This window comes from Patiria miniata, unplaced genomic scaffold (genome assembly GCF_015706575.1).
Source record: "Patiria miniata isolate m_02_andy unplaced genomic scaffold, ASM1570657v1 HiC_scaffold_7, whole genome shotgun sequence".
Lineage (NCBI taxonomy): Eukaryota > Metazoa > Echinodermata > Asteroidea > Valvatida > Asterinidae > Patiria > Patiria miniata.
In genome coordinates, this window is record NW_024037074.1 from 11,075,183 (window position 1) to 11,145,792 (window position 70,610).

The 70,610-nt window shown below is 41.4% G+C and overlaps 7 protein-coding genes across 7 annotated transcripts in view; 3 read left to right on the top strand and 4 right to left on the bottom strand.

The window, feature by feature from the left end:
- Positions 1–21,423: 21,423 nt before the first annotated feature.
- LOC119746035 (metabotropic glutamate receptor 1-like) lies at positions 21,424–36,219 on the top strand. The gene is made up of 7 exons (XM_038222793.1): positions 21,424–21,665; positions 29,207–29,463; positions 29,957–30,206; positions 30,707–30,881; positions 31,385–31,508; positions 32,018–32,951; positions 33,623–36,219. The coding sequence occupies exons 1-7, from the start codon at positions 21,439–21,441 to the stop codon at positions 34,995–34,997; spliced, it is 3,342 nt and encodes a 1,113-aa protein (XP_038078721.1). The 5' UTR covers positions 21,424–21,438; the 3' UTR covers positions 34,998–36,219.
- A 1,058-nt stretch (positions 36,220–37,277) lies between these two features.
- On the bottom strand, positions 37,278–39,084 carry LOC119746491 (beta-1,3-galactosyl-O-glycosyl-glycoprotein beta-1,6-N-acetylglucosaminyltransferase 4-like). Its single transcript, XM_038223461.1, has one exon. It carries the CDS (start codon positions 38,951–38,953, stop codon positions 37,553–37,555), a length of 1,401 nt encoding a protein of 466 aa, XP_038079389.1. The 5' UTR covers positions 38,954–39,084; the 3' UTR covers positions 37,278–37,552.
- A 755-nt stretch (positions 39,085–39,839) lies between these two features.
- LOC119744571 (di-N-acetylchitobiase-like) lies at positions 39,840–44,739 on the bottom strand. The gene is made up of 7 exons (XM_038220556.1): positions 44,465–44,739; positions 43,788–43,926; positions 43,041–43,243; positions 42,568–42,733; positions 42,011–42,111; positions 41,505–41,669; positions 39,840–40,968 (listed from the first exon to the last, which is right to left on the bottom strand). The coding sequence occupies exons 1-7, from the start codon at positions 44,624–44,626 to the stop codon at positions 40,780–40,782; spliced, it is 1,125 nt and encodes a 374-aa protein (XP_038076484.1). The 5' UTR covers positions 44,627–44,739; the 3' UTR covers positions 39,840–40,779.
- A 1,159-nt stretch (positions 44,740–45,898) lies between these two features.
- LOC119744572 (di-N-acetylchitobiase-like) lies at positions 45,899–48,067 on the bottom strand. Its single transcript, XM_038220557.1, has 3 exons — positions 47,972–48,067; positions 47,466–47,630; positions 45,899–46,899 (listed from the first exon to the last, which is right to left on the bottom strand). The coding sequence occupies exons 1-3, from the start codon at positions 48,026–48,028 to the stop codon at positions 46,711–46,713; spliced, it is 411 nt and encodes a 136-aa protein (XP_038076485.1). The 5' UTR covers positions 48,029–48,067; the 3' UTR covers positions 45,899–46,710.
- A 330-nt stretch (positions 48,068–48,397) lies between these two features.
- Positions 48,398–51,971, bottom strand: LOC119744955 (di-N-acetylchitobiase-like). Its single transcript, XM_038221179.1, has 5 exons — positions 51,741–51,971; positions 51,073–51,211; positions 50,416–50,618; positions 49,120–49,285; positions 48,398–48,450 (listed from the first exon to the last, which is right to left on the bottom strand). Exons 1-5 carry the CDS (start codon positions 51,900–51,902, stop codon positions 48,398–48,400), a joined length of 723 nt encoding a protein of 240 aa, XP_038077107.1. The 5' UTR covers positions 51,903–51,971.
- Positions 51,972–54,099: 2,128 nt separating this feature from the next.
- Positions 54,100–61,427, top strand: LOC119744461 (placenta-specific gene 8 protein-like). Its single transcript, XM_038220395.1, has 5 exons — positions 54,100–54,202; positions 58,493–58,653; positions 59,555–59,642; positions 60,203–60,342; positions 60,736–61,427. Exons 2-5 carry the CDS (start codon positions 58,522–58,524, stop codon positions 60,841–60,843), a joined length of 468 nt encoding a protein of 155 aa, XP_038076323.1. The 5' UTR covers positions 54,100–54,202; positions 58,493–58,521; the 3' UTR covers positions 60,844–61,427.
- A 2,615-nt stretch (positions 61,428–64,042) lies between these two features.
- Positions 64,043–70,610, top strand: part of LOC119746200 (Golgi-associated PDZ and coiled-coil motif-containing protein-like) — a 9,960-nt gene continuing 3,392 nt past the window's right edge. Inside the window, exons 1-4 of the mRNA XM_038223009.1 lie at positions 64,043–64,312; positions 65,542–65,706; positions 66,193–66,368; positions 69,430–69,595. Of these exons, the coding sequence (XP_038078937.1) occupies positions 64,058–64,312; positions 65,542–65,706; positions 66,193–66,368; positions 69,430–69,595 (762 nt within the window). The 5' untranslated portion in view covers positions 64,043–64,057. The remainder of the gene's footprint in view (positions 64,313–65,541; positions 65,707–66,192; positions 66,369–69,429; positions 69,596–70,610) is intronic.

Below are 70,610 nucleotides of genomic sequence, written 5' to 3' on the forward strand. Positions count from 1 at the left end.
GGCAAAATGTCATAATTAGTATTCAGCTGTTCGAAAGATTTTCGTTTCCTGTTTATTTCTAAAAACAAGAAAAAGAAGTTATAAAATCACTACGCTAAGGTAATTCGTCCTTCAAACAAAATGGAAAAGATAACCCTTAAAACGCAGTAAAAAAAATCCGTCAAACCTTCACCTCCGTCTAAAACAGATTGATATCAAAATGGTTAAAAACAACCTATTTATCTACCAATTTATTGGTAACGACAACCAGTTTTAACATTACTGTTATTGGTTGTTTTGTTCAGTTTATTGATTGCCACCATTTTATTCCTTTGTAACTTGGCGCAATTTGACTATAACTGACCCCTTTAATTCGGTGAACTGACTCACATAAGCGTCCTGCCTCCTTGCGACATCTCCACTACTGGAGAAAAAAAAACAATGAACGAACAAACTGTCAAACTATACAGCCTGCTGGCCACCAGCAACAGCGAGATTCAATATTCAGCCCCGTGGTAGTCGATCGATTCGGATATCAGACTGGAAATTGCCAGACGAACAACCGGGGCTAAATGGCAATATTTGCCCGTGTTAAATTGCCCGAGCTGTCGCTACCTCGCTCAGCTTGTCATCGCTTTGAAGGGTGCGACAAGCCGTTTTTTTCCGGTTTGCCATAAAGTGTTTTTCTTTAGGTCCTATCATTTAAGTCAAGAGAAGACTTTAGTCTATGAGGTCTCCTAAAGCATCTCCCAATGCAAATTTCAAGAGTGGTGTTGTGTTACACTTTATCGTTTGAGAGATAGATATATTGTGGCAAGCAGTAGTGGCATCTTTCCACTGCAATTTGCGATGTAGTAAAAATGTGTTAGGCAGCTGTCCAGAAGTTGTATTAGATCTGTTTGCTGAACCGGTCAGTGTTGGATATAGAACCTCATAAGTCATTTATAAGTCAGTGGCGAGTGATGGCTTTCATCCTTAAGCAGACAGTAAGACTGGTCGGTCCGGAGATGTGCCCCAAGGGATTTGATCTAGGAAGACCAGTAAAGCCTTTGGCTTAAGAGGAGAGCTCAGATAATGGATGTCATTCGTCCTGTCAAAATGGTATAGAGTCCGGAGATGGCATTAAAGGAGTTGTTAGAGCAGTCTAATCTATAATATTAGCAAAATATAACAAAACAAATAAACAAGCAAACAAAACAACAACAATAACAACACAACTGCGAATGTCTCTTAGAGAACTAACAACATGCACGATGTCTGCAGTTACTCGTCACGGCTGAGTTATGCTTTTTTTAGTATAAAGCCATTTAACTTATCGGAAAGTGGCAACTGTGCTTTTTAAAGACTTACCGAAAAAAGGCAGTATACGATTAACATCCTAAATGTGAAAATAGATTTACTTGAGCCAATGTTTAGCTCAGGCTTTTGAGAAAACTTTTTTTTTTGTAGTGGGACAATGTTCATCTGCTGTTTTGGGAGGGTAAGACGGTTGCTCAAACACTTGCTTTGTACGTGCAGTACGTGAGCCTGCTATCTTCAGTAGATAGCAACGACGCCACAAAAACCTGTTACTTACGATTTAGCCCTTCCGGTTTGTGCGTGCCTCGTGCACAGTGCATGCATTGATTTGGTAGCTACATAATATGGGATTCGAAAACTAGACCGTCGAAAAGGAACCCACCGACTCCTGACGACGCGTATCGTACGGTTCGAATTTAGCAGCCAAATCTTTGTGGCCGAGTGTGGAGGTTCACTGTTCTTATTACAGTTTTGCAGAACGCTATTCAAGTTGAAATGATTGAATGATTCAAGTTCTAAAACAGATGTCTTCACCATAAACACGAAGCTTGTTTAAAACTAGATCACTTGCCTCAAGTCTGAGATGTGCAGATCATTGGCAGGGGATTCAGAAGAGATATGAGTGTACAATTATAGTTGGTACCTGGGGAAGAAGATGATTTATGAGAATCGTATCAATTGATGTTTACCAAGGGCCCACTTGTGTAGGCTATTCCTGAGGAATTAGTCTACTTCTCGTGCATTTGGTATTGAAACCGTTAAGCCATTACTAAAGAAATGTTTTATTGTATGAAGGTAGTGACTGATTTGGTGAAGCCCGTTAATGGGTCAGGGAGGATTTGAGAATGAGAGAAATTACCAGGGTATAGGTTTGACTGTGTCGAAACAGACTTATAGGTATGGGCTGAATTCGTTTGTCCTTTTAAATGCCTTTTTTAAATGGGCCACGAAGGCTTTGAGCAAGGAGGAAGAAACGTTTGAGTCCTTGCGCAACTTTGGACAAAACTTCAGCTTGTTCTGCACAGACCACGCGCCAAGAGGGACAGATGGAGGAAATTATTGCAATAAATCCAAGGAGTAGAGGTTTCTCCCTGATGACTCGATTGTCATTGGACTCCGGAGACCGATATTAAAGGATGAAACGAACGCGGCTGTTTTGGACTGGAGCTAATTTTCAGGATGTGTTTGTCGTTCTTCTCTTTGGCACTGCCAGTGACAACCAGATGGTTTCTTTCATTTCAGCTGTCCAGCAGTGAAAGATAACCGGTGAGGGGTTGTCTGATGGCCAAAGCCCTTTGTTTTCAATGCTAGAAGTTACCGGTAACAGCGGTTTTTGCCAGAATTATCGATTAGATACTTCCCGGTCCCTTCAAAACTACAGACAGGCTGTATCATTCCGAAGTTCCAGCAGCTGCTCGCGGAGGTTAATGACGCCATTAAGCCCTGGAAAACATTTCTAGATTTGATTGTTTTACGTTCCTGACTTTGTCTCCTGGAAGATGTTTGAAACCAACGGCAAGCCCCAACGGGAAGTCAGCATCACTCATTTTAATAGTTCAGGATCAAGTCGTTTATACCGAAGCAGATGCTTCGGGATTGTATACTCATGTTTGCGATTTATGCCTGTTTCCGCAATGGCAGTGTAGGATTTCAAAATCAAGAGCTGTGTTTTGTCATGAGAAACTTGGACATCTGAAAGGGAGTCTTTATCAAGTGTCCGCGTCTTTATTAGGGGCTATTGATTCAATAGAAATGTCGCGGGAGGGGCATGCAGCGGCGGTGTGTTTATACAATGTTCTCCCTGGATGCCAGTGAGGCACTTCATTTCTGTTGACGTGTCATCCTCGACTTTTTGTTGCCTTCTTCGGAACTGTTGTGTCGGCGCTTTTCTCCCGCCTCACTGCCGGTGGATGCTTGTTCAAGGGTTTAGGTGCCCGTCCAGTCATTGTTCACCGCGCCAGTTCCCATGCGTCCAAGGGAGGAAAAGTCGAAAACGTTCGTCTTGTCACCCGCCTCATTTAAATGGAAATCGTGCGCTGACGCAGCCGCTACTCCAAGTCCCCGCCGGCAGGTTAGCAGTCCTAATAGTCATTGGAGACTGGGGCGCGATCATCTTTATCACACGTGCGTCGTCTCGCCGGGACGCGTGCCAAAGCATTTAGAGAGAAACACGGTATTCTTATGCGGCGTGAAGTAAATGTGTTACACCAAAAAAAAGAGTTCAAACCGTAGCTCTGTGTCAGAAAGCGGGGGCGTTGCTTGCTGAATGTTCAGGTTGTCGAATGTAATCTCTCTTGCTCGGAGCGCTCGTAATTCTAAGAGAGCACGGGCAAATAGTAAACTGGGGAATGTAATTTCTTAGATACAATATGACTAGACGATTTTATTCCCAGGGGCTCAATTTCCCTGATCGACATGATGATTAAATGAGAGTGCTTAATGGATTCGGCATCAATTTCTTCTTGCATTCACCAATATCCGTAAATTGTTTCAAAGATACAGTTGATTGAAATCTATTGTCAAGGGGAAGACCCACAAAATAACCACACGGTTGGGAATTACACGGCAATGCAGGCGAATTCAAATTTGTGATGAAACTGAGGCCGTCATTGCTAAGCCACAATAGAACCTCGACTGCCTTTTCTTTTCCAATCCCGGCCTCGGTTTAGACGCTATAATTTGAAGTTCTTCTCCAGCCTTAAGGCATTAAAGCCGCTATCCCTTCCAATCTGAGTAACCCGATATAACCACTTTCCTGTACCCTTGAGGCACCGAGGGAGGAATCAGACATTTCCTTTAAGGCGTGTAACAACATCTGCGGGACCTTCCAACCCAGTTTTGGGGCTCTGCGAGTCCCAGTCATGCCTATCTTGCTGTATGTTACTCGTTCGGTAATGTAAGCCGCGATACCCATGGCTAGGCAGACAGTATCGAGAGAATGATAATGACATCGCTTGGCTAAATACACCGTACCAGTTATTATCACCGGTTGATGACTGGCCGCCAGAACCATATAAGCAAACTGGCACATCAGGCATTTGCATTTCTCCGTAATTTTCCTTCATAACTCAGTCCAAGGCAGTGTAATTCAATTCAATTCAATTCAATTCAACATAGTTTATAAACAAATCACGATTAGAAACCACAGCTGAATTGCACGTGATTTACATTAAAAAAAAAAGAACATTTTAAAAAAGGTCATACTAAATATTACATTGTGAAAAATTACGATGGACCTATACCGCTAAATATTAAAATTAGAAAAGGTTGGCACATTTAACAAAAACCATTGGAAGATAAAAAAAAAACACCACATATTCGACCAACAAAAACTATCCATTTCATTTAAAATTGTATAATTGTACAACATATGCTGCATTCCATTTATCCTACCTAAAAAAATTTTTTAAAAATACTATTAAATATTACTTCAAAATATACCACTAAATGTTAACATTAAAAAACCTTCGCACGTAAAAATTATTTTTAATTTCATCAAGAATTACAAATGTATGCACGTGTACCAGATGGGGAATAGCATGTGCTGCATTATGTTTTGCACTTAAGTTCAGGCCGTTTGTTCGAATGCCTGAGGGTTCTTTTAATTTTGGGAGGAGGAAGGATAAATTGTTCAGTTTGTTTCAATGCTTTTCTCAATGAATGGTATACATGATTATCTTCCTTGTTTCAAAGTGGAAATGCACTTTGCTTTAATTTTGCTTCCACCACAACATGCATGCTTTCATTTAATGACAATAATCTTGATGCTTTACAGGCAGTTTAAATCTATACCCATGCCAGCGTTTTCACATATTTGTAACATGACATTTGAAAATGTTTCAATATAATTATAGAAATAATTTAGAATTTGTTTTATCAGTTTTAAAGGATAAGGAAGGGATTGCTTCACTTATTTCATACTTCCTGTGTTGTCCTGTGTTGACTTGTTTTGTTGACTAATTTTTTCGTGGTAACTTGTGTAAACCCTTTTTAACCATTGTAAATGTAACTGCAATTGAGCGTCTTGGCCGTGCAGTTTATGACAAATGAAAATAAAAACAAATTTGATGAATCTGGGGAATTGACCATAACGAAGTGTATAGGTCTCTTTCCTTTGTGTCATCAAGATCACTTTTCTTTTCGAATATTTAACAAACGTAACTGAGCCTTTAATGTACATTAAATCCTAATACATTATTATTGGGCTCATTATACCATTCGCTCATGTCATTAATTCAGTGAAAATATCGCTCTTTTGGATTTTAGAGAGTATTATGTTCCATTGATTGGTGAATTCGATTCTGCATTTTGCAATCCACTGAGTACACCAACGTAATGAACACATTTTGCATGGCCTTGGAACCCTTCGTAATCCATCAGGATTTGCCATTATTGTTGTTTTCCCCCTCATTTTGCCGCCAACTTCCTTCACGGAAATGTAATTCCGCAACCGCCAACTAAAGGTGCCAAAATAAAATGTGCGAATGTTGCGTGACCTTGTAAGTTGAAGCCGTCGCAATGGATTTCTGGATTCTCGGAATTGTTTGCAACTCGTCTGTATTTTTTATTTTTCAAACGATATTCAAGATCCCACCCAACCTTTCTTTCCGGCGGAAATACAATTCCGATGTAGAGGGCTTGTGTTTTTGTTTTTTTGTCAGGTTTTCAAGCTCGTCCCGCCAGTATTTTGTCCAATTACAAGGTACCATACCACAAAATCGGCAAGTTGCTTCAAAATTAATTTTGTTGTAGCCTGTAAAACAAAAAAGAAGGGAAAGATACAGTGTAGTGAACATCTGCGCCCTATTGATCTCACGAAACGAACAGCCGATTTTCAGACAGGACAGAAATTGTCACAACTTGAAAGACGGGCAATTTAATATTTAATTGTCGCGGTAAATGGCTGTGACGTCAAATGAAGGCCTTGGCGTTGAGGGAAAAGGGGCGTGGTTTAGGCTCTTTATACGAGTGTCTCAAGGCTGTGCGGGCTGTGACGAGAGTACATTGACTTGGCCATCTGCATTGCAAATGGCGAAAATCGAATCTCGAATTTTGGCTTTGGCAGCGCTCCGTAGTTTGGCGGCATGCTCCAATTATTAGGTGATGATTTCTTGTGTGTGCATTTTAAGTAGGGGACTGATATCGGGACATACCGTCAAAACCGAATTTGATGTTAAAATTCCAGCACATTTTTTTTAAATAACGGAGGTGACCTAAAGTAACACATGGAGATATAGCCAATTTCATATTAAAGACAACAAACAGTGCTAGTTCGACTTACAGTCATGTATAATCAAAAAGCTTTAACATGCTACAATGTTATCCCCCTGGCTTTTAAGCCAGAAAGGGGGATATTGCGATAGCAAAGACAGGAAACCCACTTTCTGTAAATTTGTTTCTATCCCGTATTGAATTTCTATAAACCATATTCTTTTGTGCGATATGCATTATGAAATAACACCACTGGCAGTTGCGGTTTTGTCTTACGTTACATGTGAATCGCATTTGTTTGATCAATTGGAATTAGATTGCAGTATGGTTTTGCTTATGGCATCCACACTTCACCTTTAGTCTTCATGTGGACATTCATTTTGTGGCCAACTCGTTTTAACTCTTTTGACTTTTTTTTGTACTTTCGCCTGCTTTGCCCTCCCACAATTTTCATGAAAGGTCTAGTCTGGCTTGGCTGTGGTCCGGTGTCAAGACAGGTCAGTGGTCTGATATGGTCTAATCTTGTTAGTCTGTCTATTCAGGTCTGGTTGTTTTGGTCTGGTATGTTTTGGACTGGTCTTGATTGGTCTAGTTTGGTCTGGTTTGGTCTGCCTCGATCCGGTCTAGTCTGGGCTGGTCCGGTATAGTCTTGGATGGAATGTATGGCCTGGGCCCAATTTCATGGCGGTACTAAGCACATGATTTTCTGCTAACAGAGCATCCGTCTATTCCATGTAGACAGTATAAGCAGTAAGCACAGCAAAAGCACGCTTAACCCCAGAGGAAAAAAGTTGCTTAAGTCAGTGACGTAACAATATAAATTTCGACGCGCGCGCAACCGTTAGCATAACCACGCCGTGAAATAGTACTTGAGGTAAGCACAATTTTTCTGCTATAGTAAGCACAACTTTTGCTGCTAACTGCTAAGCAGCGCCACGAAATTGGGCCGTGGTGTGGTAATTTGTAGGTATATGGTACAGTACACAGTCTAGTAATTATTTTCTGGTCTGGTCTGGTTTGGTCTGGTTTGGTCTGGTCTGGTCTCTCCTTTTAAATATTTTAATTCTAAAGTTCTCTTTTTCCTCAGTAGAGGCCGTACATGGAAATAAAATTCATTGTCATTGTCATTGTCATTGGTCTGGTCTGGTCTGGTCTGGTCTGGTTCAGTCTGGTCTGGACTATAGTCTGGGAATCTGTTTAGTTGTGGTATGATCCTGTGTGATATGTTTTCAGTCTGGGAAAATTGAATGAAATCATTTCGCTCGTAGGATCTTGATTGTCTGATTAAAATACTTTCACACAAACAAAACCAAGACGGTTACATTAACTCGTGCGATGATTGCATAATTATCTGATTTGACGATAGTCGAATATATAGTCCTCAATCATCGAGTCATGCATACAAAGACCCAATTTATCCCCAGTCATCATGCGGAAATCATCCCTATACCTTTCGTTTTCAATTTCTATATAATTGGAGGCTGATTGAAGGCGTTCTCGTCGTTTTCCCGCGGGGGCGTAGACGGCGACACACGGACACTGCCGAGCAGACAGATCAAATCCAGTTAAATCTTCCCGCGTTTTTCCTCGAAACTCAACGACTGATTCTTGCACGTTTTAGCTCGAAATGAAATCGAATACTCAGTGCTCTCAGAGATATAAAATATCTCTCTTAACAAAAACGATTAGCATTAACATAGTAAAAATGAAGAATCTTATCTTGCGATTTGTTCGCTCCTGCTTTTGAAGTCATTTATTGGTATTTTTCGCAAAAACGGTTGTATCAGCTGCTCATTGTAGGTGTTGGCATGGAAAAAATGCAAGATTAACTATGTTAGTAAGATGTTTCTATGTTGGTGGGATTATTCATTGTGTCTTACCAATCGGTGTGTCGGTACCAATTGCCATCGGTGTGTCGGTACAATTGTCGGTACCTATTTAATACGTCTGTAGCAATCGGTGTGTCGGTTCCATTGTCGGTACCAATTCAATTGTTTGTATCAATTGGTGTGTCGGTACCATTGTCGGTATACCAATTTAATGTTTGTTGCCATCGGTGTGTCTGTACCATTGTCTGTACCAACGGGTGTGCAGTCGGTACCATCGTCGGTACCAATTCAATATGTCTGTAGCAATCGGTTAGTCGGTACCATTGTCGGTTCAAATTCAATATGTCTGTAGCAATCGGTTAGTCGGTACCATCGTCAGTACCAATTCAATATGTCTGTAGCAATCGGTGAGTCGGTACCATTGTCGGTTCAAATTCAATATGTCTGTAGCAATCGGTTAGTCGCTACCATTGTCGGTTCCAATTCAATATGTCTGTAGCAATCGGTGTGTCGGTACCATTGTCGGTACCAATTCGATATGTCTGTACCAATCGGTGTGTCGGTACCATTGTCGGTACCAATTCAATATGTCTCTACCAGCCGGTGTGTCGGTAGCATGGTCGGTACAAGTTACCAATCGGTGTGTCGGTACCATTGTCGGTTCCACCGCAATATGTCCGTAGCAATCGGTGTGTCGGTACCATTGTCGGTGCCAATTCAATGTGCCAATTCAATGCAGGATTTGCATTGCTGTACTGGCTAATGCCCGCAATTTTCATACATTATGTCATATTAACTCAATGCTGCTATGGTCGCTCTCGCGTTTGCACTCCACTTCTTCCAGTGATTTGCAAACATCTCACCGGTCCTGACACGCAGAGAACCACTCTCCAAATTTCATCACCACATGCCAGTAACAGTAACATTCACTGACTAATTAGCTTTTGTTTCCCGTTGACTCATGAAAAAGTCACCGTGCGCCATAGGGGGGAAAAATAATTGCTTGTGAAGCATTTTTGGCGGGAAGAAAAGCTGAAGAGTGGTGCTTGAGCCTGACTGCATGGCTGTGCTGTTGACACGATAATCTGGAGTGTCTTAGCTGACACTTATTATCTGTCAGGAGATCGTCTGATTTTGGAACGGGCCCGTCTGCGCTGCTTGGGCAGGAGTCGTTTACCGGTGTAGCGTGAATTTTGGTTTTTGGAATACGGACTCATCGGTGGTTTGTGCATGCTCATACATAGATAATTAGGAGAGAGACCGGTCACGTGAGAGGGTTTAACCAATAAAGAAAAGTGGTCCGAATTTTTCACAGGAGTCCGATTTTCATATCACACCTGTTTCCGATGATGCAGAAGCAAGCGAGTCGGGTGGGGTAGATGATAATGTCCCGCGCAGTATTCATGACACCAACACAAGACTTGCCAGCCTCATTTACCTTGTGTAGAAAGCTACTGATGCGGTATTAAACGAGTACACAACATTTGGGAATGAATGATATGATTTGGATGATGTCTTGACTTCAGGACCCAATTTCATTAAGCTTCTAAGCAGAGCAACAATAATAGCTTAGATCATTTGATGGATTTTGTTTTGTTTGATTTAGGCCTAGGCCTACATCAGCCCGACGCAAAAAAAGCAAAAAAAAATCCGTCTTATGAATAATTTGAATAATAGCTGATACATAATGTTGAGCCAAAAATCGGCTGGTCCCAATTCCATGGCTCTGCTTAAAGGTAATAATTTTTATACAACATTTGCTTTTGGTTTAATTTTCATAAATGGATAGATTTGGGGGTTAATATTTCATCACACTGACCTGTTTAAAGTTTTGTGTTCATAGATGCTGGGAAAACTAAGAAAAAAATCTATTCTTGTGGTCTGGTTCCCTGACCCCAGCACTTCTGACAAAACGGAGCAATTATTGTAGACGTTGATAATTGTCAGGTCAGGGAACCAGACTAGCTGGCTTGAACCCGTTCACGGGTGTGTAACCGATTGCAAACAAAATGTGGACTAACAAAATTTGGTAAATTGGGGCAGTATTTAAAAAAAAGTCAGTTTTTTTTCCAACGATGGTCGATTGTGAACGTAAGCACACAATTCAATGATTAGCACAGCCGTTCATTTGTTACAGATGAGAACCATTAAGATGACGCGTTTACGTCGCATTACACTTGGATGCTAAAAGCTGCTTCTGCTAAGCAACTATTTTCTGTACTTTCGGTAATTATCTGGGGTGGGGTGGGGGGGGGGGGGTAAGCCACTGATTTTAAAATCTTGATACTTCGCTATAGGTGTGAACCCCGCAGATGTCAAGATGTCTGTGGTGAATGTGGGGGCGTGCAGCGCATTAGCCCTGGCTGTAACTTTTGCCCAAGAAAACCGCAGTACCTGTCAGTTAATTTACAACGCGCATCTCGCATCCATCATGATCACAGGGCCTTTTTTCTTTGCGAAAGAGCGAACTAGTTTTCCTTTTACTTGAATTTATACAAAGACCTATTGCAAGTAGTGGGGCTATATTTGAAAAAAAGACGAATGCAGATCAGTGCAACCAAGTTATACTAAATTTGAACCAAATATCAATCTTGTAAATACTTCAACAAGCCACAACCTTTCATTTCCAGGAATTATCTTTCATCGCAATCACCTGCATTCACACAAAATGTCCTAGGCCTACTTCAAAATCATTCGTGCAGTGTACATAAAATTTCACAATTAAACAATATCGCGATCAAATTATTCATTTTTGCAAACACGCATTAATTAAAATCGACAAGTGTATTAGGATCGAGACCTTTCTACCAGTCCTATATGTTAGCTCCGTATCCCATTGATTGTTCGTTAATCATTCCCGGACAAATCCGCAATTGGGAATGGTTTTTATGAACACGAGAACATAGTGCTTTAAGATTCCTGGCGACAACTTTGAGAACAGCAGATGCCGATGGTTCCGTACTGTCTGCTGAAAGCAGTGAACTGATAAAATAAAATGATGTATCACCCAGACTAAGTATAGTTCCCTAATTAGCAGATGCTTTACGGCAAAATGAGGTATCGTTTTTTAATGTACTGGCTAGCCAAAGTAATGACTTACGAGTACACGAACAATCAGCTTCGTTAACTATGCACCTACTGTCGTCAGATTTGGAGAGAAATTTGGCCAAAGTCTGAACGAATGAGGGCGCTATAACCAGCCATATTTTAAATATTTGTAGTAAAAATCAATGCTTAATCAAGTGTATTAACTTAGTTTAATCTCAAAATAATAGATTGTAAAAACGTTACTTTTGAAGTCAAGGCACCCCCATTCGCACAAAAATCTCTTTTTTTCGGGAAGTTAGGGTAAGTTTGGATAAGCCATGGAGTTGTAGCCATGGTGTTTAAACCTATAGCTACGTGGTATAACTGATATGTCAAAATCTTATTGTGTATGTATCGAGTAGATTCCCAGTTATTTCTAACAAGAGCTTGCTAGAGAATCCAGTCAGTATATTGACTTTATTAGACCTAACCGTTGGGAGTGTACACGACAAAACTCGCACGTTTACGGTACATACCTAGTGTGGACATTCTTTTGTTTTCGTGCAGTTAAAAAAAACCTGTGTGAAAAAAAAGTCATTTTACTCACACTGTGAAAACTCTTTCAACCCAAATTCTCTTCATTTTGCCAGAGATATACATATCCCAAAAATGTCTCTAAAGCTGTTTTCCAGAGAGGGGGAAACAGTGTGTAGACGTGGGCAAGTCCACACAACGTGGGTGCTACCTGGTTTATATGTGGATATCTTTTGTTCGGAAGTCCACACAGTGAATGTAATGCTTGTTCATGAAGTTTAACGTTAAAGTAGGACGCATATCGCTGAAATGAAATCCTCAGTTCCCCCCCCCTAATTTTCCGCACGACCCTAATGGGATTTTCACGGAAACGGGCCTGAAAGCCATCAAGCAGGGGATGACACTCCGTTGCCGTTCTCAGCTGCCTCGTCTTGTCACGCCTGTTCACACGCACAGCTTGTCAGCTCGTAAAAATAGAAACCGATCTTGGCACTGACCGATCCAACACCCCTACTTGGCCGGAATGGTCTCGACCTTTGACGCCCCTTACCAAATACTGCGTGAGCATCAATCTTCATGGAGTGCAATTCCTAATCGGTGTTAATGTGTGATTGGTCTCTTTGTGTTTTTACATTGTTTAACATAAATTTACATTGAGCCTATATTTGGCAGTATGAGTCGACTTTTAGTAGTAGGGGAGGTGACCTTTGAACCCCGAGCAATCGGAGGTGCAAATTGCTCCGGTATTTACACCATTCCGTAACGACGACAGGAATGTTATCGAGGACTAAACTTTCTCTGATTGAATTGGATTTGTGTACCCCGATACCCCGATTGATCAAATTACGACTGCCGTGGGGGCCTAATTCGGACTTGTTAAATGACAATTAAGGCCGACGGACTTGTAACATTCGCCTATGTGCCAGTTTTACCGTCCAAGTTTATTCGCCGTCGAAAACATTTGTACTGTTGCATAGCGGTGTTTCGTGTTATTAAAGAGTTCGTGGTGAAAGATGTAAGACAACTGGATAAAAATCTACCAAATTAAACCGCAATACTTACCCGACATACAAATGATGTATACTTGATTGCCTCTAGGCGCGATGTTCTTAACTGTAGGGCCCTCTGTAGTTTAGCAAAGATAATATCTCGTTTGAAAAAAAAACAGATTTATTGAAATGATACCGCAAAAAAGTAACTTTTCGAAATATTTCAATTATTTAAGACATTCCAGGATGGCACTCGGACATACTTTCAGTCCCTCCGTTAACATCGCGTCAGTTGTTCACATCAATCTGTTTCTGCGTATAGCCGACCCGTGTGACACAGAGTTACAAATTGACAACTTCAGAGCAGAAAAGTTGTTTTTATGATGCCGACACTTCAAGGGCGCTATGTGTCCCTTGCGCCTCTTTACAGTCACACGTTTGACTCCTCCGCAACCGTTTCCCGCCTTCGAGCCGTAAATATGAAACCACAACAATTATCCCCAGCTATTTTGCCCGATTAAAATCGGACTAGAATTTTGGTCATGGTACACCGCAAAAAGTCCAAAGGCCTCGCTGCGCCGCGGCAAAGTGAGAAAGCCCTGTTATGTTACTTGGTTTAGAATTTCTGAGGTTCCTCGGATGTTTCTATGCATTTTTGGTCCGTCAACCATTCAGACTAAAATCTTATCTTAGACGAAGATTCAAGGCTGATGTCCAAGCACTTTAAGTTGAAAATTACACGGAGCATGTCCCTAGCCAATAACATGTACCACTTTCGGTGTAACTAGCTGGTGTATTTCTCGTGGCGCACTTTATTCTGAACTCGGCTAATGTACCCGATTGCGAATTTCCCAAATTGGAACTGACATGAAAATAGTAAATGTAATGTGAACATGGAATCATGACATTATTGATTGGTCATAACATCCACATTCGAAGAGAACAGTACTTCCGAGTGATTTATAATAGTCAGTTCCCATCGATTGGGGAAAAACAGAGACATTTATCTTCGTGGATATCATTCTCAGCAATGATAGTATAATGTTTAGGCCTAAGTTTTATTATTTGAACAGAGTGTATGTACTCATCCAGCGACCTCAAAGTCGTTACAATGTTTATCTCACGCTTGCGTGCAGGGGCGCATTTAAACACATTAATTTGCTAATCACATTAATTTCGCAAAAACAGGATACCTGCTATGTGGTTCTAAGTTGATTCATGCTTAAAGGGGAAATAATGCAGTATCCAGACGCCACTTCAGCGGTTGTGTACAAAGTCTATGGAGAATCAAGAAAATGTTCTGAGTGTTTCTAACGAAATTGGAAATGTTTCTCAGTCCCAGATTTATGTCTTTTCAATATTTTTGCAATGACTTACCTTTATTGACATGATATATATGTGAAAAAAAGTACCGTCAGGTTGCAAAATTCTTTCCCTTATATCATGTATATGTAATGGATTTATTAAAAATGCCATCCTTGAAATGTACCTTTGTGTTCCATTTCACTTTATTTGTAGTTAACATTTTGCCATTTGAAGGGCGTTTTTGGTGCCTTTTGGGCCTTAAATGTCATTCAAGGCAGAAACTTCAGTTCCACATCTGCTTCAGCTTAAAAAGTCACAAAAATGAAAGGGGTTTTGCTGGGTTTTTTTTCTGATTTCAGTGGTTCATTGTTGTTTCAATATATGACGATAAGACAATGAGAAAACTTAATGCTCAAAATAAGCAGAATTTGGGGTTTACAATTTGACGAGAAAAACCTTAATCTGAAGAGTGTGTTCCTAAAGTGACATCACGGCAACGGCGCCCTCAGTGGTCAGGAAAAGCATGAAAAATTTTAAATGTTTAAATAAAGTGCATTTTGCAAAAGATTTTACCAAAAAAGGATTACATAGCTTTTACAAATTTAAGAAGAATGGATATTTGCTACAAGTATGCTCCTGAACAGTGTAAAATTTATTTCATGCCCCTTTGCAGTAAAATTTGCAGTGCTATACTTGGGAGTTTTCTGCAGAGAATAGGCCTAGGTCGCTGGCGCGCAGTCAGATCTCTCCAAACACGAGATGTACAGCAAAATCAAAAAAAGTACACAGCAATATCACAGCTAAACATGTCAGTGTCTTAAACCGGCAATGATATAGACTTTGATTCACACATTTTGACAGTTTTAAAAAACTGATTTTCTCATTGTACTTCAGAGCACGAACGAGAGGATTTTTGGTGTTAAAATCGTGGCTATGTCGTATCCCCTCACATTATTTTAGGTTGCAGTCTTCACATGATCCGTCACTTTCAGTTGGAGTGTGTTGTGTACGGCATTGAAACTCAGTCACAAATCAAACTGGTAATTTGTCATTTTGTCCCGTTAGTCTCCTTTATATATTTTTTTTCTAAATTGTATGTTCAATTCATTTGAGACCTTTTCATATCGGGTTAGTGCTTACAATCAATAATTGCCAGAGAATATACACTCACACGCATTTATTTTTTAAAGTCATTTTCGTACAATGATGGAAGAAAAAGGTCCTCAACCCAAAAGAGCCATTGACCGTGCCTGCTTTGTAATGACAAAACCAGTTTCATGACCTGAGCAGAAAGCAGGTCAGCATGAATAATGAACGTTTCTAGTCCAGCAAGGCGGGGCCGTATATCGTCTATTTGTTCCATTACGCCAATTAAAATATTAATACCTAATTTGCTCACTTAGCGAGCGAGCTTTCTGCCCGACTTCTAGTTTTATGATTTGCATTATTAAGGCAAGTTCTCACACTTCACATGCATTTAGTAAATTAAAGGGCATTCGTTGCCAGACAGTAAGGATTAGTGCCAGTATAGGTTCATTAATCTTAACATACCAAAGGCGCAAACTTTCGCGCTCCATAGAACAAACATAATTAGTTAGGCACCACTGTAATAAGTGGTCTTAATGACAAAACCGAAGGATGCGTAACCGGGAGAGATGTTGGCAAAACAATATATAAAATACATGTAGAGTAATATATCTGTGCTGTGATGAATTATTCTAACTTATGGGTTAAAATAAAATGGGATATTCTTTATGTCCAAATTGAAACTGTTTTTGAAAGCGAGGCAAGCATTGCATTGTTTTTTCAGAATGAGCAAGCATGGGTATAGGCAAGCGCATTTGTGTTTGAACAAATCGTCGGTTGCATCACGATCCGACGTATCCCATTTTTTTGTGTTTTGAGAAAAACCGATTTAAAGTTGGTCATATTTGTGTAGGCTCATTCCTTTTACTCCCTGTGTAAAAATTCAAGCTGTTTCGTTTTTGCTAGTAAATTTTAGATTACACTTTATTATATGCAATCCGTGTGCATTTGAGTTGCTTTGTTTTTAAGAAATTCAGTTCCCAAGTTCGTGTTCGGTTCGTGAAACGCTAAATTCACACTTTTCATGTCGATGCTCCTTGGTGACGTCATACCACTATGGGTATTAGCGTGTAGAGCGGCGTATCGAAAAACGTCACTTCGTGGTGAACGATTTCAGAGTTTTTGGAGATACACCGCAGAGTCTAATTACTGTTTTTAGTCTATTAGAACTCAGGTCGGAATAAAACTTTGTGAGGATGAGCATTTTGATGCAATAAAAACATTCATGACAAAAATTCAATTTGGCCAAAAATCGAGATACGCCGGTTCGTGGTGCGACCGACGAAAAGAACTCAGGTACAAGTTGTGAAAAAAACCTCGTCCATAAGATCCATTGGTGGTACCACGTGCTAGAACATTGTTTAATTTGGCAATCGCTTGGAAAAGACTTTGATAGCCAAAGTGGTTACGCTGTCCACTACTTTTTTCCGGCTCCTCAAGTATACCGACGATTCATAAGAAATAATAAGCCACAGGAACAAGACAGTGTTTTCACAGCACTTGGGCTTTTGAAAACGAGTTTCAGTCCGAATGTTTGGAGAAGAAGGAATGCTGAAAAATCCAAGTAGGCTTAGCAAAAACATTCGGACTTGAGTCTGATTCCAAGTCCTCTGCAAATATTTGTAAAATTCTTACATGTGCGTGTCAAATTCTGTGTCTGCCTCTTGTATTCTTTACTCATTCGATACAAGCCAACTAAAGCCTTCGTGCTTATCAGCTTGATTTTCATCATAACACCTTATGTTAACTTTGGGTTCGGTAGCGGACTCAATTCGGGCACTGACCGAAAGCATGTGATTTACTCTTCCTATACAGGGCGTCAAAAAAAAAATTGCAACCAGAAACCCTTTAATTTCTCAAAAACTACTCCACATTAGTATTTCATCTAGTTGGAGCATGTTAATTATTCTCTTGTGTATAATCAGTGAAAATGCCATGGAAATCCGTTCATGCAAACCAAATATCTAACAGATTGTAAAAGGCTATGGGTTTTCACCCATTCCAGTAGGATTTACACATAGTGATATCAGTGAATCAGATTGTCATGGGCCTTTTGACTTTCATGTAAATTCAGTTAACTATGTAAATCTCATAGCTTATTATAATCTGTTAGATCTCTGGTTTGCATGAACGGATTTCCATAGCATTTTTACTGAATATACACAAAAATATAATTAATATGCTCCATAAAGATGAATTATTCATGTTAAGTAGTTCATAAGAAATTAACGGATATCTGCTTACACAACCTTTTTGGAACACCCTGTAAAACCCTTATATGTGCCGTTGTCTGCTATGGTGTTACTTCCGTCCGTACTCACCGCGTACGCGTCGATGTGTAATCCCTTGAGAAAACGTCTGAATTAATTCACCCGTCACCACTGCAGCGTCTGTGCGCTTCACAGGCTTAGTTGGATACAGCGAAGTATCCAGTGTGAAAATCTAGAATTCATGTTCAGTGCAGGATTGGTAAGGCCTAAATGCGAAGACAAATGTCAGTGTGAAATCCAAATCGTGAATTTGGCCGTGCGCGGTTAAATGAGCCGTGTATGGGAAACCTGTGTAGCTGTATCTACCTCATTAACTACGCGGTCATCTTTCCGCACGATGTAATTTATGTCATCCGTTCCCGCGGGCCACACACAAAAAATGCTGCCAGTTTTCGACACCAGAGGGCGCTCTAGGCTTTGCAATGCCTCCCCTGTACATAATCAAAAACTAACTTGAGCTACTCTACAGTGAGTTATAAGTGTGGGCGGGATCACGTCAGCTTGTGACAACATCTGTTCAATTGCACACCGGTTTTCATCGGTTGCGATGAGTTGCCATTCCACACTCCAGACTCAAGAACCATTGAGTTGTAAGTAAATAGGTCTGGGAACTAGACACGACAATGTAAGAAGCTCCCGGATGTCCGCGCTCACCAATGTTACTGGTTTATGATCTTCGTCCATGTTTTTTAGAAGTACAAACCTGTTTTATCAACGTTCCTATAAATGGAAGTAAAGTTTAATTATTCATTTCATGTTTTAACTTCGATGTTTTTCTTTTGTATATTATTTTCTTTTCCACCAGTCAATTCAGTAATACAACAAGTGTCATTTGACCAACAAATACCCCCAAATTATTCACAGAAAATTAGGGCCAAAATATGACTTTACCTTTTCACCGACGATGATGCGTGACCATGCATCCCAAGATATTACTGCTCTCAATGGCGCTTTCACTTACCGGTATTTGCACTGTATCCCGTCTGCTAACATTGTGATGGTTGATTATTGGAACCGTAAATGTTCTCAGATAACAAGCTTCGGTGGCGTTTGGAGTATTTTCCCGAGGAGCCATCTGCTCTGCCCAGGCTCCCAGGGGAAAGATGCTGCAGATGACTGAGGCAATTAGACAGACACGGTCACGAAGCCACCTTTAAATTGCTGGCTGTGTCGACGGTGTCCACGATGTTAATTTTTGGCCGTAAATGTTAGAAAATTTCTTTCGCAATCGGGACAATTTCTCGTCATTTTCTGATATCTGTACAATGTTGAAATTGACGTATAAGGGTGCGGCACGAATGGTTGAAGTGCAAGTTGACTGAAATAAATAAGAGAATGAAGCGGCATTGTAGTCAAGCCATCAAAATGCAATCACATTTCAGCAAGTTTCAAGTCATTTTAAAATGTTGTCAAATAAAGAGCGACTATAAAAAAGGCATTCTTTTTTTTCAGCGTTGATCTCATTTTACTCATGACCGTCAATGCAGTTTGGATCGTGACTGACTTGTGATTTGAGAGTGACTCGTGACTTGTGACTGACTTGCGATATGGCTTGCGCTTGGCTTGTGCTTGACTTGTGATTTGATTTGGGAATGACTTGTGAATTGGCTTCTGAATGACTTGTGATTTTGCTTGTGAATGGCTTGCGATGAGGCTTGTGATTGACTTGTGATTTGGTTTGTGAATGACTTGTTATTTGACTTAAGACTGACTGGTGATTTTGGCTCGCGACTGGCCGGTGATTTGGCTTGTAGCTGACTGGTTTTGGCATCTGGTTGACTTGTAGCTGACTGATTTTGGCATCTGGTTGACTTGTGGTTGACTGGACTACCACTCTGGAATAACGACACGAGTTTTGATTTCAAATTAGTCGCAGTCTACACCTTCCCTAATCACATGCACGTGCCTATAAAACGGGTTTTTGGATATAAGGTATACGATATAATTCGTCGTCGACGTCATTACCAATTTATTGATTTCAACGGATGCATATTCGACATTATTTGCATTCACTTTGGACACGAACAAAAATATATATCGTGCAGACTTTCTGTAAATAATACCAAGATAGGAATTAAAATTCTCCGGTTTTTCTCCGAAGGAAATATCACCCCCTAAACCCGATTCCCCCGCCGTGGTCTACTTTTATGGCACAGGTGCTCACGAGCCGAATGCAATTACCTAATGAAAACATGGCACACGCGACCAGGGACACCCTTCCCGCCCAAAACCTGGCCCTGTGGAATTCGGTCAAGCGGGAGCCCGCCCGATGCGCGCGGTGGGGTTTGTCACCTTGTACACGTGGTGGACCGACGGGGTAGAGTGGGAGTTTTTTTCCGGGAGGGGAAATAATTCTGGTCGCCCACGAGGATTCTCTCGTCAGATCAACCGTGGAGATTTCTCCATGGATCAACTGAGCATTGACCTTTGGTGCTCGTCGTCGTACCTGACCTAACTCTAATGGACGTTACTGGAGATGGGAGGGCCTGTTTTGGATTGACATTGCAATTATGCAAGGAACGTCATTTTACTTTGTGGTGTCATTCTTGCTCTTATTATAATGCAGTATCTATTATCCTGTTTGGAATCTGGCTTGTCAATCTTATTTCCACACACTCTCAACGCAACCGCTGCTGCTAGTATTCTATCTGCCAAAATACCTTCTGGTCTCCATCTGAACATTACAAGAGAACATTATGGCTACCAATACCACACTGGCTATCATCAATCGTATGAAAGTTTCTGGCGACCATTCTGGCTACAGATTTCTTTTTCTTCCTACGCCATTCTGGTTTCAAATACCAATTTGGCTATCATCTTTATTGTATTTCTGGCGACCATCGTAGCGAATGGATACCTAATTTCGGGCTACTGTTTACCTATTTAACAACCAATCTAGCTACTAATACCATTTAGAACACCTTCTTTCTACACTCTTCTGAGTACATCATTCTTTTGATCGTTACCGTTCCACTACTATACCATCGCTCTTTTTTGTATCCCCTTTTTCACTTTTTGCCCCTGTCATTTTGTATAAATTTCTGCTCACCCGCGAGTATTAATAACAGTTAATTAAAAGAAAAAAGTGACCAACCGGTGCGAGCTAATTGTGCAAGAAGTAATAAATGGTCACACTTCGCGTGACTCTAATGAAAGCCGTTAATCTCGCTTGCAGATGCCTGGATGATTCCGATGGCAATAATAATTCCTTGAATATATATGATCCAGTGTATATGGAAATGTCAGTCACGTTTATTATTACAAACTGGAGGATGTAATATTGGGAAATAGTGCACAGCCTATTATACAGGGTTAATTTAAAACGGTTCAAGCATGCAATGGGTTAATATATTTAAGAATTAAAAAGTCAGTATATTAACACCGAAAATTGTCTTTGTCAGAGAGATATAGGTGTATCAGCTTCCCCTTTATGACTGTGTACCATTTAGTTTAGTATAAAAGGCTTTTATACTAAAATAAATGGTACACAGTCATAAAGGGGAAGCTTTTATTAAAAGCACATACTAAGCTTTAGTTACGGGATATGAAAGGTTACATAGGCGTTGCTTCGTTAGTGCTTATTCTTATTTACGCGTGACCTGATTTACGATGGGCATGAGACAGAAGAATTTCAAATTAACTGCCAAGTCGAGGCTGTCAGTGCTTAGCCATTTTAAGGCTTTGCTGGGGACCCCTACTTTTTTAATCCTTCCCAAAAATAGAACACTGAGGCGGCCCTCGGTTTTAATGCTTATTTCAAATTTATCTGTTGGGTGATTGACTAGATTGAAACTCGGTGAAAATTAGACTTAGAGTGGACATTACAAAAGTATTTTATGTGGTACCTTTTTGTAAATGTTTTACCTTTTTCGATATGTGTTCCGTCCAGGTAACTACGGGGCCAGCGGCATGGAAGTCTTCAAGGACCTCGCCATGAAGGCCGGCATCTGCATCGCCACCTACGACAGCATCAATAGCCACTCCCCACCGGAGAAGTTCGACAAGGTGATCCGGAACCTCCTACAGACGCCCACGGCCCGCGTGGTGGTGTGCTTCTGCGAGGGCAAGACCATCACCAACCTGATGGAAGCCACCAGGAGACTGGGCTTATCTGGGAGGTTTCTCTTCATCGGCAGGTTTGTAAAGTTTCTAAGCACTGACGTAATTATTTGCTAACGTATTGGGGTTACTGTCTGTATACTGTTATATTGAAGTTACCAGGAGATCGGGCCTGTTTGGAGGTTTGTTTTCATCGGCAGGTTTGAAATTTGCTGAGTATGAAATTATTTGTTTATAAAATATCGGGTTACCAGCTATGCTATCATGCAAGATATATATTGATTTGATTGTGATTGGTATTATGCTGATTCTGCTTAGCTAATTCGTGCCAGTCTTGGAAATTGCTCTTCACTGGCAGGTATGTGAATTTACTGATCACAGATTTGTGTGTTTTGCGAAACAGCTTACCAGCTGAAATATCAAACAATATTGCTTATGAAGTTCACGAGCTGTTTCAAATTTACGGACATAAAAAGAAAGAGGGCCAATTTGCGGAATACAAAGTTATTGGTGTATATCATCATTTTGTCTTCCTGAACGTTTGGATGTGCCGCCGCGGCCACGAAAGAAAAGAGATGGAAGAGGCTGCAGTCATCCAGTTATTTTAATGACTCTGGCTCTCCAGGTATTAATCCCTGACGTTATGCAGTGATCTAATGCATATCAGTTATGCGTTACAGGCACCAGCCTATAGATAACCACTGACCTTAGGCAGGGTTTCTCTATACATACAATTTTACATAATAAGAAAGCCAGCTGCCACTTGACTTAAGACTCTGTACAAGTTACAGATGACTACATGATATAGTCAAATAGCTTTTCCATTTTGGACAGTGACATCCAATGAGGCGTACGCAGCTATGGAAGTTCCATGAATACAGCTCTTCAAGTCGATAGAAATTAAGTAATATATAGCACTTGGTGGTATATACAGGACTCCGTCGTTTTGCTCATCGGGATATATCGCTACATCGCCCAATTTTTTGTCTATTGCCTAATTTGACTCTAGAGAAAATATTAACTGATACTTATTTCGGTATTTTACAGTATCATTCATTGTGTTCCAAATAATTCGATAATTCGTAGCGGGTCGTTTAATATGTTCACATTAGTATTCAATTCTGACTGTCCTTTACCGCCGCACCCAGCGCGATCAAATCAGAAAACAGGCTACGAGTTATGCACGAGATGGGGTCGACCTCAATTTGAAACAAAAATAAAATAGCGCCTGTGTACCGGATAAGTGTGATTAGAATGGAAATCGAACGATATATTAAATTTGTTATACCCTTTCCCTGGTTTATGCGCCGACCCGGCCGTACGCACGCTTCACACGAACCCTGGCCGTGTTTTTTACTGAAAAAGGCCAGCCTCGCACGCCCTCAGGCGTTGGAGGGAGTGAGTTCCTTCGGTGTGAAAACACGGTGAGTAATTGCGACACTCCCCATCATATAGCCCGCCCGAGGCCTGCGACTGGACGCTATTGTGGATGGGGCAGGGGGAGAAACCAAAGCAGCGAGATCTATCAAGTGATGTTGTGTTAGTATTCTGCTGAGGTCGATGCTGCCCCTGGCCGATGGTTTGTAGGGGTGAAACGCAGATTTTAGAGATTAGGTCATCAATATGTATTCATGAACTTGCGCTTGCTCTGTCCTGAACCTGAATAGCTGTGGAATGGAAGAAAAACAGCTCTTCGAAATCGGAAGGGTATCATGCCAAATTGGCATATCGCATCGACTTGATCAGGATCTTTTCAATCAGCAGTCTCTATTCATTCAATCTTTCAGACAATTAAGATCAATACCAACATTGATGTATAAAAACGAATTCTCCCGTTCCAAGTTCCGCATAATCTTTTGTACATTTTCGTCAAAGTAGCAAAATCTGCCCGGTTTGCATTTTCTTGCAAGACAGAAGAGATGGACCTCAAAGTTCCTCCAATTCCGCAGGAAATATCAAATCAATTAGGTTTGAAGTAATACAAGAAGCTCTTCCTCGTGGCAATCCCTTTACATGTACTTACTTTATACAGTCTCGACTTGATGTTGAGGCTTTTCATTAATGCCAAGGGTTTTAAAACAGCCACACTGTCATTTCACATTGCTGTAAATAACAGTCAAGTTGCCTCTATAAAAAGGAACTTAGTTTACAGTGAACAAAATGACGAAATGATATTGCAAATTGGCTTGCAAGAAGAAGTAGCATACTATACCGTCAGCCTGATTTTAACCGATGAAAAGGGTCCTTTTTATTTGGGGCTAAATAGTGTTTGGAGTGGGGGGAGGAGCTAAATCCTCCCTTTAACGACGAGATTTATCGTTTAAAGTCATGTACAAGAGCGATAATGTTGGCAGCGCTACACAGACCCGGACATCATGAAACGGAAACGAAATGTGAATCCTGATTTTGAAACCAAAGTAGCCGAGCCATCGTTCGTCACTGTCATCAGATATGTGTTGTCTATAGGCTTGAAATAGTAGCCATAAAGTCCCAACGAGTTCTGGTAATGGCGAAAAAAAAATTCCGCATGACTCATAAGTGTTTAACGAACAATTAATAAATACCTAAGACAGCTTACCATTTCCTATTGGTCGAGAGCCGTCACGTGGCCGGTTTCAAACGGTTGACAAAGACCAGCTGGCTGGTCTTAAACACTTTTCCAGTGTCACATGAAATTTGGACTCATATTAAACACTATGTTTAACACCAGCTCGGGTAATTATCAGCATGGAGACTCCAACTGGTCTTAAAGATAGTGTTTAAAACCGGCCAAGCACACATTTATTCCCTTATTATAGAAAAAAGTAGGCATAGTTATGATTTGTACGAGAATTGAAGGGATTATTTCGCGGTCAGTGAAATTTGGTAATTCTCCCTTGAAGTCAGTGTAAATACATGTACCGTGTTTATTGAAGGAAAAAAAACAGATGAAATTGTATGATTATGTTATGGGCTTTGGTATGAGAACTGGAGTGTTTATTTTCCGGTCCGTGAAGTACGGTAATACGTTCCCCTGTAACTCAGTCAAAGATTAGAGGACATGGTTGTTTTGTAAAAAAAAAATGATCTAGACCAGACGACGTCTCGGAAATGATCGATGATTTGGGGGATTCGTCCAAATGTCAACGCGTCGTGTGTTTGTTGCATGTTCGCGAAAGTGCTCGAAAGCACTTTGCCCTGAGTGAACGATACAGAGATGTTCTGTACGTTCTATTGGCATATCGGGGGGGGGGGGGAGTAGGCTTGTTTCCTTTTTTGGTGAATATTTTCTTTCCAAACATGTTGTGTTTAGCTGCTGTAGCCAACATTTGGTAACTATAGAACAGGCACCAGTACGCTTCAAACCTCATTCATCTCCAATTATTGTTAAAACAAAAGGGTGAGCGCTATTTTTTTTTCCAAAAAATGTTTGGTCGAGTGTCAACACGGGCAGACCCTGTTTCAGAACAAACAACGTGACGTCATCTGAGGAAGGCACAGCTGGAGCACTACCAACATCAGGAAAAGGCACATTTGAATATGCATGAGCTGGGACGATGTGCTTTCTTATGGTCCTCAATAAGTGAATTCCCTATTTCCCAAAAACTCACGATTTGACAAACTGTAGTCACATTGATTGATCGTAAACACGCATTCTTGTCCGACCGAAGCATGAACATGCACAGATTTCACGGCGTGCAAGCGTGTACGTAAAGCAAAACAAAACCCCGCCGAAATGCATCGAAACACGTCAACATAACAACAAATTAAAGACTCCGGGAAACAGTTTGCGTCAGTCGTAATACCTCACCGACTTCAAATGGGACATGTATAGCAATTGGACACACGCCACACTCAGCCCCAAACGCACCACTGCAGTTACCCCGAGACAAACATGGACATGAAGATTGGCTGATGTGGTTGATAAGATTCATCCATCTACCGAGGTTTGCGGAGATTGTAACTGGCCGGTTTCTTGATGACGTACTTGGAGTTTGCCCTGGCAGTGAGTAGGGGGGGGGGAGGGCCTTGGCAGCAAAAGGGCAACAAGTGCGGAGGAGACCCGGGACGCAGGTATCCACGATCGTGTTGAAATAACTCGCTCGCATTTTTTTCGCTCCGTCGTCACAACATCGCGGAGGAGGAAGTCGTGACCGGGCACTGCATCATATTTTCGCTGACATAAATGTGTTAATTTGTCAGCGGGGTGGGGCCGAGATCTAGGTTTTATTAGGTACTGAACTGTGCCATGGCCAGGGGTTGTAGTCTAGTGTTGAATCGCAAGTTATCACAGGTCCGGTCACAAGTAATCGCAAGTTCAATCTTCAGCTAAGCAACAATGAACAGGTGATTAATTTGCCACATTTAATCATTCATTAGCTTGTGACTTGACTTGGGATTGATGACTCCTGATTGAATTGTGATGGACTTGTCTGAAGATTTGTGATGGACTTGGCAATAAAACTATACCCTCTTCTGTTGTCTTGGTAAAGACAACTTTCTACATCCCCCCTTCAAATTTTGTAACTGTATTCGCCTGATCAAAATGAATTCCCCTCCATTGTCATTTTCCTAAAGCCCTTTCGATTGATGCGCCTTGACAAAACATAAATTGGTATTAAAACGGTGCATTTAAACTCCGAGTCTAGCGAGGGTTTACGGGCCCTAATAATCAACAACTGGCAGACATTTCTTTTCATCTGCTTCCAACCGTGTCTTGGGTACCTGAAAGTCCTCCCTCATCACCCAGGAATTACGCACATCCCATCTGCCAATATCGTCTCCTCTCTGGTTATGCCGTCTTCGTCTGCGTTAAACTGAACTCCGTCGGTGTGGATCACATTAAGTAGGTTTATAACCAACGTACATGCCTTTAGTTCCGGTTCACCATCGGGCCCGTGATCGGGTTACCAACCGCGTCAGGTTCTCTTCAGAGCCGCCCGGTCGGTGGCTGATGAGAGCGGATTGACGGGAATGCACAGGCCCTGGACTGCCCGCCTGGCTCCCCCGCCGACTAACGGAGGAGCCCGCGCAACCTTCTCCCTCCCGTCATACGATCATCATCTTCCTGTATACATTGTATATACACACGGCCGAGTATTTTTAGCCCAGTTTGCATCACCGAAGTTCGCACGTAGTTCACGCGAGTGACACAGAGAGCTGAATACAACTGCATCAATTGTTTTGGCAGATTTAGTTTACGACTTTACTGTAAACAAGCCCTAGACCACGCAAGGTTCCACAAAAATCATATGTCTTGTTCTGGTAAATGCAAAGCCCCTTCCAGCTGATGGACATTATTTGATTTGGTACAAATCCGCATCTTCGTATCGCGAGCGTTTATTAAGCTAACCTGTTTGTTACAAATGTGTTTGCAACTTTTCCCCGTCAACGTCCTGTTCAATGTATTATTTATTAATTGCATGTTCCTGCATCGGTCCTTCTGTGGATGTATTAACACATCGGCCAAATTGCGTCATTGAGTTTCCCGCCATCTGCCGACCCGGATCAAAAACGCGCCAAAACAGCCCCATGTGCAAACAGTGCGTCGCAATCACCTAGGTGTACAAGCTGTCGGCACATGAAGGCAATCGGAGGAATGAGCCGGTGATGGCAGACCTTTTAATGTACCTCTTGTCATGAATTATGGATTAGCGAAGCCTGCAAAAGTCTTTCGCAGCTCTGAATGAGGGCAACGGGGTTTTTTCGCGCACCGATTTCCTGCAGGCATTTCCGATACGCCGTGAAGCGTGGTGAATACCCCGCACAAATTTCAATATAACATTCCCCAAATCATGTTTGCGGACATGCTTGTATGAACAATTAATGACTGTATATATTCGCCAGTCCCACCACAACGTAGTCGATACACGCTCATTGTTTCTTTAACATCCTCATCATGTCGGTGAGAAATTTAAAAAATAACTTCTGAGGATAAGGCCTATGGAACGCCCAAAAGAAATTACTTTGATCTCAGTGGAATTTTAACTCGGGACCAACGCAGTGGAGATGGAGATACCTAATTTTTCTACCAATCTGTTGGTATAATGCAGTTACCAATTTACAGGAAACACTAGAGGTGAGGTTTGCTGATGCATTATTGTGTGACTAATAGCTATTGAAATCGATATGGTTTCGGCACATTATAGACGTTACAAAATATAATTGAAATGCAGGAATAACTTACAAGGTACCCAATATTTAAAATTCATCAGGAATGGGCATGGATCACTGAAAATAGATCGAGTTGGCGAAATTTAATCATGCAAACCAGGGGACGTACACGGCACAGCTTTATCCTGCATATCCAATCTGAATAGCACCTTTAAAATGAAACCTATTCAAGATGGATACTAAAGACACAATCCAACCCAACTTCCGTGTACAAAGGAAGACTCCCGCAGGGTTTCATTAAGAAAACTCGTCCTCCTTTTGGTGCATCCGCGGAAAGGAGACCCCGGCTGGCAAACATGTTTTCTTTGCGCGATAAGGAATCCGATAGCCGACCGATTGTGTCGAAACCTTCAGGCTTAAATGGCTCTATTGTAAGGAGGTAATGAAGGCAGCGGGAAACCAGTGTATACATTCACCGCTCGTCGAGCCATGGAGCAGTGACATTGCAGCATTGGTAAACGGAGATTTTCAATGTCAACCTCTATTTGATCCGAACTAGGACCATCGCCAATAATAAAATGTTTGCCCGTGAAAACCAGACACATGACCTCACTTCCTTTTATTGCATATTATGTACAGCATCCAAAAGACCGCCAGTGACACCTTTTGGTAACACAAATCATCATTTTTCCGTCAGAAGCTCCGCCCACCCCCATTTTAAGGAACCTGGAACAACCTTCCTGCGCGCCCTCTTTGTTGCACATGTCTTTGACCAACCAGCCAACCCCAATGGACCAGCTATCATAAAGGGCGCCCGCATCCAAATTATCTTTCCATGACACTTTATTTTATGACGCCAATTTGTACGTGCCAACCAAGTTCAAAGCTGTATATTCCCTCCACATACGTATACATAGGGTTCAGCTTGCGATACGCTCTAACTGGTCAAAATTGATAAACTTCACAAAAGTAGTCTGTTTGAATTCATGATATATATCCCGTGCCTAAGTTAACATTATTTTCTGACTACATGTGAGGAGATTCTGCGATTAATTATGCAATACAAGACTGCGTCTTGACCTCGAGATTCTGACCATTCAGCGGGCGCATTCTATATCGCGTCTTGGGAAACCCGTTGTTATATTTGAAAACGTGGTATCCAAATTGACCAATCAACAGACCACTTTTCTGATCGATATGACGTCACATTTTCTAAAGTCGACATCGATTGGCTTGCGCGCGTGGTCGCATAAAATCAGACGTTTGACCATGGCTCTGCACACGTGAATTTCTGATCCTCAAACTAAGTGCGTTGCGCATCGATGACATTTTGATACGATAGTTCTCAATTACCAATTATTTGCGTCAATTTGACCTGCTCATGTCTTGATAAGGTAACGGTAAAATGATGACGAAGGGACAGCGATCTTTGGGCAACGAGTTCCACAGACACATGTCACACGTGGAAAGAAGCTTATTTGCTTCACCAATTCTCAAGTTCTTGGGGTTATTTTCCTGTCCGCAGTGACGGTTGGGCGGACCGCAACGAGATCGTCAAAGGCGTGGAGCGGGAAGCCATCGGCGGCATCTCCATCAAGCCCCAGACCTCCTACATCGAGAACTTCGACCCGTACTACTTCGCTTTGAGGCCGAACAACCACAGTGTCAACCCGTGGTTCCGAGAGTTCTGGGAGGCCAGGTTCAAGTGTGAGCTGCCGCAGGACAAGAATCAAAGCGTGCTTGAGGAGATCGGACGAAAACACTACCCCAAGAACTGCACAGGTAATAGGACACGAAGACAATCCACGTTGGTATAGAGATGACTTCAGTAAGACATCTTTGACAGTACTCATAATTATAGTAAAATCACCCAATCCTTGACTAAGTAGTTCTTCGTTGAAAACGATCTGCAATATGGGTCCTGTGTGAATGCTTTCATATTAGGGCCATGATTGTAAAGCACATACCTCTACCGCATAGTTGGGCAAGCTAAACCTGAGACTCGTCTTTGTTCCTGATTGTGGTAGCCATTATATCAATGGCTTTCATCCTTGCAATGTGCAACTTTTATTACAAGACAATTGGTTGTCGAAGATAAGAAGACCATTTCGTTTGCAAATAATACATAGGCCTACTCTGTCAATAGAATGCTAGATAGGTTGCACGGAAACATTCATCTAAATGTGTACAAACATCCATCGTCTTTCCTGGAGAGCGTCGGGCGTCTACTTGTGCACGGAATCCATACGATTTGCCTGGTTTGACTTTTTTGCAGGAAGGGAGACCCTAGCCAAGAACTACAGTCAGGACACCAAGATGGGTTTCATCATCAACGCCATCTACACCATGGCGCACGGCCTTCACGATATGCACCAGGCCCTCTGTCCCCCTGACACCGTGGGGCTGTGCCCCGAGATGAAACCCGTAGACGGCACGGTGTTCCTGCGGCATCTCTTCAATGTCTCGTTCCGCGGAGTGTCCGGGAATGAGATTGAGTTTGATAAGAACGGAGATCCGTCCGGCAGGTAAAGTATGGACCGCACAGGAAACAGATCGCTTGACACTCACGGAGGCCCCTAATAATTATGGCAAAATATTAAAACCACGAATAAAATTTTAAACTTGCTGGGGTCGCGAGAGTCTCTTATATTATTTGTGTCGATTGAAATTGACGAGTTAATATAATTTTAGATATTCAGGCGTAAATCCATACTTCTCATTTGTTAAAATTCACATTTATGCTATTCGTTAGCATAGTTTTAGCCAATTAAATTCATGATTTTCGTCTTCAAAGTGGAATAAATAAAGATGAATAATGCAACACACAATACAGAGAGACGCATTCATCAATCAGACCAGTACTCCCAATTCAAGGATCTAATATTTCATCCACACAGCCATGATGAAAACACGACATGAAAATCGTCTCAATGTGTTCAGTTTCGTTGTTATTTCCTTTTAATGATACCACAATGTAGGTGACATTGTTATAAGTTCAATTTCAAACATCATTCTTTTCTTTCAGATACGATATTTTCAACTTTCAACTCCTCCCGAACGGCAAATACAAATACGTCCCCATCGGTGATTGGTCGGCCGGGGTGTTGGAGATGAACGACACGGCTATGATGTGGAACAACGCCTCTTCTACCCCGGCTACGTCGTTCTGCAGCGAACCGTGTCCCAAGGCACACATTAAGGTAAAAACGACAGTATTAAAATGTGAGCGATTCGTATTGGTGTAGAAATTCTGGTTTACCCGCATTGTATCATTGGAGCTTTACCTGCTGTAATATTTAATGATAATTATTTATACACTTATATTGCACAAATTCCATGTGATCAAATGTTCATCAGGAATGAGATCCTGCTGCAGCTAGAGGGCCGCGCAACATGGTCTCTACCTTCACAGGTACCCATTATGGGTGAAGAGAGGCAATCGTAGTAAAGTGCCTTGCCCAAGCGCACAAGCACCATGTTCCCTGTCTGGGTTCGAACACAATGTACTATACCACGGCACACGAGTCGAACACCGTAACCGTTGGACCACAGCGCCCAATTACATGTATAGGTAAAAGTCAAAGCTGTATTATATATGTAGACATTGCCCAACGGTTTTTGGAACAATATGGTCAAGTATCAAACAATTCGTAGAATTAAGTCATGATAAATATAACCCCAAGTATATTTGTTTTATTGGCAGGATATCCGAGATAATGTTCACTGTTGCTGGGCGTGTGTGCCTTGCAAAACCAACCAGATCATGGTGGACGAATTCACCTGTAAGGAGTGCGCGAAAGGGCAGTGGCCCAATGAGAACCTGAGTGGTAAGTCAAATGGTTTGTGGTCAACCCATGAAAACTTTCTGTTGAAATGAAACAGTCCATTAGTGTTACAAAATGCCAGAAAGTTTCAAACAATTGCACAATTGGTTTTTCCGGTGAAGCCTTTCAACTCGGTATTTTGATTAAATTGCATCGTGTTACACTAGGATTTCCCGTACTGGTTGAACTCATCATATTAGATACAAAAATTGTGTCTAGTTAAGTTAATTTCAATGTCTGATTCTGCGAAGTACCTGCGGATTTCTGCCTATCATCTGATTTTGGCATGTTCGGAAGTTTGTTGGTACGTCATATTCACTAATAAGCATGACGTCATTGGATCAAGTACCAATCACTGAAAACATACATTATTAATCCTCAGAGAGTAACGCCAAGCACTGATCATACAGTGCCTTTCGTTGAAAGGCCAAACCTCAGTATTATTACTTCCTAGCTTTACTTTTTCAAAACAAGTGCGAATATTGTACCATTTTTTGTTTTCGTTCCTTCAGATTGCACGGAGATTGAGGCCGAGGTCATGCACTGGGGAGACATCGAGGCCATTGTTGCCGTCACCTTCTCCTGTCTAGGCATCTGCTTCACTCTATTCGTCCTCGTCACCTTCATCCGCTACAACGAGACTCCCGTGGTCAAGTCCTCCAGCCGGGAGAACAGCTACATCCTCCTGGTGGGCATCCTGATGTGCTTTCTCATGACCTTCGCTTTTATCACCATCCCAACAACTCTGGTCTGCTACATCCGGAGGATCGGCCTGGGCTTGAGCTTCTGTATCTGCTATGCGGCCCTTGTGGTCCGGACCAACCGCATGGCGCGGATCCTGGCAGGCTCCAAGAAGAAGATTATCACTCGGAAGCCCCGCTTCCTCGGAAGCACCGCCCAGGTGGTCATGACCTTCATCGTTATCGGTCTCCAAGTCATCATCACTATCGTCCTGATCGTCATAGAGCCTCCAGAAGCAGTCTACGACTACCCAGACCTTCGCCGAGTCCGCCTGATCTGCAACACCACGACTCTGGGTATCTTAGGTCCTTTGGGCTTTGACTCCTTCCTGGTTGTCTTGTGCACCCTCTACGCCTTCAAGACCCGCAACCTGCCCGAGAACTTCAACGAGGCCAAGTACATTGCCTTCACTATGTATACCACCTGTGTGGTCTGGCTGGCCTTCATCCCATTGTATTTCGGTGGCAGTGAGATGCGAACCATCGTGGTCTGTTTCGCGGTCAGCCTCAGTGCCACAGTGGCTCTGGCTTGTCTCTTCTTTCCCAAGACTTACATAGTCTTGTTCAAGCCGGAGAGGAACCGTCGGAGCTCCATGAAGACGTCCAGTTTGGTCCGCATGCACGTGGGCAGTTTCAGCGAGCTGGCGCCGCTGTCTTCACAGAAGACTAATAGCGTGAACGGTTCCTTGGATATTGGAATGGGGCGGTGAGTGGCTTTTCAAGATTGGCTAACACAAATTTATAGACACATCACTAGTCCATCACGAGTCAATCACAAGTTAATCCCAAGTCAATAACAGGTTGATCTAAGGCCATCCAATGTCAACCCAATTGACAAGCTATTCAAAGAACTGTGATTTCCAAAGAACTGATTTCCAAAGAACTATGATTTTCAAAAAACTGTGACATAGACATTCTTCAGGCACTTTCGTTCCCTATTACTTGCGATGATTTATATCCGAATTAGTTGTGATTAATTTGGAATTGAATAGTGATTTACTTGTAGGTGACTTGCGATTGAATTTGAGATAATACTTGTTGTTATCTCGACTACAACTCCTGCAAGCATCTCTCAACAACATCTATCTTTGTTATTTTCCGTACGAATCAACAAAACTAAAAACCAAAACAAGAATGCTCCGGCAGTAGGCTTCATCCTCCTGGGTACAAAGAGTGTATGTTTTTTAATTAATTTTTTTTTGGGGGGGGGATTGGTCAATAGATTCAATATCTGAATGGCGATAAAAAATTTTGATATTAAAATGTTTTAAGAAATTTATTCGTTTAAATGAAGATCATACTTATTTTCCTTTTTACCATAATGCACGTATCATTACTTGAGGTTCCAAACCGGTTTCTTTTCTACCAAATTTTCAGGGATCGAGTTGGCCGTAGTCCAGGATTCAACCGCAAACGACCCCCCAAGGAGAAAGGTTTCTTTAGCGGCATGCGGCGCCGCAAGCGCGGCTACAACCAGGTGAACATGATGAAAGCAGTGGAACGGGACCGAATCCAACGACGCCGGCAGCCGGTCTACCGCTACTCCCCGTCAACCGAGAGCCAGCCCCGGCGAATCAGCGGATGCTTGGAAGAGCAAATTCCCGAGCACAACGGGGCAACTAAGGCCGAGGAACCGGTGTGGCAGACATCCCAGTCGAGCCCAAAGATCGCTGTGGTACGGCCCCGCACGGACCAGTCCACCACCAACTTACAAGAGGTTTACATCGAAAGTGCACTTAGGGACGCATCATCTCCGGGTAGCATTCCACCGCTGTTAGCAAGCAAAGAGGAAGCACTACTACGGAGGAACTCTGGCGCACGTGCCGGCAAGTCATCAGATAGTGTGTACATAGAGATGGACCGGGAACCAGTTCGCGATACGCGAGACTCACAGGCTGACGCGCGCGACGAGCAGAGCGAAGCGCACCCGCTCCTGACAGATGATGATGACAATGATGCTGACGTCTCGCGGAGACGAGACTCGAGCCCGGGGCTCCGTCTAGACATTCCTCAGATTATCACTTCATTCCACGGCAGCAGTCAGGACCTGACCGAGCCCCAGGTTGGGCAAATGCGGAACTCAACCCTAGACGCGCCCCCGGTCCACAACAAGAGGCGCGTGTCAGACAGTCAGGGTTTGCCCCGCCCCGGGGTCAACCCTTTTCAGTTTTTGCCTCGCCGTCGTTCGCACGGTTCCCTGGAGGGTAAACCCAGCGTTCCTCTATGCAGTGCGCCGCCTTGTAAGCATTCTCTCAAACACCGCAAGCAGTTGGCACGATCGGCCGAGGTGCTGTGCCGACAGGTAATTGGGTTTAGTAACCCCCTACCCACCTCCTCCACCATTTCTTCATTTTCTCTTACGTCCCCATCGCAAGCACCGTATTCCAAACCAGCGAGGCCCTCCTCTGCGATCGACCTGGTGCCTTCGGGTCCAAATCTCCAAGAAACGGAGCTCAACTCCCCTCCACCACCGAAGTCAATCGCAACAGCGTCCAACAACAACAATTTGGAGCCGACCGAGTTCGGCAAGAGGACAGAACTTGACAATGCGCCGCCAACGGTGGAGATGGCAATTCGACCAAACAAACCACCCGACACGAACGCAAACACAAATGGTCTGATTCCAGACTCAAGAGCTGAAGAAGCGTTTCAGTCAGGCGGTGTTTGGAACGAAGCCAAGCTGGAAGAATTGGCAAGTGGACAAAACACGCCGTTGAGGACGCTTTCCGAAATCAGATCGTCAAATGTATGACTGGCACTCAAGGCGGTTTTTTTTTATTTTAACTTGACAGCTCAGTACGTTTATGCTTTGTACTTATACCTAAAACTTTATTGAATGGAAATTCTCTTACTTTAGTAAATTCCGTTACTACCATCACCACTCAAATCCGCCAACCACCTCATACGTGCGCGTGCCTTCACCAAAAACACTACTATGTAGGCCTAACAGCAAGAGGATTTTGTCATTGTGGCTGTACATTTTGCGCCATCACGTGGGTATGGACTATGCACCATCGGTTTATTAAGCTTGTGTGGTAAATGCCATGCCTCGATAATTTTCATACCACAAGTATATATATGGAGATTGTGTGGCTGAATTAGTGCAATAGATAAAGTCTATGCCGATCTGAACTCTTTATACCAAGATCAAACGACCATTTTCCTTGGTAAGCCTATAAAAAGATACATAAAGCTGGTCATTTGTAACGTGTGCTGTAATTCTTTTGCATTCAGTTTCAAACAAAATAGGCCTATGCATAGGTTGCATGAAGACACTTTATTTTCTAAACGCAGACATTGTAGAAAGCTTGTATAAAATCGATTTCAATGTGTTCACTTTTGGGACACAAAACACTGTTGTCATCAGCGAATAACGTCGCGTCCACTTACGCGAACACTTCTAACGTTTGCCAACGTTTAATTGGCAACGTTCGCTGAGGTGGAACCGTGTACCACAAACGTTGGCGAATGTTATAGCAACAAAAGCGAACGGTCTGTCCAATTCGTTCTGTTATCTTTACCAAAATGGCTGACTCTCTGAGCGCTACATGCTTCTGTAAGGAATGAAATTAAACCTCTCTGCACCAGAAAGGTGGATAAATTACACACACACAAAACAATGGTTCGTCTGGAATAACTTTAAAGAATTTAAAAAAGGCGTTCTCATACACAGTGCTAGTGACATGACATCAGTTTTTAACAGTTATTCCACTTGGGGTTGACACGTTCGCGGTGACTAGCTAACGTTCGTAGCTAACGAACGCAGCCAGGGTTGCTTATAAATGGCAGAATCTCCGTTAGCATTGACGTTGTCTGTATTCGGAATAAACCTTTACTTAATAAATAAATGTAAAATATCTAAAAGCTACTTAATTAATAGTTCATAAACAAAGATATTAAAATACGAATCTTACTGCCAGTTGAGATAGTGTGACTAATGTTGCAATAAATTCAAGTATAAAATGTTACCATGATGTCTGCTGGTATGCTCCAATTGTGGTGTTTACCTCCATGCGTGATATCGTTTACCTTTCACTTTGGGAGTGTTTTTGGATAGTTTCCGCCCGAGCATCGCCGACAAATATTGAATTGAGCAACAAAGGGAATGCTCACTTTACAGTCTTGTATAGTCGAGTCCATTGCAAGTAGATCACAAGTCTGTCCACAAGTCCACTGGTCAAAAGCAACACAAGAAGTAAAGAGCGCGTTTGTCAAGGTTGATTAAGACAGCTTGTGACTTGACTTGAGACTAAAAGGCTTGTGATGGACTTGTGGCGGACTTGTCATGCATTTGGGAGGACTGTCATGGACTTGTCATGGACTTGTGATTGATTTGGGAGGACACTCTTGAAACAGTTCTTGAACCACTGTGCCGATTATCAAATATAGCAAGTTAAGGACTTTATCCGACGAGTTGGTAAACGGTCGAGTTTATAAACGGTCGAGTTGACGCGACGTGTGAAATCCTTGCCTATCCCCAAACTAGCCATCGATCATAAACATAATGCATTTGGTCTTTTAGTCTTATATATTTTGCCATTCCCTGTAACAAACAAATAACACTGCAAACATATCGAGAGCTACATCGTTTGGTGAGTTAGAACTATGTGAATATTTTTATGAACAGAAATTCATCAGCTTCCAGTGGAACCATTTGTACTAACTTGAACCAACAAACTTCCTTTCGGGTTTTATAAGTTTCAGTATACTTCAGTATATTTCATCACAGTGCATCCAGAATCCAACATTTTCCGGGGCCTTGAAGCGGGCCCCTGGCCCTGTGGCCCCACGCCGTAAGGGCTCGGAAAATAAAACAAAACATACACGAAGGAATTTACTAAATGTAAGAAAGCAGCTTTGCAACAATAATATTTAAATACGATGCCATGCATAATGATACAATTCTTTTTCCAGAATTAAATGGAACCAAAAATGGAGATTAAACTACAGCGTTTTCTACTTTTCAGTACAGTTAAACGTTTTAAGAGCAACAGTATATTCTAAACAAAATAATGAAATAAATTGTCTTTATATTCTCAAAAAACCTTTGCTAAAAAAAGTCACATGAAAGTGACCAGGAATCGCCTCAGATTGCACCACAGAGCATCCCGTATTCCAAATTAAGCCACGACGTAAAGGCTTTGCGCTCCACTTTCGCATTAATTTTGTCCGTCCTTTAGAAATTCCAGCACCCCCTGGCAAAAGTTTTTTTCCAGCGGCAGTGCCCACCACTACCTGTTTAGTAACCATGTTGTGCTCTCTTAGTAATGATATTCTTCATTCGTCAGTGCAGAGATAGGGGGAAATTTAATCGGGGTACTGGACGGGAAACCCGGGTAACTTCGTTGACTCTTCGGGGTGACGAACTCTAAAGTCTAGCACCGTCTCGAGGCATTGCAAGGTCACCGGGTCGTCCTGGTAATAGAATTTATTGGCAAACAGATGCGGTTGTTTCCGGACATAGTGTAGATCTCCGATTGTGAGGATGCAGACCTCGCGCACAAAAGTGCCACGGCATGTATGCGGTCTACTCGAGTACCAATTGACGTAACGGATATTCAATGGTCTGATTAGTTCGGGTGCTTGAGGTACACCTCCAGGAACGCCCGGTGCCCGTTGCAGAGTAGCCCAGTAAGTCTCATCTGGCATCTTTGTGTTTCTCGTCCAGTGCAGCAAGTCGGTGGCGACTGAATCCCTTAAGATGTAGTTGACGAAGTCCCTTTTGACAGCGTAGTAAGATGAACCGGTGTAAACCTTCAGTTGGTGGGGTGCAGGACTCATTCTGCTTTCAGTTTTGATAACGGTTCCGTTTCGCACAATGAATTGAAACTGGGTTCTATTTCTCTTCTCCAAGTTGTTTGGGACAATGGATCGGATACCATTGTGGCCGTTGTACGCCTTTAACTGCCGGACAATCTCTAGGTTGGTCTTCAAGGGAAAGTCTTGCCCGCATAGGTTCATGACGTACCTCCACTGGTAACCGGACGCGGGTTGTTCAGTCAGATCCCTCATGCAGTTGATGTTGGACAGCAGAAGCGTAAGCCCGGGGTACTGCACGTCTTCGAGTTTAGAAGCTATGAAGACATTAGCGAAGCAATTTGCGAGACCGTCCATCGCTTGATGAAACTCCTTGGATGATTTGGAATCCGGGTGCAGACAGTAAATGTTCTGCGGCTGGTAAATCGCCCTCAATAGTCTCTCCACTTGGGCAGATCCCTTATGAATTACAATGATATAAGCTAGCGGGAAACTTGCCTCTTCTTCCGAGTTAGGTATCGTAGGATAACCTCTCTGTCTCGTAAATAATGCACACTCATCCGTCCATGTCACCACTGTGCTATCCGAAGGCATCAAGGATTCCTTCTGTCGCTCCTGTCGTATTTCTTCGCTCACATTCTTGATAACTGTCCCATTTCCAGCAAATAGACCAGAGCAGTTGACATCCCAGTGTCTGTGATACTTCTGGTTTGTTGGGCGTTGACCAACGGGCGCGTAGTACAGCGATCTTATCACACTTCTATTCTGAATCGCACGCGTTAGTATCACCTCTTCGACCCGAAAACTGTCAGTGGAGTTCCTGTACGTCGGGGCACGTGTTACCGCATGGTTGGTAAGATCACCAGTTTGGTTATACGCGAGATATATCGCAAGAAGTAGTGCCAGCATCACGAAACCAGACGGCTTCCTGCGCGCAAAGACACACTTCATTGTGCACACGGGCGGCGTGTTGAAATTACGTCCAAAATGTTAGATTGGATCGTGATAGTTTGTTAATGAACGGGTACAAACACTCAGGCAGACTAACCGCACGATGCATTGGAGTCTCCTTGCACCTTCTGAACACAATTTGCACAAACGACTGACGTGGCATTTGCCCACACATAGCAGAATAACAGGTGTTGATCACTACCTGTCGTTTTGTGCATTTGTCATTGAGGTTTCGCCTCAGTAAAGATCTTTTATTAACTTGACCTATACGAGTTACACAAAGCAGTCGAATTGCATTCATGCAGAAAAGGTTATATTTTGTTATGAATGCCATTATAACGTGTGTTCCTGCAGTGGGCCTCCCGAACCCAGAAAGAAAGGGTTATAGGTAGGGTTTCGTTTGAATTAGCAACAAGAGTGCTCAAAATTAAAAGACGGGTGCTTAACAACTTAAACTTGATGAGGTTAAAGCTCAGTGAATGCCGTAAATTCAGAGAAATAAATATTGCAGGTTCTCGATTTCAATTAAAAACTGGCCGACTCATGTTTTGAATTGCGCCCGAAATCAGCGTCCGGGACTCGTTCTCATTCAGCCGATTGCCAGTTACGCGATGTCACGCACTGAACTGACAAATAATAGCAACCACGCGCGCGTGTGCGTCGTGTCAACACTTGCGCGCACCCATTCACGGATTCGCCCAATTACAAACCAACTTCAAACGGAAATTTCCAAAAACTAGTCACTTGACGCATCTTTGGAAATGGCCTTCTTTTGTTGTTTTCTTCAAAATGACAGCATGCCAGAAAAAATCATTTCGCAGGGAGTTTATTGCCATTACTATTTTTAAACCAAGTAAGCTTTTCAACGATAATTTCGTCAGTTTAACATTTTGGATAACTGCAAAAAAATGATTTACTATTCCTTTAAACACTAGTGGAATGAAACACAGTGGAATGCGAATTTTCAGAAGCGCAAGTTCGTGGTGTGATTTATCCACAATTCTCAAAAAATTACCAGCGCTGATCACTAACTTGACTTAATCGTTAAGCTACATTTTAAAACAAATTTTATCAAACAACATTATACACAAATGGGTCAATTCAAACAGAACACTTGTCGTTGTATTGTCATTTTGTCATTGCCATTGTGTATTGTAGAGATCTTAGACAATATTTTAATATTCACATTTCTACTATTTCAAATGCACCCTTCACTTTGGACCCGTCACTTAGCCTATATAAATTCCTCTGGTTCAGTAAGGCCGGTGATTTTATAGAATTACAGTGGAAAGAGATTGACAACTGAGTGTTGTAATTGCATTCATGTCAGCGGAAAAGATGGCCGCAATATAATTCACTGGCTCGACATCCTGGAGAAAGAGTTCGACAAAAGCTTTGTCGACCTGGATATCCTGCTTGGGGAGATCGACCCGGACCAATGCGAGATCACCTACGAAGGCAGGCGGAAGATGACGGCCCTCAGGGCCGCTTTCGCCCAGCTTTGCCACAAGGGGGGCAAATCAACAACGGTTGTTGGGGCGGGGGTTGATGATGCCATCTGACCACGGAGGCCTTGTTCAAACAGGTATACTATAGACATTAGATGTCTATGGTATACATATACGTGACAGTAGCAGCATTTAACGCCAATTTCTATTTAGTATGAACTGAAATATTTATACGGTTTGTAATTGTTGGTGGGCAGGCAGTATGAGCACAACGCCCGAAAAGTGGGGAATTTTGTTCCCCCTTCCAACGGGATTATTATATAATAATATAAGCTGATTTAATGTAAGCTGACTGAAAGATCCATGACGAGATGTACTTTAGAATTTGTCGATGGCGTCCCACATAGCTTTAGTTTGATTCATGGCCAGCGGATCGTTGCTGTAGTCCAGACTGTCCGCCTCAAACATACCAACACCGCGTAGGTCTTCCGCCCGGGCGTAGTCGTAGCGCAAGGCGAGACTGGCCGGGTCGTCGTACCAGAGCTCGTGGGTTTGCCCCGAGGCATCCTGGGAAATATTCAAAACACATGTGACTTCTGTGTCATTTTCTCGGAGCCTTACAATTATGTATTGGTGCGTTTATTGAAAAGAATGCAGGCCTACGTTTCAACTGCAATTACATTTTAGACTTTTTCATTGAATTTGTACTTCATGATATAGACAGACGATATATTGACGGAATTTTCATGACGTCATTATAACAGGCATGAGCTAACTGCTGTTCAAATAAGCAATCACGACATTTGGTATATATTTACATTATGTGGGTTGTTTGAAGATGGAAAGCTCGCGGATTTTTACCTAACAAGCTGGCAAACTGTCAAAACAGCTGGTCAACCAGTATTAATATGCACAGCCATCATTGAACTATATTTATATATATAAATAAGGTGGTGACGCAATGAATACTGTGCATTCAATTAAGGTTCAACACACTACTCTTATACCAAGTGATAGGCGTCCATGAAGATATGAACTCACTAACAGTGGGCTCAAGGTACGCTCAACTTCTTTTCGAAAACAGAATGAAATAGGACACAAACCTTGTAATTAAAGTAGGGCGACTGGAAAAGCTCGCTAAACAAGCGGCCAGTTGAGGATTTCGGAAGTAGCTTCATAATGTCTTTGTATTGAATCTGCGTGACTGACCCAGAACCAACTCCAGGTTTCGAGAGGGTCAGAGTTCTGTTGACAAGGCATACGTCGTCCTGAAAATAAGAATGAAACACGACATCTAGAATGCAGGCAAAAATAGGGGAAGAAGCTCGCTACAAACTAAAAATCAATCTCAATACATTGAATCAAAACCACCGCTGTAACATCAAACACAATTAAGTGGCAATTAAGGAAGGAAATTTAACTTCACCAAAAAAATTAACATTCTACCCGATGGAAGGCGACCACTGAATGGTCGGAATCTCGAGGTCAAGACGCAATCTTGTTTTGAATAACATTAATTGCCATTTCTGGACCATCGACTAGTTAAAACCTAAATTGATGATAATCACCAAAAACTGGTGTTTTGAGATCTCGGAATTGTCTTTCTTACCGGCAAAAGCTCCACGCACGGACAATCGTAGCCGTACCACGGGACACCAAGCACCATCTTGCTGCTAGGTACCCCATATACAACCTTGAGCAAATCCACACCTGAACATTACAAAATAATTCAGACACACGAAAAACATCAATTCGAAATATTTAAAGGAATAGTTTGTTCCGTTCCGTAGATGACTGAATATCACAGCTTTAACCAATATTGTCCCACTCCGTTTATGAAAACTGTTAGGTCAACCTGGGGTTCTGTCTATGACAGGTGCCCTTTTATGTCCTTTTATGTAATTGAATGTACAAAAATGTTCCATTCTGCCTTTAATACACAATGTGATCATCCTATGCAAAATTTACCACAGGATCTTTCTTTCAAATACAGGATTGCTTTTTCAACAGGAAGTAGTCGTGGCTTATGGAAAACAGTTCCAAAAAGCAGAAGTCGACTGTACGAAAACGTCCATTCTTTCAACTTTATTTATACTTCTATAATGGTTGTTTCAAAATAGCGGAGTGAAAAAGAAGCCACTGTTAAAAGTTTTGTATTCAACTCACCAAATTTGATGACAGAAAGCGGAGAGTTGGGCAAAGCCACCGGCCCAGCCGCGAGAAAGTCGTAGTCCATCAGAAAAAGGAAGTCACATGCTTCGGCCAAGGCTGTGTAGTCGTAGCAACGGCCGAGTAAGAAGCAGTCTGGTACCCCGGCTATGTCAAAAGTTATCTTGGAAGAAAATTACAGTAGGTTTAAAACGAACCCGAAAATAATTGTCGTCTATTATACAAACCGGAGTAATTGTGAAATTTTGTACTGGTGGGCTCATAGGTGTCGCGGGGGGGGGGGCGCAAAGGGGGCGGGCCCTGGAAAAGCACGCATCCATGGAGTCGAGCGCTTTTTTTTTGCTATCAGCTCATCCAAAGTTGGAGACCATAATGATGTTCTGTCAAGACTTTGGTATCTCGAATCTCGACGTCGCCATATTCACAGCTCTTTACTATCATAGGGCAAAAAGTATGCAATTCATACATACCTGGGCATTTGGATTGTAGGCTTTGAAGGCCTGCGCCGTCTCCTTGACCAAATCGACTACGTAATGCGCATGCTCAGTGGAGACTTCGTATTCGATATCAAAGTTCACGCCGTCCATGTGCCAGCTCTTAGCCTGGGCAACCTGTTGCTGTATCCATGCAGTGCGGGCAGCGGGATTCGTCAGGTTAGCTGCTGGATACACAACTAAATAGAGAGTGGCAAATGAATGACTGTCAAGATTATGTCGATTGTAGTATTCAGTAAACTCAGTTTTGCACTTCAAGGCGCTCCATACAAAATAGATCGAACGTTTGAAATAAAGGTCGCGGGTCAGGCGGCCTATCTGCGTCAAGCAACACAAATCTTTGTGTGCAGTGTTCATGTTATTCAAAGTTTGTCGATCAATATCAGCCACATGTTCATGCCTACAACCATCACCGTTTTATGAAACAAATCTTAGTCTTTCAAAATGGTTAGATTTTTAAAGACTTTTTAATATGCACTACCACGAGGGCGCTATAGGGTCCACCAAAGCCCAAACCATATCACACCCTCCCAATATAGCCTCCAAAAAGCTCATAGGCCTCAGATGTGTTTTAATTAATTATCATTTGACACAGTACTGTAGTATCAGAATAGATTGTAGACATTGTAATGTGTTCAGTATTGTTGTGTGAATACGGTCTTATGATTTTTGGTCCCGTTTCAGAAAAAAAATAGGGTTTTTATATAGTATTTATCGGAGTACCTGCTAAGACAATCCTGGCCCCCTTGGAGTGGGCGTGGCACATGAGTTTCGGATCGTACTTGATGAACATCCCCACTGTGGTGATTTTCGACCAATCGTATTTCTGCCAGTTGCTGTCTTCCACAACGAAAGCGAATAGCTGTAAAATTGCAATAATATTCTTCGATTAGGTCGGACCAAATCATTACAAATCGTGTGTGTGTGTGTTACTGAAAGGGCACTATAATATTTATGTAATTGCTTGTCCTTCTCTCACTTTGTGCCAATAAACTAATTATCATTTTGTTACCAATTAAAACAATTACATAATGTACTACTAGGCATGTAATAATTCCCTAGTCATTACTATAGCACTTGGATGTGGCATGACAGAGAGAAATACACCAGCATTTCTGAACACATAATACCGTCCGCTTTCATTATTATTTCGGCAACTTTTACCACTTAGGGGGAGAATTGGGTTTGGGGTGTTTTGAGAGGGGCACAAATGCTTCCAAAGACACTTAATTCCCACACCACTCCAATTGTTTCAGGTTATAGTACGGCAATGTTTGAAATAAAATTTCGGGAATCTGTTGGCCAGAACCATGCAGGAATAAAATGTAGGGGCCTATGCATAACTTGAATGTAACAAATCATAGGACCTTATACCATTCTGACCCCTATTATAAAGTTACCTCTTTCCGTGGCGGTGTTGTGATCAGCTCACATTGCGACGGGTCGGTGCACGGGCAGTCCGCCTCGACCGGCGCGGTGGCACCGTGCCGTAGACACAGGCAGAGCAGCCATAGTGCCGGTAGAATACCACTCAAAACGCGCAAATGACGGCCTGAAACCATTTTGCGAGCCCAGTTGTGTGGACTTGCAGTGTAACTACCCAGAATTACCTTCGAAGTGAAGTTAATGCTTCAGAGTTCAATCATTATTTGAACAGTATACGCCGACTATCAAAATTCCCCCAAAATATGGACGCCTTCTCTTAACTCGTGACCAAAGTTCCTGTAGCGCCGCTTGCTCGTGACATCGATCGTTCTATTTGCTTTGCAAGATATACAGTTGAACCATCAAAGTGGGCTGAACTTTTGTTACTTTGTATTATAACATTAATTATGTTCCTTGTTCATTGTAAGCTTCTTCACATAATTTTCAGGACAGCCTGTTAAAGACATTCCCGTGGCATCTCTCTAAATTGTACGGTGACTTTAACATACTTATAGAGCACGTGTACCGTTTACTTTTTACAGCACAACAATGGCACGAACTTTTTAGTCTGCCAAAACAAATGAGGACTTTGGTCAAGTTGGCTTTCTACCGATATATGGTGACAGTGTCCAGATTGGGTTGAATCAACTCTTTTCAGAGTTAATTTGAGATCCCCTTAGCTGACCCCTGACCCCTACACTCGTTTCAAGCACTCTACCAAAGGGCAGGATCTTCGAGCTCTATTTATGATATTTCTTGGACACGGATTGCTTTGCGATTACTTCCCATGAGTTTGTTCAAGGGAATAGCTTTTATCCTTTCGCTCGTCCCCACCGCCCTCCTCCCAAGGGCGCTGGTGGTGGCTAAGTCGCTTGTACACAAATCTCTACCGAAACGCAATGCATTGTGGGCAGCTTACTGCGAGAGGGCGGCACAGAATGCACCTAGGCCTACATCTTGTGTGAAAGGGGCATACACACACGGAAAAACTGTCCCGCGTCTGCAGCGGGCAAACAGTTTGTCCAATGAAAATGAGAACTCGTTGACCAGGCTGGTCATGGGTAAACAAAAACCGTCCAATGAGAACTCGAAGCGATTAGTACCCACTCGTCCTTGGGTTAAGGAGATGAGGGCGAGCGAACTTTCATCAGTGCCGTCAATATGATAACGTCGGTCAGGTGGGAACCAGCGATGTTAATGCGACCAGTGCGCAACCCTTGACGTATGACCCCAAATAACAGCGCCACCAAGCGTCTAAAACGATGATTTGTACTCATTCGTTTTTGTCGTTATTACGTAATTTATTTATTTATGTAAAAAAAACCTACAACACAGAAAAACAGACCTGAACCGGGGCGTTTACTTTCCGTGGAAAAACACCCCCCCCCCCGTTAAAAAAATCCTACAAAACCAAACATTCTCAAAATGTCTGTCATGTGCAACCGGTGCATCACAGGTATAATCACAGAGCAAGAAATTTAATAACTTCATTTCTTAATTAAAACAAATTATAAACACCTTCTGAATTTTTGATTTACAAAACAAGTTTAAAGTTTTCAATTGTTCAATAAAACATTAAAATGTTTGTCATTCTTTTGGATATTAAAAAGCTTCTACCCTTGATTACTTCGGACAATATTCTAAAGGAAGAGGTAAGGCCCAGTAAGGCCGGTGATTTTTATAAAATTACAGTGGAAAGAGATTGACAACTGAGTGTTGTAATATGCATTCATGTCAGCAAAAAAAATGGCCGTAATAGAATTCACTGGCTCGACATCCTGGAGCAAGAGTTCGACAAAAGCTTTGTCGACCTGGATATCCTGCTCGGGGAGATCGACCCTGACCAATGCGAGATCACCTACGAAGGCAGGAGGAAGATGACGGCCCTCAGGGCCGCTTTCACCAAGCTTTGCCACAAGGGGGGTACATCAGCAACGGTTGTTGGGGCTGGGGTTGATGCCATCTGACCACGGAGGCCTTGTTCTAACAGGTGTACTATAGACATTAGATGTCTATGGTATACACATACGTGACAGTAGCAGCATTTAACGCCAATTTCTATTTTAGTATGTACTGATATAGTTATACGATATGTAATTGGTGGTGGGCGGGTCGTGTGAGCATAACGCCCGAAAAGTGGGGACATTTTGTTCCCTCTTCCCACGGGATTATTATGCTGAATTAATGTAAGCTGACTGAAAGATCCATGACGAGATGGACTTTAGAATTTGTCGATGGCGTCCCACATAGCTTTAGTTTGATTCATGGCCAGCGGATCGTTGCTGTAGTCCAGACTGTCCGCCTCCCACATACCAACACCGCGTAGGTCTTCCGCGCGGGCGTAGTCGTAGCGCAAGGCGAGGCTGGCCGGGTCGTCGTACCAAAGCTGGTGGGTTTGCCCCGAGGCATCCTGGGAAAAATTCAAACGCACGTGACTTCTGTGTCATTTTTCTCAGCGAGCCTTACAATTATGTATTGGTAGGTTTATTGATACGAATGTAAGCCTACATTTCAACTGAAATTAGGCCTACATAGAGTTTTTCATTGAATTTGTACTTCATATATGGTAGGTTGGACGATAGTATATTGACGGAATTTTCATGACGTCATAATAACAGGCATGGGCTGAAATCTATTCAAATGTGACATCACGAAATTTGGTCTATATTTACATATGTGGTTTGTTTGAAGATAGTTAGCTTGCGGATTTTTACCTAACAAGCTGGCAAACTGCCAAACAGCTGGTCAACCAGTATTAATATGCAGAGCCATTATTGAACTTTATATATATATGCAAATAAGGTGGTGACGCAATGAATACTGTGCATTCAATTAAGGCTCAACACACTACTCTTATACCAAGTGATAGACGTCCATATACAGAAGGCCTGATATTATGAAGATATGAACTTACTAACAGTGGGCTCAAGGTACGCTCAACTTCTTTTCAAAAACAGAATGAAATGGGAGACAAACCTTGTAATTAAAGTAGGGCGACTGGAAAAGCTCGCTGAACAAGCGGCCAGTTGAGGATTTCGGAAGCAGCTTCATGATGTCTTTGTATTGAATCTGTGTGACTGACCCAGAACCAACTCCAGGTTTCGGGAAGGTCAAAGTTCTGTTGACAAGACATATGTCGTCCTGAAAATAAGAATAAAACACGACATCTAGAATGCAGGCAAAAGGGGAAAGAAGCTCGCTACAAACTAGAAATCATTCTCAATACATTGAATCAAAACCACCGCTGTAACATCAAACATAACTAAGTGGTAATGAAGGAAGGAAATTTGACTTCACCAAAAAAGTTAACATTCCACCCGATATGGAAGGCGCCCACTGAATGGTCGGAATCTCGAGGTCAAGACGCAGTCTTGTTTTGCATAATATTACTTGCCATTTCTGGACCATCGGCTAGTTAAAGCCTAACTTGATGATAATCACCAAAGACAGATGTTTTGAGATCTCGGAATTGTCTTTCTTACCGGCAAAAGCTCCACGCACGGACAATCGTAGCCGTACCACGGGACACCAAGCACCATCTTGCTGGTAGATATCCCATATACATCCTTGAGCAAATCTACACCTGAACATTATAAAATAATTCAGACACACGAAAAACATTCATTCGAAATATTTAAAGGAATAATTGTTCCTGCTCCGTAGATAACTTAATATAACAGCTTCAACCAATCTTTACCTATCGCGAGTTAGCCACGACCCATAGCCAACTCTATGGATTTTTCGAACTTCGAGTTTTGTTTGTTTCAGTTTTTGAACGTTCCGCGTCTATTAGTATATCATATAATTGGCCAATATTTTACAAGCTGATGACGCAAGTAAACCGCGAAAGGTCATCATTGTCCGACTCCGTTTATCATGTTCCGTAAAATGTCAAGCTGAAGTACTGTCTATGACAGGAACCTATATATGCCTTCCGGAATGTAGACTGAACCATTTGCAGCTATCCAAAAAGTAACCGACAAAATTATTGTGAAAAATAGTAATGACAATAAACTTCCTGTGAATTTTTCCCTTTTGGCGAAAAAAAACCCAATAAAAGAAGATCATTGCCAAAAATATGTCAAATGCCACTTTTTTTAAAATTTCGGTAAATACTGCCCTCATACAATTAGGTGAATCTGCAAGTGGGTGCAAGCGAGCAGATTGAGAACCATGTCCCGAGTGCTAATTTCAGGATTTTGTCACGAGAGGGCGCAACTCTGACTTGGAAATTTTGGAATTGGAATCGAGATCCAGATTAGTGTGTATTGTTTGTTCTGTTTTTTCTCAAAATATGCAATATTCACAGAGCTAAAACTTCAGAGCACCCGTCATAATATTTTTATCAATTTTGTTGCTTCAAGCGAAAAATAAACGCACAAAAAAGTTCCTTTCTGCCTTTAATACACAATGTGATCATCCTATGCAAAATTTACCACAGGGTCTCTCTGTCAAATACAAGATTGCTTTTCCAACACGAAGTGGTCGTTACTTTTGGTAAACAGTTACAAACAGTCGACTGTACGAAAACGTGCATTCTTTCAAGTTTATTTTATAATTAATTATGGTTGTTTCAAAACAAAGCGGTGTGGAAAAGAAGCTTCTGTTAAAAGTTTTGTGTACAACTCACCAAATTTGATGACAGAGAGCGGAGAGTTGGGAAAGGCCACCGGCCCAGCCGCGAGTAAGTCGTAGTCCATAAGAAAAAGGAAGTCACATGCTTCGGCCAAGGCGGTATAGTCATAGCACCAGCCCAGTACGAGGCAGGGTGGTACCCCGCCTACGTCAAAAGTTATCTGTGAAGAAAAGTAGGTTTAAAACGAACACGAAAATAATTGCCGTCTATGGTAGCATGGGTGGCATGGGTGGCTTGTGCGTAAAAGTGCTCGCCTGTCACTTCCGTGGCCCTGGTTCGAATCCCGTTCGCGGACCATACATGCCATATGTGAGTAGAGTTGTGCGTTGGTTCTCTCCTCTGCCACAGGGGTTTTTTTTTCTCCGGGCCCACCGGTTTTTCCCTCCGGAAAAATCAAACACTTTTGATCTAGTCTCAGGCTAGCTGTGCTCCGTGTCACAATGGGTCGATGTGGCTGGCTGCCAGAGGCGCCTTTTGTCCTCCGCAATCCAGCTTCTCAGCTGCCAGTAAGGATGATTAGCCTTCAACATTACTATTATCAAATTAGTATTATTATATAAACTGGATTAAGTGGAAAATGTGATATTTTGAACTGGTGGGTTACCAGGTTGTTTGTATACTATAAAAGAGCTTATACACACACTGCCTATAAGTTCCAATAGGTGCTCAATATTGATTTAAAACGTCCATTAGTAGAAAAGTTATGATTAAAGGTAGCCCATGCATGTGGTTAAGTGGAAAGCTGTAATAAACGATCAAATTTGAAGGTCAGGGGTACTTTACTGTCACCAGAAAATTGACGAAAGACCATCAAGAAATACTCTTTATAAGGCATTTTTTGGTTACCCACTATAGCGAGAAATTTAGAAAGGCGGCATGGAAACCCTCTGACACTAGATGGCGCTCGTTGCGATGACCTTTCTGTTTTTCGGACTTTTGTATTTGTTTTTCTTTGCCAATGCTTTTTTCCAAGATCTTCCCTTACATCCCGCCTCCATGGCGCCCATGGTTAGGGATCCACTAAGCTTACTGATGGGTAACGAAATCTCTAGCCCTTTTTCTGGCTATCGGCTCACCCAAGGTTGGAATTAACCATATGTACTGTCAAGACTTTGGCTTCTCGAATCTCGATGTCGCCATTCACAACCATTTACTATCTAGGGCAAAGTATGCAATCCATACACTGCAAAAACTGCCGTGTTAAATTTACACCATTGGTATCTATATAGGACCATCTAGATACCGAATGGTGTTAAATTAACACTACAGTTTTTGCAGTGTACTTCATACCTGGGCATTTGGATTGTAGGCTTTGAAGGCCTGTGCCGTCTCCTTGACCAGATCGACTACGTAATGCGCATCCTCAATGGAGACTGGGTACTCAATGTCAAAGTTCACGCCGTCCATGTGCCAGCTCTTAGCCTGGGCAACCTGTTGTTGTATCCATGCAGTGCGTGCAGCGGGATTCGTCAGGTTATCTACTGGATATATAACTGTAAGAGCAGTGGCAAACGAATGACTGGTTTATGTCGATTGTTGTATTCCATAATATTAGTTTGTACTTCAAGGCGCTCCATACAAAATAGATCCAAAGTTTGAAATAAAGGTTGAGGTTCAGTAGGCCTATATGTGTAAAGCAACCAATATCTTTATGTGTGTGCAGTGTTCATGTTATTCAAAGTTTGTCGATCAATATCAGCCTCATGATCATGACTTTATGCAATACTAAGAGGGCGCTAGGGTCCACCAAAGCCCAAACATAACACACCCTCCCAATATAGCCACCAAAAAGCTCGTAGGCCTCAGATGTTTTATAAATTAATTATCAGTTGACACTGTATAGTAAAGATTGTGGACATGTATTGTATTCAGTTGTATGAATACGGTCTTATGATTCTGGGTTCCGTTTCAGATTTTTTTTGTTTGGGCTAACATGTATCGGAGTACCTGCTAAGACAATCCTGGCCCCCTTAGAGTGGGCGTGGCACATGAGTTTCGGATCGTACTTGGTGTACAGCCCCACTGTGGTGATTTTCGACCAATCGTATTTCTGCCAGTTGCTGTCTTCCACAATGAAAGCGAACAGCTGTAAAGTCGCAATAAAAATTCTTTGATCAGGTCGGACCAAATCAATACAATTAGGGTGTGTGTTTTACTGAAAGGGTACTATAATATTTATGTAATTGCTTGTCCTTCTCTCACTTTGTGCCAATAAACTGATTAACATTTTGTTACCAATTAAAATAATTACATAATGTACTACTAGCGTGTAATAACTCCTTAGTCATAGCACTTGGACGTTGCATAACAGAGAGAAAAATACCAGCATTTCTGGACACATAATACGCTTGCCTTGTCTTTTTTCGGCAACTTTTACCACTTTGGGGAGAATTGGGTTGTTGGTAATTTTAGAGGGGCACATATGCTTCCAAAGACACTTAATTCCCACACCACCCCAAATTTACTCCAGGTTATACGGCAATGTTTGAAATAAAATTTCTTTCGGGAATCTGTGGGCCAAAACCATGCAGGAATAAAATGTAGGGGCCTATGCATAACTTGAATGTAACAAATCATACGAACTTATACCATTCTGAACCCTATTACAAAGTTACCTCTTTCCGTGGCGGTGCCGTGATCAGCTCACATTGCGACGGGTCGGCGCACGGGCAGTCCACCTTGACCGGCGCGGTGGTACCGTGCCGTAGACACAGGCAGAGCAGCCATAGTGCCGGTAGAATACCACTCAAAACGCGCAAACGACGGCCTGAAACCATTTTGCGAGCCCAGTTGTGTGGACTTGCAGTGTAACTACCCAGAATTACCTTCGAAGTGAAGTTAATGCTTCAGAGTTCAATCATTATTTGAACAGTATACACCGACTATCAAAATTCCCCCAAAATATGGACGCCTTCTCTTAACTCGTGACACCGATCGTTCTATTTGCTTTGCAAGATATGAGTAACCATCAAAGTGGGCTGAACTTTTGTTACTTTGTATTATAACATTAATTATGTTCCTTGTTCACTGTAAGCTTCTTCATGATTTTCATGACAGATTTCCTCTTTAGCCTGTTGAAGATATTTTCGGTAACTTGAATATACTTTATTGAGCACGTGTAACGTTTACTTTTTACAGCAGAACAATGGCAAGTTTTTAATCTGCCCAAAAAAATGAGGACTTTGGTCCAGTTGGCTTTCTACCGATATATGGTGACGTGTCCAGATTAGGTTGAATCAACTCTTTTCAGAGTTTATTTGAGATCCCCTTAGCTGACCCCTGACCCCTACACTCGTTTCAAGCACTCTACCAAAGGGCGCAGGATCTTCGAGTCTATTTATGATATTTCTTTGACACGGATTGCTTTGCGATTACTTCTCACATGAGTTTGTTCAAGGGAATAGCTTTTATCCTTTCGCTCGTCCCCACCGCCCTCCTCCCAAGGGCGCTGGTGGTGGCTAAGTCGCTCGTACAAAAATCTCTACCGAAACGCAATGCATTGTGGGCAGCTTACTGCGAGAGGGCGGCACAGAATGCACCTAGGCCTACATCTTGTATGAAAGGGGCATACACACACGGAAAAAACTGTCCTGCGTCAGCCGGCAAACAGTTTGTCCAATGAAAATGAGAACTCTTTGACCACTGGTCATCGGTAAACAAAAACTGTCTAATGAGAACTCGAAGCGATTAGCCCCCACTTGTCCTTGGGATAAGGTAATGAGGACGAGCGAACTTTTATAAGTGCCGTCAATATGATAACGTCGGTTAGGTGGGAACCAGCGATGTTAATGTGACCAGTGCGCAACCCTTGACGTATGACCCCAAAGAACAGCGCCACCAAGCGTCTAAAACGATGATTTGTACTCATTCGTTTTTGTCGTTATTACGTAATTTATTTATTTATGTAAAAAAAAAACCTACAACACAGAAAAACAGACCTGAACCGGGGCGTTTACTTTCCGTGGGAAAATACCCCCCCCCCCCCCGTTAAAAAATTCCTACAAAACCAAACATTTTCAAAATGTCTGTCATGTGCAACCGGTGCATCACAGGTATCATCACATAGCAAGAAATTTAATAACTTCATTTCTTAATTAAAACAAATTATAAACACCTTCTGAATTTTTGATTTACAAAACAAATAGAAAAAAAATCGATTCAAGATATAGCCTAAGGCACGTGAATGCGCATTTTGAGTGCAATTATTTTGCTTCATGAATAATCTTTTAAAGTTTTCATTTGTTCAATGAAACATTAAATGTTTGTCATTCTTTTGGATATTAAAATAGCTTCTACCCTTGATTACTTCGGACAATATTCTAAAGGAAGAGGAAGGGAGTCAGCCCCCATCAAAGGCTTTCCTCTCCCCAAAAGGCACAAATATTGATTATTTATCAACTTAGCTCTCTTTTTATACCCCAAAATTGTGGATCTTGAACAGTATTGGTTCATTCCATTCCCAGTGGCGTAAACCTGTGACGGCGAGTGGGGGGATGGGGGTGGCATCCAACGATTGCCTGGCCGTGGAAATTCGAAAGGGGGGGGGGCTGGACACTGCATTACACTAGGGGGCGCTGCTCATGATACAAATGTACATCTTTATGTATACTCTTGCTTACATCAAAACGGCGCATTTTAAGCTTTTGAACTTTTTTCTCCATTTTCAGTGCTATTGAATACGTTCGGTTGTTGGGAGGTTCGAAAAATACCTCAAAATCCGCATTTTTTTGTTTCTCATCACGGAAAAGTGGGGAATGATTCAATAGCCAATCCCCTGGTCAAAAAGTGGGGGATATTTACCCCACCCCCTATCCCCCGGATTTACGCCCCTGTCCATATCGTAATACCCCTTCCTATGCCCCGCCTCCCTGAGAGTAAGGGGTTTTCCCACTTTCTAACCAGTCCACGCAATCGATCGCTGTTGGTCTCGCAACACTGCTCTGGCGTGGCACAGTGTGCGCATGCATATATGCATACACTGCAACTGGTGCGCAGTTCGCCGTTTCCGCCATTTTGCGACCGAAGCAGTAAGTCTACGGAATACACAACAACTTCGTCACCATATTGTCACTTTTTGGTGAGTATGAACCACGCTGTTACAATTCATCGGAAGCTGTGTCGAAGCATCTCTCTCCTCTTTCTTACAGATTACTTTGTTGCATATGAATGTGTGAATACAGATGAGATTTCTTTAGTCGCCATATGTACGTTTGTGGCGATTTTATATACCAGTATTGTATTGTTGTTCAATCATCATTGCCATTCGTACTTATGCTAGTCTGGCGCACGTAACCCTATCTGAATACGTGATATAAACAGCGTTCGCCCATCAGGAAGTTCACAATTATTAATCTAAAGAGACGTATTTTCTTACAAAAGATTTCAAACGAAGTCCCAGTGTGAAACTTGGAGTAACTTGGAGTTGGAGGAGTTGGAACAGGAAACGAGACAATGTGAAAACTCTGTATGCGACATTATTAACTTTCGCTATCTTCTTCTTGTAACAAAACGATTAAGCCTTGTTTTAAATGTGAAGACCTATCTTCTAGTTCGAAGCCCCGGAGACCGAGGATATCCTTTTTATTTGATCATAATGTAGGCCTATTTAATCCAAAAAAAATCATCTTTTGGGCTGCCATAATTGGCATGAAGGCTGTCATAATTGGCACTTGTTAAGGGAAACCGTTATTAGCAAAAACTATACTGTTCATCCATATGAATGATTATTCCCGGATACCATATAAACCAGCAACTAGGTTGGTGAGTGGTATCAATCTATGTTTACAGGTACCACAAGGTAAAAAACATTGAAAGCTGTTGACATCACAACCCCTGCTGAGAGTCAAAAGCTCAAGTTTAGCACCCAAAAGCACACGGGGCTGCTCGACTAGCTTCGGGCAACATATTCCAGGGAATATACGATATAATGGCTCCCGCTTTGAAGTTCAATGAATACATCCATGTTAACACAATTGTCAAGTTTGAAAACTCGCTCTGATAAGCAAGTCACAAATTCACAATATTACAAACATTTCTTTGAGTACATTATCGCAGGCATGATTCTGAAGTACATGTACATGAAGGTCATAAACAATGACATTAAGTTGATATTGCGCTCATTTCTTTGTTTAGAACCCACAGAACAGAACCTTCAAACTCAGCTGAGGGTGGATGTTAGACCACTTTGGTTTGGGATTTAAGGGGAATTGTTTCCTAAAAGGTTGCAAAATGTTGAGAAAACTTGCTAATTATGAGTGATTCAGCATATTTTTTTCTCCGGGGAGTGCATGGGAATCAATATCGTGAATGATACAATTTTCATGCATAACAGATTTCGATAAAAAAAAAATCATCTGTAAATTTGATAAGTTGTTTTTGTTCTGAATGAACTTATTCGATAGACATAGTTTCCGTCGTCAAAACATTGACGTATCGTTAAAGAAAAATGTGTGATTTGTTGTATTCATTTCTTGTATTTGATCTTGTATACATTTTGTATCGTTCTAATTTACTTGATGATGCAGAGTCAAGTTAATTAGGCCTACGTGGCAGCTGGTCCTCCCTAAATGTCGTGTTTGAGGACGAACCCGGATATCATTCCTGCCTCCCCCCCCCCCCCCAAGAAAACGAAACTCCAACACACAAACTACGATTTGCATGAGTGATCGAGTTCCAACGACATGTATTGCATATTGGTATTGGTACACCGTGAAATATAAGCATTGTGAGGGAATTCTTTTCATCACAACAATGGGTGCCAGTGCAGACTGGTACGGAGTTATAAAATGCCATGAAATACGCAAACAGGTTCGAGGCCATAACCCCAGTATTATACTCGGGTCAAGTGAGAAGATCATGTGACCGGATCCAGATAGATTCACTTGAACTTGGATGGAACAGGCCTCCTGTCGCGCTATGTGTGTACATGTGTGTTTTGAGAGAACATGTACACATCCGCTATAAGAAGAGTCCGCATATATTTACTCTTTTGAGCGTCAGTATAGCCACGACTGTTTAAAATATAGCATAGAACGGTTATTCTGCGCAAACCAAATGTTTGCAGAATATTTGTGACGTCATTTTTTTTCTTTTTTTCTGTCGATGCGTCTCGCGACATAAAATGTCAATTTTTGCAAAGAAATGTTTGCTTCTGATAAAAAAATCCGGTTCGTGTTTAGATTTGATTAATTACATGTAGTCTATAAACGTACATACTCTTCCAGTTTGTATGGAACCCCCCCCCCCCCCCCCCCGCAATGAAAAAAAGAATGATTAAATATTTCTGGACAGAAGTTCGTGGGATATTTAATCAGAAGTATAGTTTATTAACACTTTCATGTGTTTTATGGGAAATTTCAATGTGTCATTAATTTTGTTTTTTTTTAAATTGCACACTGGGACGATGAATTTCACTTTTAATCTTTAATTCATGATAAAATACAGATTGAATTGAATTGAATGCGTTGGGGTCGAAATATAGATTGACAAGCTGTTTATCTTTATTATTATTAATCATTATTATTATTATTATTTTTAATCATTTTTGGTAATGAAACCAAGGATTCCTCAAAAGCGCCCTAGGCACTGTAGCTCACAAGCCTGAAGAAACCTGTGGAGAGAAGACAATCAATGCATTTGCTTTAAATGCTTTAATTTTACATTTTCCTAATGTCATTGTAAATTATGCTAGATTCTAGACCGAATTAAGCTAATTCATTTTTTTTTCGTTTTTAGTTGTTGGCCTTAGGGCCTTCTATTTGAAACTTCATCTGTACTTGTATTTGTTTTTAAAGGTTGAGGAAATAACCGGGTATACTTTTGATAATTTAATTGAAGTGATATTCCACGTGATATTTTTGTGAACGATTATTAGACTACAACTAAAGGACGAGACGATCGGTCCCCCAACCTTAAGAGACTTTTTTTTCAAAGGAAGCTTTGGGTGATCTTTCTCACAAATGTTTTCAGTGAGCAAATGTTGGGTTCACAAGTTGAACAGATAGCCCCTATACTTAAGAGCGTGTGTCTAAAATGACATCACAGCAACAGCGCCCAAAGTTGTCAGAAAAAAAACGTGGAACATCTTTCAACCGAAAAGGGATGCCTCGTAATTTTCATACATTTCATGTGATCTACACACGTTCCGTGTAAAATCATGTCATGGTCCCTTTAACGTATCCATGTTGCAAAATCCTTGTGCAGTTTTGCTGGGAGTAAATAATGCTCTTTAAGGTAAAGAGTAGATCATTAATTTTGTCATATGTGATTTGTTTCGTTTGAAGCAACAAGAGTGCTCAAAATCTAAAGACGGGTGCTTAAGACCCCCAAAAAGTCTCCGGTTTCTGGTATGGAGCTTGCCCCAAAAGTGGTGCGGCGACGCGGCTTGTTTTTTTTTTTTCCCCCTTTTTTTTCTTCTTCAAATGTTGGCTGATGACTGCAAATGGTGCCAGACTAAATTTAGTGCAAAATATATGGGAGTTCAGAGAGGCCACATAAAGCTCATACTCGATCGTACCCCCATCTAAAAACACGTTAAAATTGTGCAGCAGCAGGATTCCAGTCAAACCAGTGAGTTTGGCGGTTTTGAGACATCATCTTTCATTGAAAAAAAATACTTTTTCATTTTGCCGACGCGCATGGCTACGGCGACGCGCGCGCATACCAGAAAACGGAGACTTTTATTTTTTGGCCTAACAATTACCCGGATGAAGTTTTAACTCTGTGAATGCTGTCCATTCTGAGAAACCCATATTCTAGGATCTCGATTTCAATTCAAAAGTTGCCGAGTCATATCTTGAAATGAACCCGAAATCAGCATCCGGGACACGTTCTCATTCAGCCGATTGCAGCTACGCGATGTCACGCATTGAACCATCGAATAACAATAGCAACCGCGCGTGCGTGGGTGTCGTGTACGGATTCACGGATTCGTCCAATCACAAACCAACTAAACGGAAATTTCCAAAATGTGCCACTCTGACTCATCTTTGGAAATGGCCTTCTTTGATTGTTTTCTCCAAAATGACAGCATGGCAGAAGGAATAATTTCACAGGGAGTTTAGTGCCATTTTACTGTCTTTAAACCAAGTAAGCTTTTTGGTAATGATTTGGCCACTCACTTTTTGGATAGCTACAAATGATCTACTCTACCTTTAAAACTGACAAAGACTTTCAGTGTCAGCTTGACAAGGCAGAAACCGGAAGGCAAAGTAAAAGATTCACTTCGCCAATTAGATCCAACAAATCATAATAAAAGCCTTCTGTCACTTTTGCTCTCACCACGAGTAAAGATAATTACTATTTTTTAGTAGACCCTCAATGATTGTTTTCTTTTGTTTTTGTTTTGGTTGTCTTTTTATTTCTTAAGAATAAGGAAGTGTTTCCTACGGTACAGTCATGGACGACAGGGGCGTAGTTATGAAGCAACCAATGGGACAAGTGGGCTACCCGGACGATGCGGCATTGCATATGCAGCCCGCTCCGATGACCACGCTGGTGACTACTCAGCCTACCACGACTACCATCATCGTACGAATCTTCATACTTGCAATCGCGCTGAGTACTTTTTATTAGTCTACTTAGAAAAAAAAATCATACAAATATATTTCTTAAGGGCATTCATAGAGATGGGCAGATATTCATTGTTCAATTTTGAGGCTCAAGTTATGTATTTGCAAGGAGGCTCGTTGGTACGAAGTCAAGTAGTTTAGGCCTATTGCTTGTAAATGGAGATATAAACTATGATTAAATTGATGTCAAGATATGTATTTCGGAAATGAAAGTCTGTAGTTGCAAACAAACTTTGACATAGGTTTGTTTTCACTTTTTCATATTGTTCTCTGCAAAACGAACTTGTTATACTGTGGGCTTTACTTTTACAAATACATATAAAAAAAAAAAACACTTTTAATCCTTTTTGGGGGGCTTCAACCTTTTACAGGCTTTCATAGCTTTGTAACCTGACGGCACGCTACACACACATGTTCATGCTAAGACGCCTTAGAGTGGGGTGAACAATGCGGAACTGACTGCAAATCTTTGTCTTGTCTTTTATCTGAGCAAAGCTACGTTTTTCGGCCTTTGTGGAGTGTGATTTCAAAGCATTTCTAATTGATCAATCCGAAGAAAAAAAATGACAATTTGCGCACAATCGTCTGTGGCTCATTCAATATAAATTTTAGGGTCGAAGGTGTGACATATTTCCTCTTCCTGTTACCTCGGTACAACCGTACTTTGTTATTTGCCATTTAAGTAGAACAATCATTAATAATAGTTGGTAGTTTGGTATTCGTAATCACTCTTGGAGGACGACTGCTAGTAAGGATTGCACCAGAATTATAAAATCATAGATGTCAGATGTAACAGGGACAGGGGAAAAAGTGGACCCAAATTTATAGAATGACCCTGTATCGTTTCCCACTTTGATTAGATGACGCAGACTGACTTCTTGCACCCACGTGGCATACCACGTGACTGGTCCACGCCCCTCTGCGGCTGCTTCGAGGACATGATTGGATGTAAGTATTTCGTTCTCCAATTTCCGTACAGAAGTACCCCCTCAACGGTGAAAAATAGAGAATGAAGGGCATACAATGAGCGCCATGGCTTATATAATATCAGTTTCACGGGCAGGCTAAAAGAAATTGTACAGCATCCATGCATGCCAACCTTTTTACTGAAAACAACCGTATTGAGAATGAAAACGAAGTTGGAAAGAAACGAGAGATCAGAAAAATTTGGCTCAGATGCAAATTGCAACAATGGAAAAGGTCCATCTGTTTTCTCCGAAAACAGATAATTTGAAGCTTTGTATGGTTTAGAACTTTAGTCAAACTTCTGAAACCTCGCCAATCTTTCCCAGAACACCACACATTCTCCCAAATCCCAATCAAAATCTAATTAAAAATCTGGGGGAAAGGGGAACATTCTCCATAAAAAGACGCCCATTTTGCACCACAGTGCTATCTATTCTTGTCAAGATTTTTCATTTATTTTTTTGGAAAATTAAAAACGAATATTTAAGCGGCCAGTTTGATTTTTGATCTCATCAACATGAGTTTGGCTCCATACTCCACAGGTCTGTGTGCCTTCTTCTGTTTTCCTTGCTACGAGTGCCACGTGTCCTCCAAGATGGGCGAAAACTGCTGCATGCCTTTCTGCGTGCCTCACGCCACCCTGGTTATGAGGGCGCACGTCCGTGGACGCCATAACATCCAGGTACGATATGCGATCCTATATCCCAGTATATCGTTAGACAATTTGCCACAGACAAAAGTGATAAATCCCCACACTTCAATTTCTTTTTAAAATAATACTCGGAACTCTCACAGGTGTTCAGGATAGGCCGTATAGCCAGGTGTTTCCAACGAAGCCGTAATATCCGGCTCAGTATAGAGCGTGCGCAGTGCCGAGGACTGTATCACGTGCCGGCAACTGTCCAATGAGGATCGCATAAAAGCATGGGGTTACTACCGCTAGTTCACACTGCACGGCGTTGTCAGTTTGCAACTAGGTCGGATATCGGTATTTCAACAATCGGCATTTCAAGTTTTGTTGCTGATTCAGACCATTTTGATAACGATTTTGGGGGACTTCCTTTCTAATTTCCAGGGCTCGTTGATCAACGATTGTTGCACCACTGCGTTTTGCTCCTATTGCGCCCTGGCTCAGGTTTCCCGTGAGATTGACAACATGCAAAGCGGACGGGTTGCTCCGTAGATCCCGGCAAGAACATCGATCGCGAGCCAACTGAACGGAGGCAACTAGCATCCAACAGCTTGATGATGACACAGCTTTTTGCTGGTGATTTAATTGTCGTCGTAATTTTTGTTGCAGTTTTGGTAGTGGGTTTTTTTTTTAGTTTTTTTTTTTTTTAGGGAGGACTACAAAGGAGTGACACGTTTGGTTTAACCCCACCACCGGACCCCAAACCACGCTAACTCTGTTTTTTTTTTCACTTAGCGCCTCATGTAGACCGAGCATAACATGACTGTAGGCCAATGTGGTTGATTGATTCATCGGGGAATAAAATAATACAAGCTGGTACATTTACAATACAGTATACATGTATACAGGTGCTGGGTTAAACTGTTTTATAAAAACGTTAATTTTTTTAGAGGTTACTGGCATACATTCGGAGCAGGTGAACATTCGGAGCAGGTGTCCCATGCTGAACTGGGACATACCCATGTAGTAGCCCAGCACATAATTTTTGCTCAGCAAAACAAACTTAAAGGGAATGTACAACATTTGCTTTTGCTTCAATTTTCAGAAATAAATGGATTTGGAGGATTAGTATGTTATAGCAAATATTGTTAAAATGACTTGTTTCACGTTTTGGGCTTGTAGATGCTGGAAAAACCAAGAAAACCTATCATGTTCTTTTAATCTGGTTTCCTGACCCCACTTAAGATGAAACGGAGCAATTTATATACTTTGGGAATTGTAAAGTCAGAGAATCAGTCTAGCAGACTTGTACCCCTTCACAGGTGTGTAATCATTGCAAAGAAAACGCGGAATAACTAATTATGAAAATGTTAGGAGCAGTTTCTGAAGGAAAAAAACAACAGTTTTCTCCAACGCTGGTCAGCCGACCAGCATTGGAAAAATACAATTTTTCTTGAAAATGACAGCACACCAGGAGCTACGATTTTACAGGATGCTTTAGACTGTCATTCCCTAACAATCCAGTAAGATATCTCGTGATAATTTGATAATTTCGTTTTGTGATGTTTGCAAATGTTGTATCTTCCCTTTAACAAAAGTTGGTAACCAGCTAAAACATCATGCGATGTGTAATGATTGTAGGCCTATAACTGGTTCTCGGCCGATTTTTGCTAAGCACGTAAATGTGCTATGTTATTTGCTAAATAAGTATATAGCTCCATGTAACGGGCGGCCCTAATGTGCAAACACTATACCCTGCCGTATACACTCTGCCGTATACACTCTGAAAAGTCCGGGGTAAGATCATTGGACCCGGAAGCCTGGTCATATTTTGACCTCGTACTTTTCCCGGTCAAGATGTCACTTTTCAGGGTCACTTTTGACCCGGAAAATAATCCAGAGAATTAAGAGTCTTTTTGAGCCAAAAGGGTGTCATTTTGACCCGGAAAAGTATCTGGTCCAACTTGAACCGGATTCCGGGTCAAATTACCGAGAAAAATATTCAAGAGAAGTGTCTTTTTGACCCGGAAGAGTGTCATTTTGTCCCGGGAAAAGTATCTGGTCCAAAAAAACTCCTAGTGAAATTTGACCACGGGACGTTTTAAAAAATCTTTTAGAGTGTACGTTCTAAAATTCCACGCCTCATCACCGGAACTTTTGTTTATGGGCTTCTCTTGTCTATTAGTACTGGGACTTTGTATGTTCACTTAATTATAACAGTACCATAGAGATATCTTTTATTGTTAATAAGTACTTAGAGAAACGTTTGAAGAGAGTTTGATGATTATAATCATTGTTAGATTGTATAATCGCCAATAGTTTTTCTCAACGATTAAGAAGAGTTTTGTCAGAGTAACTTTGAAAAGTAAAGTTTAATTTACAACTTAGTTTTAAACGAAAAAGCGCGTATAATGTACTTATACTGTAACACAGATGCCATTATACAGTACAACTGGTGGCCTTATGCTGTATATAACTGCTTGCATGCCTTACAATCTTAAAGAGCTTAGCTTCTTCTAACTTTATTAAAGTATATCTTTGACATTTTGTATTGTTTATTTTTTGACAAGTGAAATCACTCGATTGCATCTATGAGATAACATAACGACGTTACGCCCGTAGACGTGGTAAAACGGAACTTTCAGTAGCCTATATCGTTCTGTATAGATATATATATTTTTATTCATAGGGTTCATTCTTAAAGTACCGATTATTTCATTTTATGATTTTATTCCGATTTGTTTGTGCTTACTCGATCTGGAAACTATTGCATGCACCACAAAATCGTGTTATATTTTATTGATCGTTTCTTATTAGAATTTTACTCACAGCATGACTTTTAACAATAAACCTTAGTTAAGGATGGGCTTCTGTACCTGTGTCTGTGATTTGATGCGTCTGTGTCAAAATTTGAAAGGCAAGTACAGGTCGGAACACCTTTGACTATTAAATTAAGCGTGAACATCTGTGATAGCGCCAAAAGTGGAGGGGGGGGGAGTAAGGGGGTATTTCCCCCGGCCCCCCCCCCCCGAGTGCCCTTTAGTACACAAATGCCCTTTTTTTTCACAAGCAGGTAACCCCCCCCCCCCCCCAATATTTGTAAAAGAGTGCCCTTTTATTATTTTACACAACTGCCCTTTTTTATAATACAAGTGCCCTTTTTTCACCAGTGGCCTTTTTTGACGTGCCCTAGTTCAATGGCGGATCCAGAACACAATTTTGGAGGGGGCCAAAAAAATTTTGGTCCCCCCCCAAATTTTTTTTTGGATTCTAGATGCTCTGTGGTGCGATCTGAGGCAATTTCTGACCACTTTAACCAATGTTTTTTGAGGAAAAGATGGTGGTGTACTCATTGCCTGCCTTTATTGCGATGTCACATAAAAAAAAAAAAAAATTGGTTTCGTTTTTTGGGGGGGGGGCCATGGCCCCCTTTGGCCCCCCCCCCCCCTGGATCCGCCCTTGCCCTAGTTTGGAATTTCGCGGGGCGTGTTAAGGCGTCCTTTTCAAAAATGGCGATGGACCACACGGGTGATCGTCTTTGGATGGAATTTTCTCCCAAAAGTCATCAGATTACCACCTTAAAATTGAACAGAAAATGAAAGATGATGAAATAAGCTTTAATTTGATGTGTGTTTGAAACACCTCGGAGAGTTGTGATCATTTTAAACAATTTTTGGAAGTGCGCATATCACTGGATCTGTGGGAGTTGATTTACTGGTCTGCGCCCACAAAAATTGATACTCCATATGGTATCAACAGCGCCACCATGCGACGTTCCGGCAGACAACACATCACAGCCAACATGTCAGCGAAAAAGATGGCCGCAATTCACTGGCTCGACATCCTGGAGAAAGAGTTCGACAAAGCCTTTGTCGACCTGGATATCCTCCTTGGGGAGATCGACCCTGACCAATGCGAGATCACCTATGAAGGCAGGCGGAAGATGACGGCCCTCAGCGCCGCTTTCGCTCAGCTTTGCCACAAGGGACAGACCATTTTCCAGAACAACGCCAAACTTGAGGTAAACATTAAATCAACGCAATTCATGCACAGTCAGGCGTGAGTGGGAGGGGCGGGGCTACCCTGAGTTGGGCGGGGTATTTTGTAGACATTGTTAGATTAGTACTAGTAGGCCCCTACTTAGGAAAGAATGTAATAAACAAAATATCACTTCCATTTTTGGTAATCCTTAATTTTAGGACCCCATTCCTATATAATTTAATATGGTGAAATAAAAGACTCGCCAAAACAACTGACTAAATCAGTAAATAAATGACACTCAAAATTGACATTCTGGTATTTTTGATACATCTTAACAGTTGGTAATTACACCTTGAAAATTACAGGTGTAATTTTGTGGGAAGAGGGCAGTTGATCTATAAGGGAAATTAAGGGGTAAAACACGACGATGGCAAACAGAAAACAGATTCAAAAACCAAGAAGGCAAACTGAAAAACAAGGTAGGAAAGTCACATTTTCTTTGAAAGTGCTTTCAAAATGATATCGAAAGAACATGGGTTAAAAAGACTGCTTTAGCCTGCAAAAGCCACTTTGGTACTGGACAGTCATCTGCAATAATCAGTTTTGAACAAAACTCGTAAAAAATACAGGTGTCCTAAAGATTTGTTTGTTCATTTTCTATTGTGAGTACGGAACTTTTTTTAGCAAACAAAATGTGGAATAGGCGTGGTTATCCTATATAATCTGTTGTGGTGTTTTTTGGGAACATTTTGCAGTCATTGACTGGCTTCATTCTGAGTTTTGTTATTTAGGTCTAACGTTAGATGGGAAAACTGTAGTTTAGGACACCTGGGTTTTTAGGCAGAGAATATACTTATAAAAAGGGTTGTAGGTCAAGGATACAATCAAAAATTTCAAAATTGACTACATAGTTTTGAAGTAATTTCAAAATTGGTCAGACGAACAATTTTGGGGGGCATACTGTAGTATAGGCCTAAATGATGTTCATATAGCCTATAGGCCTGCTTTTTTTTCGCTTGTGCTGATTTTTGTTTCAACGTATATGCAATGACTTGCCATTGCATTCATGTATAGTATGAAAAAGTGCCAGCAGTATTCGTTTCTCTTTTTAATCAAATTTTAAATAAAATATCAAATGTCTTTAAAAGATTTTTGAATTGAATGATCGTCATGTTGGTTGATTTTTCAGAAATGAATGGTCCCGTTTCGATGTCCAGTACAAAAGCCTTTTTAAATAGCTGCTTTTCGTCCAACTTTTTTTTATCTCAGGCGCAGGTCATGAATCTCCGAGCAGACCTGTGCGAGGTCAGAGCGACCAAGTCCATCCTGGAGAAGGAACTGCACAACCAGCTGCTGCAGTTACACGCTGTCCAGCTGCAGCTGCACGCCAAGACGGGACAGAGCGTGGACTCTGACGCTATCAAAAAGAGACTGGTAGGTGTCTAACAACCCTAAATCTGTTGGTGTTTAAATTGCATGCCTGAAACCTTTCTGATTCCTCTGAAATGCCATCGTAATGCAGATTACCACTGGCAAAGTCTTCTTCCTCCAAAACCCCCTGGTAGATTTCAATCGGAGGGTTTTTAGAGTTAAAAGATGTGTAAAGTTTCAAATTGTATAAAGAAAGTGATTACTGGTAGAAGTAAAGCTGTGTTTGAATTGGCTGTTCCTTGGCCACTATTTTGCATTTTCCATAGATAAATATGCCTGTCTTTATATCCTAAGATTGTGGCAAAGTATATTGCTCAAGAACACAATAAACATGATTCTTGCACCAGTTCAGTTCATTCAGGTTATTTTTTTGTTTTCTTTGACAAAGACTTTGCTTTTTTAAAATTGAAAACAAACGTGACTTTAACTTCAGGTTATATTTCCTAAATCTTCACTGATTGACCATTCGTAAATTTTTCATCCAATCAGGAGCAAGAAATGGAATCCTTCAAAGCCGACGGGATGAAAGAGGCGAGGATGGAGGCGGAGCTCAAGGAGTATCAGAAGGAGAACGCTGAGCAAAGACAACACATCATGGCGCTTCAGGGCGAGGTGTATGGAGCAAGGCTAGCTGCCAAGTATCTGGACAAGGAACTTGCAGGCAGGTGAGTTGCTAAAGGGTTTGCATCAATAAGAGTGTCACCCAAGGCTGTAAAAGAAGTTTCTTGTCCAGGCTTTTTTGAAGGAGGTGGGCTCCCAAAAGATAGTAGATTTTCTAAGATGGTTGATTTTCCAAGATGGTTGATTTTCTAAGATGGTTGATTTTCCAAGATGGTTGATTTTCCAAGGTGGTTGATTTTCCAAGATGGTTGATTTTCCAAGATGGTTGATTTTCTAAGATGGTTGATTTTCCAAGATGGTTGATTTTCCAAGATGGTTGATTTTCCAAGATGGTTGATTTTCCAAGATGGTTGATTTTCTAAGATAGTTGATTTTCCAAGATGGTTGATTTTCCAAGATGGTTGATTTTCCAGGATGGTTGATTTTCTAAGATGGTTGATTTTCCAAGATGGTTGATTTTCCAAGATGGTTGATTTTCCAAGATGGTTGATTTTCTAAGATGGTTGATTTTCCAAGATGGTTGATTTTCCAAGATGGTTGATTTTCCAAGATGGTTGATTTTCCAAGATGGTAGATTTTCCAAGATGGTAGATTTTCCAAGATGGTAGATTTTCCAAGATGGTAGATTTTCCAAGATGGTTGATTTTCCAAGATGGTTGATTTTCCAAGATGGTTGATTTTCCAAGATGGTTGATTTTCCAAGATGGTAGATTTTCCAAGATGGTAGATTTTCCAAGATGGTAGATTTTCCAAGATGGTTGATTTTCCAAGATGGTTGATTTTCCAAGATGGTTGATTTTCCAAGATGGTAGATTTTCCAAGATGGTTGATTTTCCAAGATGGTTGATTTTCCAAGATGGTAGATTTTCCAAGATGGTAGATTTTCCAAGATGGTAGATTTTCCAAGATGGTTGATTTTCCAAGACCACCGAGTTTCAAATATTCGAATATTCGGTCAAACGCACTTTTCAAATATTCGAATACAAAAATCTATCTGATAATTTATCTCTAATGTTCAAGTACATAAAAAAATTTTTTAAAAAACAGGTAAAAAAGTTTTTTCCCTTTTCAGAATCTACCAGAATAAATAAAAATTGGCTGAATTGCTGTCCCTACCCATCACGGGATTAACCCTAACTTTCCCAAATCATGCAAAATCTTCTTTGCAAAACGGAAGATTTTGCATGATTAAGGCTATATGGCAAATTGTGTGGCTTATTTTGGAGGATGCACTGTGTCGAGGTATTGGGTCGGGCCTTGTTTATGCTCAGCCGTGCATAAATTTAGGCCTAGATTATACTTGAAATCCTCCGCACTTCTCCAGGATGTCACCAGCTCTGCGTCAATATTGACAGTGACTGCTGGAGGATTTTGCAGGATTGAGGCAGTGGTCACCCCTCCAAAGACCACACTCAAGAAATAACGGAGGATTTTTGGAGGGTTGAGGCTGTATGCAATTTTTACATGGAGGCAGTTGGAGGATTTTGCAGGATTAAGGTTGCATCCTGGCAAAAATGCCTAGGGAGTTAGGGTTAATGATATGCACAAAAACAAAGGAAAGTACATGTATTACAAATATCCTTACCACAAAACTATGGATTAATGATATCAACCACACAAATCATGAAGACTATTAACATCTTTTGATACAATGCAAGAAATTAATCGTATCAACAGCACAAAGCTAGACATTAATCGTAACACTACCACAAAGCAACAGAATTATACAACACCACAAAGCAAGCGATTAATAATACTGCCCACAGCACAAAGCTCCAATCCCAATCTATAACACACGGCGCCACACCTAATAATGTTTCCCCAAACCATTCACACATATTCTGCGCATGGTTCGTGTCAATCACACCTTTTACTGAGGTCCACACGAACCATGTAGCTCTGTTCGTTTCCAAACTGCAAATTAATAATATCTAAGCGAAAATCCAATTATGTGGCACTGCGGCAGCTTGCCAGACCATTCTCATACAGTTGCGTAGTCAAATTAATTTGTATTTTGTGTCACGACTTGCCTATGATATAAAATAAATAGCCATACACAGTTTATACGTACATTGTGATGATGAGTGTTTTTGAGATTTTTTTTTTTAACATGCAAGACATTATAGGAAAGAGATGGTACATTTACAGTATGTTAATTGTAGGCTTCTAACTGATGTTAAAATGTAGATTGTGTGCATGTAAGTGGTTTAGACTAATTCTTATAACATTGTTAGGGCGCCTCGAGTGTTGAAAATCTAATTAGAAGTGCTTTGTGTAATCAAATGAGATCTAAACTTCATTATCTTGTTGCATGCCTGTGGGTGTGTACATGTTGTTACATACATGTAAGGCCAAAAAAATAGTTCTGCTTCCAATTACATGGCATTTGAAAAGGGTAGGTACCGGTAGGTAGGGAATTTTTTTTGATTTTTTTTTTTTTTTGCCAATTTTTGTGTGTACGATCATATGAAGGCGTCTGCATGTAATCAAGGGTAAAAGGTAGAAATTTATGGTTTGGGTGGTTTTTTTTATAGATTTTTCCCATAAAAAAATTAGGGTAGAGGCTGTCAAAATAGGGTAGGTAGGGAAACCGGAAGCAGAAATATTGTTTGTTTTGGCCTAATGATTGAGGCACTAGTTTTGCAGAGAAAGTGCTGTAAAATTTTAAAGCCAGTATCGTTTTTCAGGTTTGCTTTTAGCGTTTATTTGGTTCTGATATTCTCTTGTTTTGTTTATTTAGTCATATTTATTTTTTTGATAAATTAATAAATTATGTTCTGATGTGATATGTAAACCATTATGCTGGCATCACTGACAATTTTTCTAGTGCGTTAATTTAATTTTTGTTACATTCCAAGTGTTGCATATTGTTCTGAAAAATCTATTCAGTTGGTAAAACACTGGAGTAGTTATCTGAAGGGCCCAGGTTCAACATTTTCAAATTCTGGTTTATCCAAAGTATCTTTGCTTCTTTCATTGAAATTATTGTTCAGAGCACTTTGTTATTTTTCCTGATAAACACAGTTCGTGGATTTTTCATTTTCACCCAATCTCACTGCTGGTTTTAATATTCTGTAATGCTGAGGGCTTTTATTTTCTCTTCAGAATCCAACAAATACAACTCTTGGGGCGGGACCTGCGGGGCCCGGAACATGACAAATTGTGGAACCAACTTGAGGCAGAGATCCATTTACACAGACATAAGACAGTCATCAGGGCTTGCAGGGGCCGGCAGGGGTATCGGAACAGACTCCCACAGCCACCGGGACATGTAAGGAGGGCGCAGTTTAACCTTCTTGTAATAATGGCAAAGTTTTATGCAAGTCACTTGGAGTCAATCACTAGTCAATCACAAGTCAGTCACAGGTCAATCACAAGTCTAATCACAAGACCATTACAAATCAAAACACAAGTAGTCAATAGAAATATCACAACTGAAGTCACAAGTCAATCACAAGTCAGATCACGAGTCAGGCACAAGTCAAATCACAAGTCAGTCACAAGTCAGTCACGAGTGAGTCACAAGTCAGGCACAAGTCACTCACAAGTAAAGCACAAAATAGATCAAGTTAGTCACAAATCAAATCACAAGTTAGTCACAAGTCAATCACAAGTCAGTCTCAAGTCAAATCACAAGTCAATCACAAGTCAGTCACAGGTCAGTCACAAGTCAGTCACAAGTCAGTCACACATCAAATCACAAGTCAGTCACAAGTCAATCACAGGTCAGTCACAATTCAGTCACAAGTCAATCACAGGTCAGTTACAAGTCAATCACAAGTCAGTCACACATCAAATCACAAGTCAATCACAAGTCAGTCACAAGTCGATCACAGGTCAGTCACAAGTCAATCACTAGTCAGTCACAGGTCAATCACAAGTCAGTCACACATCAAATCACAAGTCAATCACAAGTCAGTCACAAGTCAATCACAGGTCAGTCACAAGTCAATCACTAGTCAGTCACACATCAAATCACAAGACAGTCACAAGTCAATCACAAGTCAGGCACAAATCAAATCACAAGACAGTCACAAGTAAGATCACAAGTCAGGCACAAGTCTGAGCAAATCGGTCACAAGTCAAATCACAGGAAAGAAGGAAGGAAGTAACAAGGGACAAATTTTATTCGGACATCTTTATGATGACTTTTTTGTGACTTACTTGTGTCTTATGATTAACTTTTCTTATGACTAATTTTGTGACTGACTTGTCTTTGATGTAAACACTTGTATGAAATTCTTAATATTGATCATAATGCTTCTCCCTAAGCACTTCTATGTGAC

Bases quoted from the DNA above. Each gene is read 5' to 3' on its own strand.
- LOC119744571 (XM_038220556.1), bottom strand. From the start codon at position 44,626: ATGGTTTCAGGCCGTCATTTGCGCGTTTTGAGTGGTATTCTACCGGCA. The intron at 42,734-43,040 runs GTATGTATGAAT...TTTTCTTCCAAG, and splicing joins CCTACAATCCAAATGCCCAG to ATAACTTTTGACATAGCCGG. The intron at 40,969-41,504 runs GTTTGTGTCCTA...AATATTTCCCAG, and splicing joins CGCCCTACTTTAATTACAAG to GATGCCTCGGGGCAAACCCA.
- LOC119744572 (XM_038220557.1), bottom strand. From the start codon at position 48,028: ATGGTGCTTGGTGTCCCGTGGTACGGCTACGATTGTCCGTGCGTGGAG. The intron at 47,631-47,971 runs GTAAGAAAGACA...TCTTATTTTCAG, and splicing joins CGTGCGTGGAGCTTTTGCCG to GACGACATATGTCTTGTCAA. The intron at 46,900-47,465 runs GTTTGTCTCCCA...AATTTTTCCCAG, and splicing joins CGCCCTACTTTAATTACAAG to GATGCCTCGGGGCAAACCCA.
- LOC119746491 (XM_038223461.1), bottom strand. From the start codon at position 38,953: ATGAAGTGTGTCTTTGCGCGCAGGAAGCCGTCTGGTTTCGTGATGCTG.
- LOC119744461 (XM_038220395.1), top strand. From the start codon at position 58,522: ATGGACGACAGGGGCGTAGTTATGAAGCAACCAATGGGACAAGTGGGC. The intron at 58,654-59,554 runs GTACGAATCTTC...CACTTTGATTAG, and splicing joins CTACCACGACTACCATCATC to ATGACGCAGACTGACTTCTT. The intron at 60,343-60,735 runs GTACGATATGCG...TCTAATTTCCAG, and splicing joins GTGGACGCCATAACATCCAG to GGCTCGTTGATCAACGATTG.
- LOC119746035 (XM_038222793.1), top strand. From the start codon at position 21,439: ATGGAAGTCTTCAAGGACCTCGCCATGAAGGCCGGCATCTGCATCGCC. The intron at 21,666-29,206 runs GTTTGTAAAGTT...TCCTGTCCGCAG, and splicing joins AGGTTTCTCTTCATCGGCAG to TGACGGTTGGGCGGACCGCA. The intron at 31,509-32,017 runs GTAAGTCAAATG...TCGTTCCTTCAG, and splicing joins GCCCAATGAGAACCTGAGTG to ATTGCACGGAGATTGAGGCC.
- LOC119744955 (XM_038221179.1), bottom strand. From the start codon at position 51,902: ATGGTTTCAGGCCGTCGTTTGCGCGTTTTGAGTGGTATTCTACCGGCA. The intron at 50,619-51,072 runs GTACTCCGATAC...CTGCTCTTACAG, and splicing joins GGCCAGGATTGTCTTAGCAG to TTATATATCCAGTAGATAAC. The intron at 48,451-49,119 runs GTGAGTTGTACA...CTTTTTGGATAG, and splicing joins GCTCTCTGTCATCAAATTTG to CTGCAAATGGTTCAGTCTAC.